Source organism: Adiantum capillus-veneris, chromosome 10 (genome assembly GCF_014529385.1).
Source record: "Adiantum capillus-veneris isolate H3 chromosome 10, ASM1452938v2, whole genome shotgun sequence".
NCBI lineage: Eukaryota > Viridiplantae > Streptophyta > Polypodiopsida > Polypodiales > Pteridaceae > Adiantum > Adiantum capillus-veneris.
The window spans coordinates 131,871,553-131,943,641 of NC_140940.1; the positions used below are offsets into that span (position 1 = coordinate 131,871,553).

At 42.3% G+C, this 72,089-nt stretch overlaps 1 protein-coding gene and 1 long non-coding RNA gene across 5 annotated transcripts; one reads left to right on the forward strand and one right to left on the reverse strand.

The window, feature by feature from the left end:
- The first annotated feature begins 14,513 nt into the window (after positions 1-14,513).
- On the forward strand, positions 14,514-18,439 carry LOC147449667 (amino acid permease 3-like). Its single transcript, XM_086522052.1, has 7 exons — positions 14,514-14,780; positions 15,345-15,602; positions 15,851-15,944; positions 16,044-16,261; positions 16,656-16,798; positions 16,902-17,129; positions 17,430-18,439. Exons 1-7 carry the CDS (start codon positions 14,600-14,602, stop codon positions 17,856-17,858), a joined length of 1,551 nt encoding a protein of 516 aa, XP_086378178.1. The 5' UTR covers positions 14,514-14,599; the 3' UTR covers positions 17,859-18,439.
- On the reverse strand, positions 16,526-33,218 carry LOC147449668 (uncharacterized). Of its 4 annotated transcripts, none has more exons than XR_015189450.1 (3): positions 32,496-33,215; positions 18,594-18,690; positions 18,179-18,401 (listed from the first exon to the last, which is right to left on the reverse strand). It is a non-coding gene; the product is annotated as an uncharacterized LOC147449668 (long non-coding RNA). The 4 variants fall into 4 exon arrangements; XR_015189451.1 differs by having other exon boundaries at positions 18,594-18,630; positions 32,496-33,205; XR_015189452.1 differs by lacking the exons at positions 18,179-18,401; positions 32,496-33,215 and adding an exon at positions 16,526-16,577 and having other exon boundaries at positions 18,594-21,321.
- Positions 33,219-72,089: the final 38,871 nt, after the last annotated feature.

Sequence of the window (72,089 nt, forward strand, 5' to 3'; positions counted from 1 at the left end):
GAGGCGAAGCGGCCTCAGCTTATGTCTAGCTCGCGTATGTTGGAGGTAGTTTGGCTGACTCCCAACAAATTCTCTCTAACTGTAGTAAGAGCAAATGTGGATGGGTGGACCGATCAATCCCACACAAGTTCTAGTGCTTCTACTTAGTCGTTTGTTTTTTTGAAGTTATGGTATACCTAGATTTTGTTATTGCATTAATTCATGGTTTTCCTACTTCATTTAGATGGGACATTTAAAGATTCTCTTTTGTGATTCTCCTATGTCTCTCTCTCTCTCTCTCTCTCTCTCTCTCTCTCTCTCTCTCTCTCTCTCTCTCTCTCTCTCTCTCTCTCGCTCTCGCTCGCGCGCGCGCGCAACAATACACTATACACGTATATTCACCCTCCACTTGGTATTTTTTAAGTAAGCTTTTAGTCATACACATTTAGGGGTAGCACTAGTTGATATATACCTCTAGAAGTAGTTCAACTCTCATGGCTTAAACTCCATGCTAGGTTGGACGCTGACAACTCCTCCTCTATGCAATCGCTTCCACTACTCTGATGTACATTGAAATTGTGTAAAAGTGTAAATTGTATAATTCTTGCATAGAACCTTGGGAGGGGTATCTCTCAAATCTAGAAGATTGAAGGATCACATTGAAATTCTTCAACTTTTGTAGTTTTCTTCACTCTTAGTTGAAACTTATAGATTATTGCCTACATATATATACTAACATGAGTTGATAGACCACAATAATCGCATACACATATACATCGTGGAAATTGTAACTACTAACTTATATTACCTACCCTTTCGAACATATCGGACTCCACACCCATCATGTGCACCATTGATTTCTTCTCACATCGTATTTGTTGTATCCGCAATAGCAGCTACTTTGACCACCTTTAATGAAGCTTCCTTAGCACCTCTTAAGATCAACATGGCAATTGTCTATACTGCATAGGGCCGGTGTCGCACCTATTGTAGCAACTCGTTGAATATTTTGTTGGTGTCACATTTGGTATCTCTACAATAGCAACTCATATCACACTTATTGTAGCTACAACGACAATTGCTCGGAGACGGTTCTACGTGTGTGTGTCTACGCGCGCATGCTAGCTATTCTACTCCTATCAAATCCAATGGCTCTGAGCTTTTTCTCCCCTCCTCTCAATAGGTGGCATCAAGTTGCACCCCTCATCTCTCTCTCTCTCTCTCTCTCTCTCTCTCTCTCTCTCTCTCTCTCTCTCTCTCTCTCTCTCTCTCTCTCCGTAATGGGGCAAGGTCGTTGTTCACCTCTTTCTTGTTCACTCCCACATAGGGTATCCTCTGGGAACCACCCCACCTTCTATTGGCCATGTGGCATCACTTGAAACTGCTTCCTCATAAAAGAGTAATAAGATGGTGCAAAGATCAAGCCTGCCTCATCTTTAAATCTCATGGGGTTCTAGGTATGCTAGAGGGGTCACACCCTTAGATTTGTGTAAAGATTACATTCTAGATAGTCCTCAATTAGTTCCTTTTTCAAAGAGGTGCCCCAATGCTTCTATTCTTGTTACTCTCTCTCTCTCTCTCTCTCTCTCTCTCTATGTGTGTGTGTGTGTGTGTGTGTGTGTGTGTGTGTGGGGAAAAAAAAAGGGGGAGAGGGGGGGGGGGGGTGTGCAATGAGCTAGAATGTTTATTGAAAACAAGCTATAAAAACCTAGAATGATGAAGAACATTGTCAATATCTCCATTATTCCATTCTTTTCTCTTTTCCTCTCTCCCCCTCTTTCTCTCACACACACATAAAGGATGGGGATGGTTGTAGATGCCGAAACTAGACATGGATGGCTTGATGGGAATAATACTTGTTAGAAAACCTTGGAAAGCATATCTTTCAACTGGATATGCCCTATCCATTTGGAAATGAGAGATAAGCATGGAAGCGTTTCACTCTGCTTTATTGTTTTTATTACTACAGATGTGCTTGCAACAAGTGGCAGCTTCACAAGTTTTACAACAACCCATATTCTTCATACATGGGCGATAACATCGACCATAGACCGTAGGGTCCACACCCTTCATTGGATCTACAACAAAGGGGCCCCCAAAAAGGTTTGGATGATCGCCAAGTCCCATTTCAATTGAAAAAGTAGCACCCAAAGACTCAAATCATCATTCTTCCGCACTAAGAACAAGATTTTCAACCATTAGTGTAAAGTGTGCAGGGGAGGGGGTTGTTCACTATGTATAAATTGTGTATATCGCACGCGTACAAGGAATATTTTTAAAACTCTTCATCTCTAAAATTTTGACAAACAAAATATATCCTTTTTTATTCAATTAATTTTTTTTCCCTTCTGTATGTGAAAATGTGAGAAAAAATAAAATCTAATAATCCTTTTTTCTACACCTACATGATAGTCCCATAATTATTAACTGGAACCCCCCCCCCTCCCGCCCCCCCCCCCAAACAAAAAGTGTAAATTGTTCATTGAAGTGGCAAGTGTGTTGCATCCCCACCATTTGGAACTGTGCTAAGAGTTGGTTTTTTTATCCAAAGACCCTTAAGCACAATTGTAAGAGTTGTATTGCACTCATGTTAGCAGTGCGAGGGGGCGGGTGGGCAAGAGGGAGGGCGGGGGGGGGGGGGGGGGGGGGGGGGGGGGGGGGGGGGGGGGTTGTCTACAAGTTGCACCTTGCTGTTACAAATGTAGCAAACATTCTTTTGGCCTCTTTGGATTGGAGGAATTAGACCTACAAGTGCGGAGAGAGAAATGAGTAGCTTTGCACCTGTGCATTGTTGAGTGCTAGCATGGCTAAATTTTTCATTGTAATATTTTGCCTTCTTTCTCTCACTTTTAGAAAATGGAAACTGAACTCCCCCTCTAGCCCTTGGTGTGACCGTGTTGTGAGTGAAATTTGTATACATGCAAAAGCTGTTGCTTATTCCTTTTATCCTTAGAGTAGGTCTGCCAATTTCGAAAGTGGGTTGATTAGATGGTATCTCCTTAGATGCTTTTTGGTTGAATAGAAGCAAAAGGCTTTGAGGGGAAAATAAGCATAGAGATAGAGTAACGTGGAAGAGAGAGAGAGAGAGAGAGAGAGAGAGAGAGAGTTTGTGCACTATTTACTTGTCCGGTTGCACGACATATGGCGGAAAGAGATAGACAGAGGTAGAGAGAGAGAGAGAGAGAGAGAGAGGGTTGTTGGGGGGGGGAGGGGGGCATGCCATCTGTGGGAGGTAGGTCATAGCAAGAGAGAGAGAGAGAGAGGGAGGTGTGGGGAATGTGAGGTCGAGCTGAAAGCGATGAATGGTGCAGCCTTGTGGAGTGTCTCTGTTGTGGGGATGGCCATTTTGCAGTGTTTGCACCTTGTTATCCTTGAGGACCATGTACGGCAAGGGAACCACCTGCGAAGGAGTTGGTGAGGAGTGCACACAAACGGTTTGCAAGGTGTAGAGCATCGCACGTGACAAGGACAGGTGGCAGCGATGGGAGGATCAACAAGCAGGGTGTAGGGTGCCCTCCGCAAGTAACGAAGGCATTTGGGGGTTGAAGGTCTTCTCTCTCCTTGTCTCTCTCTCTTCTTGGCCATGTGTGTCCTCGCTGCTTGCAGAGCCTATAGAGGCTACCCCAAGATGAGCTGCAGGGCTGGCAATTGTGGGGGAGGGGGAACGGGGGCGAGCGGGCGCAACGGATCGACAAGGGCATGCCCTCTAGTAGAGGTGAGACAAAGAGGGAGAGACGGCATGCAAGTGGCAATATGAGCATAGGTGGTAGAGGTGCACTCTTTGGCAGAGACAAGATGGAGATGAATAGTGAAGTGAAGGCAAATGTTGCGCAATGAAGGCGAATGCAGAGGAAGCGATGGCGATAAAATAGGGCAGGGGGGCGACGGGGATGTGCGGGAACTAAGACAGACATGTTCGTTTTGCTTTAACGTGAGTGTCTTGCGGGAATTTTCCCGTCTAATTAATGAAAAAATTTAGAATAGACCAAGAAAATTGACCTTCTAGAGATTATAGAAATGCATCGATTAGATCTCCCAATCTCGCAAAGGTAGAAATCCTTTCAAAACATCGTAAGTGTGTAAATGAAGGGTGAGTTTAGGAAATGGAAAGACCTAGGGTAAAGCGGCCGATTATGGGACGGGGTCCAATTGAAGAACAAATAAATAAATTGCAAACGAGCCGATTCTAGTACAAACAAGAGCTAGTGGTTGAATGGTTAGCGTAATGTGGTGGAGTCTGATTCGCGGGGATTGTGGTTCAAATCCACTTTTCGGTTGTCCGTGATTTGGTCTGAGTGTGAAAATTTTATTGGACCCCATTTTTTTTCCACAACGTTTTCTTATTCTCTCTCCGAAGCATCAAGTAGGCCATCCAACTCTTATGCTGCAGGTACGCCGTGTCTTGCCCTATCTCTTGAGCCAAACACATTGTGAAAATCTGCACCACGCAAAAATTGTGTTCCATAGCTCACTTAGTTGTCTTAAATACGACCCCTTTACCCTATGAAGGTTGAAAGTCAAAAGACTTTTTGTGTCTATGTAAAGAGGTGTTGAGTTCACATTGGTGCATTGTGTTTTGCTTCTCTTTTATTTTTCTTTTATAGTGTTTTTTTTTTTAAGCCGTTAGGTTTTCACGATTTGATTAATGCAAATGCTTTCGACCTTGTTCAAATCTAGTGCTCCCATATTCTAGGTTATAGTGTAAATTTATGGATTAAAAATGAAAATTTTCTTTTGTAATTTCATAGGACCTTGAATCTCGAGGTGAAAAATTTGACACTTTTGGTATAAATCCTGTCAAATAGTTTAGAGTTGGGGAACCTCTGTTTTCTATTGGCTTGCCTGTGAAAATAAGACACAAGGATCACTTTCACATTTTAAAACAAAAAGTCAAAATGGAAGAGGGGACCATCTTCAAATTAAACAAGTGAAAGAGTCACGATCGCTTTCAAAAACAGCAAGAAAGTGATAAAATTGTTAAGTTGAATTAAACTGGTATCAGTGTTTGGGAAAGGATCGCCTCAGCTTAGTTTTGAGCCAATTGAAAATCGAGACTAGCTAGCTGCAAATCATGGTAAACGGAAAAAAAATTGATGAAATATGTGAGAAAGTCATCCAAAAATTTTACAAATCACCAAATTTCTATTAATATTTCCGGTTTTTTCTTTGTGAAAAAGAAACTCGATCAACAATCGCTTAATAAAAGAGACTTTCTCGAACGTTAACATTGACTGTGATCAAGCTATAAAATGCAAAAAATGTAAAGCCATGTGAAGTTGTAAAATGAAAGGTGAAATAAAAAGAACTAATAAATATATGTGTGTGTATGTGTATAAAATTTATTAGAATTATGCAAGGTGAAGCTTCACTTAAAACAATAGAATGCAAAAAAAAACATATATATATATATATGTGTGTGTGTGTGTGTCTGTGTAAAATTTATTAAAATTATGCAAGGTGAAGCTTCACTTTAGCATTCTAAAACACTAGGTCCCCAAAACGAGTTTTTTAGAAACCATTAATTAGTTTAGGAGGGGGAGAAAGAAAGGAAAAGGGAAGGGTGGGAAAAAAAAAAGAGGGAAGGGAGGGGATGTGTGTGTATGTGTGTTGTTTTCTTTTTAGTGCTCAAGGGATCCCCTAAGGGCAGCCAAAGTGGATAGCTTAGTGGTTAAGCTTCTCTTTATAGTCTCTACATGCTGAGGTCAAATCCTTAGCATTAGGAATGCTTTTGAAGCTAATTGGAGATGCTCAAGCATCTTGAGAAGATTCTGTGTATTAAAAAGTGAAAGTAGAGTCTTAGTATTCTAAAACAATAGAATGCAAGAGAAGTAAAGACGTTTCAAGATGTGAAATGAAAGGTAAGTCTCCATCGTGCACTGAAAACAATGAAAGTCTCCCTGTCCCAAAAAAGTCATTTAAAATAAAAAGTTGAAAAGCCAGGCATGTGGTTCTTCAAAGAAAAGATGGAATGAAAAGAAATTGTTTTAACATGCCAACAAGGCGTTTTTTTTTTTGGATTACCGTGTAATCCATGCAGTGTTCGAGAAAATTCATTTTCACAAACATACAAAAAATCCCTCCAAGACAAATCTCAACCGAAAATTTTACAATACTAGCCAATATTTTTACAAAATTACACTATTTTCCATATATTTTAAACAAAATTTTCTCCTTCTTGCCCTTCCTCAACCGGCTACTTTGATTTTGCAACCGACTCAAGGCTAAGTTGAGGCACACTTTTTCCCGAACTCTGAATCCATGTAAAACCACCCTTACTTTGAAATTGAAATTGTGTTTTGTAAGGATCTCATTTTGCTATAAAGCCCTTTGAAGTGCAAAAAGGCTTTAAGTACTGTACTCTTTGGCTCAATCATTCTCACAATGCCCTTTATACACGTGACATGATATGCTTTTGGCTCTTCGAGAAAGCAAGGTTACCATCTTTGACTTGTCCTCATCAACCTCTAAACACACTTTTATGCACACTCTTTGCCAATCTCATGTCACTTTTATGGCAATCTCATGCTCAAAAGTGAGCATGGAGTAAATGGTGTATGCACAAAACCATATCTTATCTAGATTTAAATTGAGATCAATGATGGGGTAGGGAATGGGCCTTGGGAGGCCTATTCTACAGGTCAGGCGATCGGCGGCAATCGGGAGCTTGCAGAATGGGTCGAACAGGGCCTATTTTCGGTCGTCAAAGTCTCTGGGAGCCTGACCTGTCAACAGTCGGAATTACCAAACTTGCCTCAGCCTGACACCTCAACACAGGAAATATTGGGGCGCACATTCTGTCGGTGAAGGACCTGCTATAGCAGGTTGCAGAACAAGCGACCAGAGACTTTGACGGTAGAATATTAAAATCTTGCCCAAAAGATTTATGTAATCACGTGCTAAACACTACAAAGATGTTCTTTCCCACTGGAAAAGGTACCTTACTAAGGGAGTGCTCTATGAATGTGGGCATTCCATAAATTTGCATAAGCATGATATGCAAGCATTGTATACTAAACAGGGGATGTGTGAGCATTGCATGAATTTGCATAAGCATGATATGCAAGCTAAATAGGGTATGTGTGAGCATTGCGTAAACTTGCACGCAAGATATGCGAGCATTGTACATCGTTTCTTTCGTTAATATACTTATATTTATTGATCTTATGAGTTATTACTTTATATGTAGATGCATGCAAAGTAACACATCAAGCTTAAAATAATCAAGAGAAAGTCCAACGAAGTAATCCTACTAGCATGGCTTGATGTTATTGTTGTGGGTAGATGCCATGGCTCAATTGGAACATGGTTATCATTGTGAATTTTTTGGTTTCATATATATATATATATACTCATTAGGTCTCTCCAATCTCAGAAAAATAAAAATTCTTTCAAAACATATTAAGTGCATAAGTGAAGGGTGAGTTTAGGAAATGAAAAGACAGCTAAAGGTAGAAAGTCAAAAGACAAATGAAGACGGAAAGTCAAAAGAACTTTTGTGTCCATATAAATAGGTGTTTCTTTGCTCTTTCATTTTTTCTTTAGCGTTTTCTTTTAAGTTCTCTATAGAGTTTCTCTCTCTCTCTCTCTCTCTCTCTCTCTCTCTCTCTCTCTCACACACACACACACACACATACACACACACACACACACAATGTTATATTCATCTTTTTTAGGTAGTATTGTTGCAAATCTATGTGTTCTGTCAGTTTCTGTCCTTATATTGTTACGTGCTATAGATTAAGGCATTGTTTTTCTTGTTTTTGAGTGGAATCTTTGAACTAGGAGCACCTTTTAATTTTTTTTGAATCCATTAGGAATACCTTTCAAGAATAGACTCACTATATTGTGAGTCTAGGAAAAATAAATAAAAAATCGAGAGAAAGAGAATAAACAAGAACATAATGATAAACTTGGAACAAAAAGAGAACACCCCATTGTTGTAAGATTTGCTTCTTGCATATATGCCAATAACCTCTCGTGACGAATACCCAACTACTCATTAAAGCATTCTTTTTCTTCTCATGAGCCCCAATAAGCAACACTAGTACCATCTCATGAATATAACCTCATCATGAGATTACGTTTTGTTTAATCCACCAATATGAATTTTGTGCTTTTGCATGAGCCCCATAAATATTTTTAGTTAGTAAAAAGACAAGGTGAAAATTCAATATGGCCTGCATAAGGCTATTGAGAAGAATTTCATAATAAGAGACTTCGTTGTCAAGAGAGAAAAATATAGTGTCGCTAGTATTTTAAAACATATGGTATCACAATAAAATATTATGTTTTTGAAAAAAAGTATAACAATGAAATTTTTAAATTTTAATATATTCCAAAAGCATAAACAACAATGTTTGACTGAATACTCAATGTCGCTCTTTAAGAAGAGGTACACAACTGTCAACACCCTCTCACAAGGGCCTAAAAGAAATAATTAATAAAGAGTTTATTATCATTAGCTTACAATGTGACACTAATCTGCAAGCTTTATCCAATGGACCAAAGATACACCCAAAATCCAACCCTTTACTAACGACTACTTATGTAGTCCAAAAAGGCAACTCTAAGGCCTTTGCCCCTTGGGTAGACCACTCTACAGCCTACAAGGCCACGGAGTAGGGGGGGCTCTTGAGCGGTGCTATGGGAAGGTGGCGTGCAAGCAATAGTGTTGGACATTGCAATGGTGGGTTTCTGTCTGGGATGAGAGGTTGAAGGGTCCTTCTCCTCGTCTTGCTGCTTCCTTTATCCGGTCCCTATTCTTTTTGGCATGTGGGAGAGGTTGTTGGTCACACCTGCCTTTGGAGGATAACCAGCATAGCTGATGCTTTCGATCTCAACCCTCGCGGGCCCTATCATCCAATGGTGGCAAGCAACGGACACCCATGTGGTAGCAAGGGGGGTTTCCATTTATTGGGGCATGGTTCCCCTTCAATCGCCTGATATGAAGGATGGAGTTCCCTGATACAAAGATCTACTATTTTGATGGTGATGGTTTTTGATCGGCTTGCTGATTCTCTCTACTCTTCATTTTTTTGTGATCTATTGGCTCCCTCAGTTGGAGGTTTGTCTCTTGGTGACAGCATGATTCAATTCATGCCATCCTTTGAGGTAGTAGCGACGACAGGGCATACTCGTGATGGAGGTAATGACTCCCCCCTGCTACGGACCTTAACCTTCATGGTCGAGTGGCTTTAATAATAGCCTGTATATTCTTGGGTTTTTTGTACTTGCTTTGGTTGATGTTTCCCTGTTAGTTGCATCAATGGGGTGGCTCTCTTGTTCTCCATTGAACCTTTGAAAATTCTTTTTGATCACTCTGTGCCTCGATGGCTCCTCTTTTGAGCATGGAATTATGTATATTTGGTGGTTCTATTAATACATCTAACTCTCTCTTTTGGAGAGAGTGCTGCAATTTATCTATTTTTTTAACATGCTTTAATTTTCAAGGTCAAAATTTAGGCATCAAAGTCATGACTCTTGATTAATGGCTTATGTCCTTACATAAATCTCGATTGTTTACGTAGTTTGGCCTTGAAAATTGAAGTTTTCTACATACAATGGAACCTAATTAGATTAGGTATTAAATTACTTATAATGACTATAATTATAAAATTATGCAAAATTAACCAATTAACCACATAAGAATTGCTCAAATGAGCACAAGATAAAGTGTAGAGGACCTAATGTTTTGAGGTCGTGTCTCCTCTCAAAGGGTTCTTCATTAGTGTTAAATCCAGTAGGTAGCCAAAACGACTTTTTTACAAACCATTAATTAATTAGTTTGCGGGGGGGGGGGAGGCGAAGAAAGGAAAAGGGAAGGGTGGGGGAAAAAAAGGAAAAGGAGAAAGGGGGGGGGGTATCTGTTTTTTTTAGTACTTAAGGGAGAGTTAAGGGCATCCAAGGCGAATAGCCTAGTGGTTAAGCTTGTCTTTTTAGTGTCTACGTGCTGAGGTCAAATCCTAGGGATTAGGGGTGCTTTTGAAGCTAACTCGAGATGCTGAAGCATCTTGGGAAGATACTATGTATTGAAAAGTGAAAGTTGGAGCCATTAGGTCTCCCAAATCTCAAAAAAATAAAAACTCTTTTAAACATATTAAGCGCATAAGTGAAGGGTAAGTTTAGGAAATGAAAAGACAAATGAAGGTGGAAATTCAAAAGACATATGAAGGTGGAAAGTCAAACTTCGACATTTTATGTCCATATAAAGAGGTGTTTCTCTTCTCTTTTATTTTTTCTTTAGAGTTTTCTTCTCTTTAAAGTGTCCTCTCTCTCTCTCTCTCTCTCTCTCTCTCTCTCTCTCTGGTAATGTTGTATCCATCCTTCTTAACTAATACTATTGTAAATCTACGTACTTTAGTCATTGCCCATTGTTACATGCTATAGACTAGCACATTGTTTTTGTTGTTGCTGAGGAAATGTTTGAATTAGAAATACCTTTTAATTTTTGTGAAGCCATCAGGAATACCTTTTAATTAATATTAAATCCAAATAATAAATATACCAAAAAAAGTACTTTGAGTAATTCATCTCAAAGCCATATGATTAAGACACTCATGTAGCCATACAAAGAGCAAGAGATTTTATACAAGTAGATAAATATGAGTAGGTAGGCAAAACGTTTTTGAGGTGCTTGTTTTAAAGTAATTTAAACCCTCTTCTTCATCGTGCCACTACATGATCCTCATGACTAAATGGCACGGGGTCTTTAATGAAGACCTTGTTATGGGATCGACAACAGAGAGTTGAGCGCGTGGATCTCAAGGAGATCCGACGACAAACAAAAAATTGGCGTTGAGTCCCCCCCCCCCCCCCTGGCAGTTTCGAACTCGGATGGGTAATGTGGTAGCTCAATGCCCTTACCAGACGTGCTGTGCATTTCGTTGAAAAGTGGGTGTGTTTACATTTACTTATGCTTGTCTGAGTTTACTCTCTGGATGTCCGAGTTTACAAATCTTGTTCGAATTCACTTTTCCCAAATTAGACGGCACCGCGCGTCTCTGTTTTTGTGCCTAGACTTCTCCTCCGTGAATCCAATGACGGGGAGGGGGGGGAGGGTTCCATTTAAGACCCCATGTTCTTTAGTCATGAGGCTACAACACAATGGCAAATACATAGTAATAAGAACAACGAAGAGGGAAAATCCCACACCCCACCTGAGTGGGACACACATTATTTTTATCTTTCTTTAGTTATGAGAGATTTGCATTCTTCTCAAAATAAGAACAAAAAAGAGAGGAGCATAAGTACAAGGGTTCTCAAAAGATTGAGTATGCCTTATATCATGAACATCATTGTGGAATAATTGCACCATACGAGTAGCCCACACATATTCATCCTTTAGAATTGTAGAGTGCTACATTTTGCCCAAAATACAAGTAGCAAAAGGGGCCAACGAAGCAACTATATCATACATCCACAAAAGCATAAACTGGTCACCAACTGGAGCAACTTTTAAAATTTAAATGACCAAAATGTGTGTGCCAAAGTTTTAGATCTGCAAAATTATCATAAAATCACATATTGTGCATGCTCAATTTCCCACACATTTTTTGTATATATTGATTTTATACGTCCTATAGAATAAAGTGAAAATTCTTACAATAGTAACTCTTGAACTAAGACCATGAGAATCACATTTGTAATCTACAAATACTATTATAAGACCAAGTCTTGCAAGTACACAGACAAGCTATGAATTTGCATCGATTCCTTCTAGCAATAAGTGTAAAAGTGCTACCATTTGCAACCATAAGCACAAATTTACCAACTCCTTCAACTTGATAGGCATTATTGCCATGGCGAACGATTGTCTTTCCATTCGAAATCATCTCAAGGAAAGTGAACTTATCATGATGAGACGTAATGTGCTTTGTATCACCATCGCTATGTAAATCTACATCTATTGTTGCTATCATACGTGCATTATGAACACAAGAGTCATATTGAAAATGCGAACTAACATCCATTCTACGCCTTGCACAATAGTAGCAAATTTGCATTAGAGCCTCTTTTTCCTTATGTGATTGGTTGCCTTACAATAATTATCTTTCAACTTGATTTTTTTCTCTGTCACCAATTTTCTCAATCTTATTGTTGTTAAGCGTGGCAACGTAGCCTATAATCAAGCAAAGAAATTAGTATTAATATCCACACTTTGTGCAATGTGATGGAATTGTACTATTTCATAGTAAAATGAGCTAAATATTCTGGTATATCCAAATCAATATAGGTAGCACACTTGTCTTTGAAGGCAATATTAGGTTGACCATTTAAAGATTTTTTTGTTTCAAAGGAATTACAGACAGTCAAAAATATGAAAACTAACCATCATTGACTTGCAATTTACTGAAAATGGTGGTTGGCTAGGCTTGGGGATTAACATAACCTAAAGTCTTTTGTCCCACAATTGTGAGTGTGAGAAGTAAAGGGGGACTCGAGCCATTCTATGTTCTCCTCTCCCACTCCACATATATGGTTCTACGTGTGCATCATTTTTTTGCAAGCTGGCTAATCGAACATACCATTCTCTTATAGTTAGTACGGGGCTAAGTAAAATTAAGCATCATGGCAATAATTTGTATAGCTACTACACTAAATAGTTAATGTGGTGTAGACTTGACCAAGGGGATTATCTACGCATCGAACAAGGTGAAAGCTCACATGGGCACTTTAAAACAAAACTCTAAAAGAAAGTCACATGAGGTTCTTCAATGAAGAGATCCAATTACAAACTAAAGAATAGGCATTTCAAAATTTGCACGCCTTCCTCCATAAATTCTTCATGCCTATGTTGAGATGTCAAGCTCAACATGTGTGATCTCTTAACAACCGATATTGTAACTCTTTTCTAAAGATCAATTGTTCAAAGATTCCAAGAAATATGCCACCCTACCCTCGTAACACCCCACTCCCTTATCCATGTACCCTAACCCCTCTAGTCACCTCTCTCTCTCTCTCTCTCTCTCTATATATATATATATATATATATATATAAAAAGCTTAGGCAAGCCCCTACCTCTTCTATTCCAACACACACCCCACCCCCTCATCCTAGGACGACATGAGGGATACGAAGCTCATGCAGAGACCACCTGAAGATAGCATGAAGAATATGAAGCTCATCCAAAGACTATCCGAGAGAGAGAGAGAGAGAGAGAGAGAGAGCATCTCAAAAGATTCTCACGTAATTTTTATTATTATGGAGACCTACTACTACCTTCTATATGGCATGTTTTAACATGCCAAAATTTGTTAAAATCTCAAGACAGCATGACAACAAGAAAAATGGCACAACTCAAAAACAAAAAAGCTCAAGTCCATCCATGGGTGTGAGAAAGTGAGACTCAGTGTATTATCACTTCTACACAACGTAAGAAAAAAAGCTTAGGAACATGCCTTTGAGCTATCATTCAGAAAGAACATATACCCTCACAAAGTTGCAATGATATACGTAGCATACAATTGGAACACGCTAAGGCAAACTCAATCATAAGCATTGCACACATCAATTTCTTTTGACCTACCAAGCCACCTCAATTGCTTGGACCATTTGATCAATAAACAAGACAGATACCACTCAATCACTCGCGATTTAGCGTGTGAGTTCGCAATTCTTTCTTCCAAAATGGTTGATATATGTTTTATGCTGCCCTAGCTTTAGCCATGCATCGGTATTCAATTGTAACATCTAAACGGCAGAGATAGGAGGTCAACTAGGTTTAACTTGAACATTGCAATATTGGAAGGGTGACCTTGACTTAACTAACTGAAGATATGGCTCTTCTTTAATGCAATTTCAGTTTTGCTCCAACCAAAAAAATAATACACCCAAGAGAACGCAACTTGTGAGCCTTGAACCCTCAACCTTGGGGATACATCTCAAAGGTCTCACCAACTGAGCTACGCTTCTTGGGTCCCCTGCCCTATTGGGGGTGTGGTTCCCACGGTTGCCCCTCGAGGGTGTAATGTGCAACAATGTTCAACAATGTACAGTTGTAAATACATGGTGTGTATAATTTCTCCCTACTTCCTTCCCCGCGCTGATGGTTTTTTTTTTTGTTTTCGAATGGGTGTGTGAGCTATCCAAAAAAGGACCAGTATGTGCATGATTAGAGCTTGTGTGATGTGTAGTAGTATGATTGTACACACGAAAAGGGTAGGGACTTCAATAAGCAGAAGAAGGATCTCTTTACGCGAGGTCCGGCCGCTGCGATTCCTAAAGAGAGCAGGGACGACCATGACAAGCGCACTTAGCAACAGTGCGTCGGTGTAAGTTCCTTTCTTACACGTTGAGAACGAGAGCGCCCATATCAGTGAGCCCCTCACAAAAGCTCTCTCTCTCTCTCTCTCTCTCTCTCTCTGGGCGATCGCCTACCTTCACATGGATTAATGATTGATCATCAGGCAATCTCTTTCTGATCACGCGCGTGCATATTCTCTCTCTCTCTCTCTCACACACACACACACGCAAGACCACTGGTATAAGAGCCCCCCTGCCGCCTGTCAGTTCCATCCAACTCCTACTACCACCACCACCCAATCATTCAAAGGCAATAATATAACACTCCATTATCTGAATTAGTTCCAAACATCATTGCCTATTCCTCCTTCACTTTCGATGGCGCCCTCTTTAAAAGCAGATGAGGAGAGCGGAGCTTCTCCTCTGCATGTCATGAACATTATGGGCATGCATAATGAGGCGGCGGCCGCCCTTGCGGAGGCTGGCGGGCTCATGCAAGCTAATTCATCCTACTTCCTTGACTCTGAGGTGGATGATGATGGCCGGCCCAAGCGCACAGGTAACCTTCATTCCAACTGGCAACACTGCATGAAGTAGCAAACCTCATTTCTTTGTAGGCAAAACTCAAGCAATTAGCACCTAAAGAGCATAGCGCAGTTGGTTGAGCATTTGAAATGTAGCTGCAATGTAGCTGCTAACGGTGAAAATTTAAAAATAAAACTCTAAGCATTCATCTACAGCTGCAGAGCCATTACATTGTGCATGTATATCGAGTAAGCAACAAACTTTTCAGGCTCTTACTGAGCATTCACTGGCAAAAGCCTAAGCATCCAAAACTTTGAAGAACATTAAGCGCGTGGCACCACTAGAGATGGGTTTATGTCCCTCAAAGGCATGCACACATAGATATGCAACAGGTGTTGCCTCCACTCGCAAGACCAGACGGTGACTCTTTATTTGCAAATGCATTTGCATGTGCAGACTCAAGTGTGCCTGAGTTTGCATCATTAGCTCCATACACTATCATACAACAAGGAAGGCTTCAATCAACCAAAAAGGTGAATGCCTGCTGAGATCGAATGCTACCTATGGTTTTATGATAGCAAATTTTCTCTTTTCATAGGTACATTCTGGACAGCATCAGCCCACATCATCACAGCGGTCATCGGATCCGGTGTTCTATCACTGGCATGGAGTATGGCCAAGCTCGGGTGGATCGCAGGACCCATCTGCCTACTCTTATTTGCTGCGATTACCTATTACACTTCATTGCTGCTTGCAGACTGCTACCGATCGCCATCTTCCTCGATATCATCATCGACTGGCAGCATGATAGAAAAGCGCAACTACACTTACATGGATGCAGTTCAGTCCAATTTGGGTAAGCCTGCACTCATCACTTGCTCCTAAAACAATTAAACGTGACCAAATTGAATTGAGGAAGTTCAAACAAATGTGCAAAAACACAACGATATATATATATACCGCCTTATAAATGCTACTGGAAACCGTAGAATAGGAACACATGAAAGCATAAAAACAATCACATTAAGGCATGCAATGAGCGGGCACAACCGCCTTCAAACTTGCTTAAGCTGTGACTAATTCAGGACATCGAATCATGTGCAGGACCAATCCAAACAAAATTGTGTGCAATCGTACAATACACAAATTTTGCCGGTACTGCAATCGGATACACCATTACAGCATCCATTAGTATGGTGTAAGTTCTCTTTGTCCATGGTGCCATCACATTCCTTGCAAAATCAAAGGCTAGCTCTAAATGGTAGTGTTTGAATCAACTCTTTCCTTGATTTCACAGCGCCATTGCAAGGTCCAATTGCTTCCACAAAGAAGGTCACCACTCACCATGCTTCACTTCGACATACCCTTACATGCTTCTATTTGGAGGAATCCAAGTGTTTCTCTCACAAATCCCTACATTTAGCAAGCTCTGGTGGCTTTCCATTGTTGCTGCTGTTATGTCATTCTCTTACTCTTCCATTGGCGTGGGCCTTGGCGTAGGCAAAGTTGCCACAGGTTCTGCTCCTCTCTCTCTCTCTCTCTCTCTCTCTCTCTCTCTCTCTCTCTCACACACACACACACACACACACATACACACAACAGGTCGTTGGACAATGAATATACCTTTGAGGTCTCTTGGGATTGGAAACTTCTCTTCTCATGGGTGGGTGTGTGTGTCTCTGAATACGAAGAGGAAATTGGAAATTGGAATAACCTTTCTATCACCCGAGTGTGGTAGATTGGTTATCCCAATCCCCATCCCCTCTTGAATAAGAGATCTTGAGTTCAACACTGGTCGGATAGATCTTTGAGGTCTCTTGGGGGATTGTTCCTACAACGTTAAAAACCTCTCTCTCTCTCTCTCTCTCTCTCTCTCTCTCTCTTTTACTGTTGTTTCTGTCATAATCAGAGGGGAGGCATATACAAGGCACACTTTGGGGATTGTTTCATACGGGTGAGAAATTTCAAACTGGAGACATATGGCCGATCTTTCAAGCACTTGGGAACATTGCTTTTGCATACTCCTACTCCATGATCCTTATTGAAATCCAGGTAATTACTGTAGCTAGAACACTAAGAATCACCTTATTACAATTTAGAATTATGATGCCCGATAAGAACGGCGCTAATTATAAGTCCTTCATGTTGAATACAGGATACTGTGAAATCTCCTCCTCCAGAAAATGAGACCATGAAGAAGGCCAATCTAATGGGAGTCTCCACGACTACAATCTTCTACCTGCTGTGCAGTTGCATCGGCTATGCCACTTTTGGAGACCAGGCCCCTGGAAATCTTCTCACAGGCTTTGGTTTCTACGAGCCATATTGGCTTGTTGACTTTGCCAATGTTTGCGTAGTAGTGCACCTTGTGGGAGCATTCCAGGTACTGTGCTCTCTCTTGAATAAACGCTATGTTGGGCATATTGGCATCTCTATATAATGCAACGTTTCCCCTTTTATAGCTAGTTTAGTCTCACATTCACCCTAACAGAAAGATCCCCACTAACATAAGTCAGAGCCCAACAGCAAGTGTAGAATTAGGTATCAATATATATTCACACACGGGCACACGCGCGCATCCATATACACACACAAGCATACAAAGATACAAAGGTCTGCACAGACAGTTTCTTTCAAATAATCTCTATCATGGTAGAACTTGACTTTGAATTCAATCTTACAGGTGTTTAGTCAGCCACTTTTCGCATTTGTGGAAGACTGGGTGTCTCTTTCCTATCCTAAAAGCCAGGCAATTCACAAGCACTGCAAGATAAACCTCCCATTCTATGGACCTGCATGTAAGTTGAACCTCTTCAGATTGGTCTGGAGAACTACATTTGTAATCTTTACCACTTTGGCCTCCATGCTTCTGCCCTTTTTCAACGACATACTCGGCGTATTGGGTGCCCTAGCATTCTGGCCTCTCACAGTTTATTTCCCAATCGAGATGCATATTGCTCGTCACAACACACCAAGATGGAGTCGAAAGTGGATATGCCTGCAATCTCTGAGTATTGTTTGCTTGTTGGTATCCATAGCAGCTCTTGTTGGATCATTCGAAGGTATGGCAGAGGATCTCAAAGTATATAAGCCTTTCCAAGGACATGCTTGATAAGATTTGGGAGCCACCAGTTGCTTTCCACTAATTTTTGTTTGTCGGCCTACTGTTGACATGGACAATGGCCCTTTCTCATGCTGTTGCCACGGCAGCATGACTATCTCGGACTCCAATTGTCCTCATCTAGAGACTAAAGTATCAACCAAACTAAAGCACAATCCTGTTGAAGTACCAAAACTAACAATCACACAACCTTCTCAAGCATCCTCAACCAGATGAGATAAAAGCCATACCTTGTGAGCAACCACAGGAGTAGACTTTAGAGAAGGCATAAAGAGCTGTTTGACTAACAAGTATTCTTATGCAACTTGTGATCACAAAAGATTTGGTCATGAATTCAAAGTTCGCAAGTAAAAACCAAATAACTGATCAAGGAGCTTACACCGTCTTCGACAGTACATCCTACAATGATCATACACTATCAGCCATGGTACATCCTACAATTCGCTAGACTCAGTAGCACAAGGAACCATTGTAGCTTCATTTAACTCCTCGTACTGAGAAACTCCTTCTTTTGCAGTTCTTCGATTGCCAACCCTATATATACTTAATGAAATCAGAGAATTCTGAACCAAGTCTGTGTCCATCCATTTAAAAACGAAGTTTAAACACACATGGAATGCCATTCAATATCCAGCCACAATTCATGTTAACTTATATGAGCATGGAAATAAACAACAGAAAGTAAAAGCACTGCTATGAATAAAGAATCAACAGAACGAAGCAAACCTTTATTTGTTGAAATTGCTCTCAGCTTCCCTTTCAACTGAAAATGCCAAAGATCAAACACATCAACTACGTCCTTGAAGAACATATACTGCCACACCTACCAAATTGTTCCATAAACAAGACAAGTTCACAGCAGTGTTTGGAAAAGTATTGACAAATCAATTGAGAGGAAAGAAGAGGGAGAAAATCCACTTGGAAATTCACAAAAAATAGTATAAAATTGCAAAAAATCCTGTATATTTTGCAAAAGTTCCTAGCCCGAATTTCTTTGAAGGAATTTATGTATGTTTTGAGAAAATGTTTTTTTCCCAAACAGTAGTTCATAGGTGTGATAATCCTGCGTTGAAATTTTGCTACCCATTAAGAATGCCATCCCATCGCACAAACCTCCTCACTGTTGAACAATCTTCTGCTACAGAGTTTCACATGCCACGCGCACATGGCTTTATGTGCCATGTGGACATGCTTAGAGCCAAGGTTTGTCTATTGAGTCCAAGGGATTTTGTTCCAGGAAATTTGTGAGCCTGTTCACAAGACCTGTATGTCAAGACAAGTCTACTAAGTTAGGTTTTTCCATTTCGGAAAGTTCTTGTTTAAATGGTGTACGTGTGTTTGACCGTTGCTAATATACTTAGGTGGGCATCTGGCAACACTAACATGTAGCTTAGGGTAAATGCAGCATATGGGTCTAGTTCCAAGGTCAAATGCATCACTAGGTTGGGAGATGCGGGCCTCAAAGTACCCTAAAACTCTGTGTGCGCACATTTGTGCAGTTTTGAAGGGCAAGTCAGTTGACATGCCCTTTGAGATTCGGGGCCACAAAGTTTGAGGAATTGCTTCCGCAAACTTTGAGGCTAGTGCACCAAACTCCAATGCTATTTTTCCTCACACTTAGCTTTGTGTGTGAGAATTCTGGTTCTCACACACAAAGCTGGTGGTGACTTGCGGTCTTCTAGGTTTAAAAGCCACAATGAAAGCAGGCCCTGTCTCTCTCATTCTCTCGTTCTGGGGGGTGAGAAATCTGAAGTGCTCTTGCATTTTCAGAAGCAGCAACATCTGTGTTATGGCGGCCATCTTCAGCTCCAGATTCAGCCCCGCTTCCGGGCCAATGGGAATGGCAGGTCCAGGTGTCTAAAGTGTGGGAATGGTGTCTCGGGATGTAGTGTTTGAGGTGCTCTATGAGCCAGTCCAGACGGCTCCTCAAACGGAGCTATGGTGTGAAAGATAGAGCTATCTAAAGTTGGAAGGCTTTGCAGATCCTCGACGGATAGGGCAAGAAGGGGACAGGTGGGCAAAGCTAGAGTGAGCGGATAGGGTTGAAGTGTTGAGTTGTGGAGCATGCCGGTCTTTCCGGATCGTCAATCGGAGCTCGTACCGGTGAGATATTGCCAATTGAAGATTCACCAGGGGCTAGTTGTGGGGCACTTTGACCGCATTGGTAGGCGAACCATCTGGTCTATTTTTGGGGCTCGACCAGGTTCTAGAGGGTAGTATGCACTATGTGGAGTTTGTTGGAATCAACAGTTTGACGATTAAAGTCACAATTGGCAAGATACTGATGGTTGAAGTTTGGGATAGTTGGCAGTGAGAAGGTGACAGATGGTTTTTGCCCATTTTTGTCATTTGGGTTTGCGATCTCAATGATGTTGCAGTGCGGAGCCGATGGTGGGGATCAAAGCCGGTAATGTGGGCTCTCGATAGGATTTTGCAAAATGCTTATTGGATCAATGAGCAATGAACAGGAGCCACTCAATGGAGGGATAGGAGAAAGTGTTTTGCATTGAGGCTTTTTTGAGGTTTTTGAGAGTCGGTGCATCGGAGCCTGCCACGTGGTCACTGCAGATATCCCATATGCGGGGGCAAGGCCGGAGAAAGGGTATAAGGGCTAGACTGTGAGCTCATTGAGGGTAACACTTGGGAGAGAGAGAGAGAGAGCTCTTGAGTATTGGCTATGTGGTGCTGGGCGGCTGCTGCTGCGCAAGAGTTTGGGCGGCGCGGTGTCAAAGAGTTGGCGGTCTTGCCAGGAAGGCGTCGGGCCTCTAGCTGCGAGGGTTTGTGGGGAGACTATGAAGGCTTTCACTTAAGTAAGCTTAGTGTTTGTAGCACATACATTGTGTGTAGCCATTGGAATCTTACACGCACACACACATACGCACACGTAAAACCCTCTAAACAAAACAAAGATGAAAACATCAAGGCTTTGATCATATCTAATCAAAGGTAAGATGAAAGGGTTCACTGATGCATTTATAGTAGCAAGTCGTTGTACTCCAAATAGACTACGAATGGTTCTTTGAAACTGTAACTTAGTGCTTACAAAGATGTAGATGTTTTGCCTAGTGATAGGAGTGAGCCGTGTGTACAAGTCTTCTTGGTTCATAGTAATATTAAGAAAGCAAGACTCAACCCCTAAAAGAGAATAAATATGTGCACATCGAAAGAATTAGAGTAGTCTAGTAGTGGCAAAATAAGAGGACATGGAGAAAGAAGAATTTCTTGCAGTCTTTCCGGCCCAAAGAGTAACACAATTCTCTGCTGGAAGTGGATTTTACAGCTAATACAAACGTTAATCCTAATATTTTGCACAAAGTGAAAGGGTTGAAAGGTTACACCATTGGGATTATTCATCTAAGAAATTAGTTTAAAAAGCAGTCAAACAATGGAGGAAAGAGATAAGAGAGACAACCAACACACAAAGACCCACACAAGCTCAAGCCAAAGAAGTGAAGCACACCTCAAGACTTTGTGGTCTTGTAGCCAACTTGATGAAGTAGAAGATGAGTAGAAGTACACAACACCGTTTATAAGCCACCAACAATGCATCTTTATTGATGAAAGAAGGTTACATAGAGTATATGAGTATTACAAGTGAGGAGATAAAAGGCTTGAGACGTTAAGTAGCAAGCTCAAGATGTGTTGGGCTGAAATTGAGAGAGTTTCACTCAAGGAGATGGCTAGGAGGTTGGGTGATGGCTTGATTATGGGGATTGCTTAAGCGCTTGATTGCTTGATGGTTTTCTTGATGCCCAAGTGACGGGCAAGAGGCTCTATTTATAGGTGAAGTTGCCCCTTGAAGAAGATATTTGCTTAGAAATATCCAAGGGATTTGTGTGACAAGTGTCTATCTTTTCAAAATATCTTCAAAGTTTTTAGATCTTTCTCTTCAAGAAAATATCTAGAGGTTCTTCTAAACCTTTCTCCAAATATCTTCTCCTTGCTGCCACATGTCAAGGGTTAAGCCTCCAAGAGTTGTTGAGATATGGTTGAAACATGTGCATAAAGTAGCTTTAAAAATTGAGAGAGAGCTTGGCATACATCATGGATGACATCAAACAAACTCGTAACCATTTTTCTAAGGGATTTTTCTAGGTCCATAATTACTCCGAAGTGCACCTGTAGGATGACACCTCATGAGGTATACTATGACTAAGGCCACTTTTGACCATGCTACACATGTCATATGCCACCTAGGATGCCTAGTAGATAGGAGGTATGTTTTATAGGCTCATTTCATCATGGCTCCAAGAAGAGGTTCACAAAGAAGCCCGGGATCATGACGAAGCCCATTCCCAACAAGAGTGACACATCAGACTTCGACTAGCTTTTTGCATGCTAAATAGAAAATGCATATACTTATGCACACTTAAGGCATACACATAAAATCCATAATATTGTAGGGCTTAGCTTCCGTTCCCACTATGCACGTGCCACGGCACGACATCGGCCCCGGCGGATGGATGGTGGTGGTGTTCGACGTTGCTGGTGGCGCCAGTGTTGCTAATTGGACTATTTTCTTATTTTTAATGATTAATTTCTTTTTCTAGGATATTTTTTTGTGTACACTAAGAACTGTTAAAAGATTGTAGCTACAAGAAATGCCATCAAGAACGGACAACTCTGATGTGTCATTTGATGGGTGACGGTACAACATCGCGAAGGAGTTTCCGTAAGTTCGGTGGAAAGGGCCGGGTTACGAGTGCCCCTGATGCGTCACATGATGGGTGACGGGTGCATCAGAAAGGGGGGCATTCCATAGGCTGAGGAGGAAATCCGAACTAAGTAAGAAAATACGTGTAAGAACGCAAGCACAAGAATAAAGATGGGTTCAAAGAAGCTTTTTACAAAAAGCAAGAACCTTCGCGGGAGGGCGGATGCTTTCCCGCGAGGAAGCTATGTCTGCATTGCATCTGTGCCGTGTTCTGCACCCGGGGACGCCTGGAATGTGCTTGTGTAGCATTAGTTTTTAACTCAAGGAGTCGTTTTTAAAAGTTTGAACAGGTTCACACTTTATTTTAAAAGTGGCCGGCCACTTTTAAGTGATCGGTCCCTTTTATTAATAAAATAAAGCAACCCCAAATCCTTACGTTAAAAAAAAAAACCTACGCAAGCTGTACGGATGGGCTGAAAACAGCGATCTCTCTCTCTCCTCTCTCTAGAAGCGCCAGAGCTTCTGCTTTTGAGCCCTATTTCCGCCGGGTGCAAGAGCCTATAAAAAGGCAACAAGCGTTACAGTTTGGAGAGATCGCAAGGAGTAGCAAGAAGTGCCAGCGCTGAGGTCTGGGAGCAAAGTTTGGCGACGGGAATCTGCGAGTGTTCGGGTGACGACGGAGTACGGAGGTCGCTTTTCCAAGCAAGGAGCGACAGGTATAATTTGTCGATACGCATTGCGAGTTGTTGCTTTGTGTGGCTTGTTTTGCAAGAATCTCCCTTTTACGGGAAGTCCCTCACGAGAAGTACGGCTTCGCGCCTAAGTCCCTTACGGGAAGGTACGGCCTCGTGCCTAAGTCCTTTGCGGGAAAGAACGACCCTCGGGTCTAAGATTACAGAACGGAGGGGTTTCCTCGGGTTCTTGTGCTTGTATACGACTCTCCCTGAATAAAGAATGCTCTTGACGGGGGGGGGGGGGAGGGGGGACCAGCCCATCTTCTGGTCCCCAATACTGTGTCGATTTTCTCCTTTCTCTCACATTTGCAAAGTTATTTAATTTTCAGATTTTCAAGTGCTCGTGTATGCTCCCGTTTTGTGACAGCCAATGTGGCCGCCGGCCATTGGTCTACGCAATGATGATGTGGCAGCCCTGTAGAGGGCGCGGGTTCACACGGGCCACTGGGACCTTGATCTTTTATTGAAAATGAGGTGAGCACTAGCCCCCCTCGGGATCTTGAAGCAGAGGGAGAGAGGAGTCAACCACACCTACCAAGAGGCGGTTCTCAAGCAAACTTTCCAATTGAAAGTGGACAAGTATCACGCACTCATCGACTTGCTAAAAAAGGACCGAAGGCTCTATAAAACCAACTTTTTTGCCAATTTCAAGGGTCTTTTGGCCGAGGACCAAGGGGGTCTTTTCCAAGACCAAAGGGGCTTTTTTTTGCCTATCGTTGGCAAGAGAGCCAAGGGAACACATAGTGACCCCTGCGGGCAGAAGTGCCACGTGGTAGCAATTCGGAATCTCGCAAAATGTGCTGACAGGCTGACGTGGAAGATTGTACGGATTTTCATGTTTCACGCTCCTTGCTGACGTGGCAGAACTAAACGGAATTCCGCAAAACGTGGCAGTACTGCCCGGATACACACAGCAGTGGCATATAACGTGCCAGTCTATACGGTGGACTGATGACATGGCAAACTATTTGGACTGTCCGAGAATTGCGTTGATTGGTTGATGACGCGGCAGTTGTACGGACGTCCGCAATTCGCGTTGCTTTACCTGCTCAAAAGTGCTTGAACTGTGTGAACAAAAATTTGGAGAATACACCATGCATCCACAAAAGTGCATTATATACCAGTTTGAAACTTAGGGTGCATGTATATGAGACGCTTCATGTGAAAGTCCAAAAGCTCTTTGTACTTTGACATTGATTTAATACATAAAGAAATACCGAAAGGGGCGCCAGACTTTGGGACCAATATCTCTAGGCACGGAACTCCGTTGGGCCAGTGCAAATCTATTGTGATCTGTCAATTGTTTTGAAGTAGTTATTTGGTGCTATCGCGATTGATTCTTGACTTCGAGTGTCCAAGTCTGTTACAATGGTATCAGAGCACGGCCAATTTCTCTTCTACGGGAAATCCGAGCCCCAATTTTTTTCCCGCGGCACCTATGGCTTCACGCAAGGATCGGTCGACTCCCTTTGCATCTGGAGATGCGGGCAAGGATCACAACGAAGATTCCGGCAGAGAGTATGGTCCGCCTCGGCCTACTCGGGCGGAGCGACGAGAGATGGAGCGTCGTCAATTGATCGGCGAATCGCGATGCAACGAAGATGATGCTCAATTTTGCGAAGGACCCAAAAATTGCAAAGTATATGAGCGAGACTTCTTTTCAGGAAGTGCACGAGCAGTCGCAGAAAACCACTACACCACCCCCGAAACCCGCTCTCAAGAAACCTTCTGCTCACAAGAAATATTCAGAGAAGGAATTAGAAGAGGTGGTTGATGCACGGATTGCACAGCTTTTTGACGCACAAAGCCAAAAAGCACGGCAAAAAGCAAAAGAAAGGCACTGACTTCCCGGGTTATTTGGGTCGTCAGTCGACATTTGACAAAGCAAAGAAACAGAAGAAGCATATTCACTTTGAAGGAGTACTCAATTCTTCTTCTTCTTCTTCTGATAGTTCTTCTAGCTCTTCAGATTCGAGCGAAGAAGACAGAAAAGGTCAAAAGCGAAGCAAGAAACAACGCTTCGGAAAGGGCAAGAAAAAGGCAAAGAAGGCTAAATCTCGCCAAGAGACTGACAGTTCTACTGAGGACTCGTCTACAGACAGCTCAAATTCCGATGGGCGGAAACTTTTATGCGAACAAGAAGAATTTTTATAAAGCAAACCAGTATGACTTTCTAGAAGATAAAAGCAAGAAAGTCCGAGAGTTTAAGGAAGGTGGACACTCGATTAAATTTGATAATTTTTCAGGATACTCAGATGCTTCGAAGGCTTTGTCTTTTATACAGCAGTTTCACATCGCTTTCAGCTTCTTCTAAAAAAGACTGCGCCAGTTCAATGGCTGAAATTTAAGAAGCTTTTTATTTCTTCTTGGTTGACGCAAGAGTATGAACGAGATATACGAGCTGCTTGGAACCATCTTCGGATGACCAAGAAAGATACAATCAATGCTTACTATGAAAGATTCTGGAGCTCTTTTCTACCCGCCTCTTCAGTCAAGAAGATCTCGTTCAGAGAACAGATTGAGCGGTTTACCTTGGGTCTACCTACAGAGATCCGAGATCACTGCTTGGAGCAGAAGTCAGCTTCTATTCAGGAGTTGATGAGTCATGCGAAGCGGGGCTTTGCCATTCACTCTGGCAGTCTGACCTACCCCACAGATGAGGCCATGACACAACGAGCCGAACAGACTTCTGGGAATGGAAGTAGAAAGAAAAAGAGCAACCTAAAGAAAAAGGATGCACGACTCAAGCTTACTCCTCAGGAGCGAGCTCCATCCATCAAGGAGGGGAAGTGCTTTGGATGCGGGGAACATGGACATATCTCCGCTAAGTGCTCTAAAAAGGCACAGAAAGAACATAATGATAAGGACGACGACATGCCTAAGAGTTCGAGAGCAACTGAGGAACGTGGACGAAAAGGCAAGATGAAAACAAGACTGGTTCCAGATTGTGTGGGTACCGATCGCGACACCACGAACAAGAGTACAGAACTTTGTCGAGCTTGGGGCAAAGTGAAAGATCAAGAGGCCCTGATCTTCTTTGATGGAGGAGCCAAGGCCAACTTCATTTCACCGGAATTGGCGGCGCGGCTCGAGTTCACTCCCGATCGGATGGGACCACTTGCGGAGGCAGTTCTAGCGGCACCCGGCAGGGACGTAGCCATTACACCTGTCATCATTGGCAAACTTTGGTTGCATTGTCAAGGGTATTTGGGGCATGAGGACTTCTTCATAATGCCTTTGGAGGGTTGTGATGTTCTCTTAGGGATTCCCTGGTACCACAAGAACAACGCCGTGGTCGATTATCGGGCGAGAAAAGCGACTTTGACTACAGAGAAGGGCAGAACCATTGTACTTGATATTAAACTGAAGGGCGAGTCTGTCCCTATTGTATCAACTTCGGCCATTTCAAAATTAATGAAATCCAGTCTGTTTGTTTACTCGATCTTTATGAAAGAATTGAGCGATAAGGATAGGACAAATATGTCTAAACTTGATAAAGAACGTCAAGATTTTCTCCACTCTCACGCCGATTGCTTCTCAGAGGGCCTACTAGGCGAGTTACCACCTGAGTTACCACCTGCTCATCCTGAAGATCATACCATTGATCTGAAACCTGGAAGCACACCATCGAACCGGCCACCTTACCGTGTGAGCCGAGCACAGAATGAAGAGATTATGAACCAAGTGAAAGACCTCTTAAATAAGGGTCTTGTCCAACCTAGTACTTCACCGTATTGCTCTCCAGTGTTGTTGGTTTTGAAGAAAGACGGATCTTGGAGAATATGCATCGATTATAGAGCTCTCAACAAAATCACCATGAAGAACAAATTTCCGATTCCTAGGATCGATGATATACTTGACAGATTACAGGGATCCTCGTGCTTTAGCAGGATTGACCTGAAGAGTGGATATCATCATATCCAAATCGCGCCGTGAGACGCCTACAAGACAGCCTTTCGGACTACTTTTGGGTTATTTGAGTTTTTGGTGATGCCTTTTGGCTTAACCAATGCTCCTGCGACATTTAACCGGATAATTTTTCGAGAGTACAGGCTATTTGTTGGCACTTTCTTTGACGACATCATTGTTTTCTCCGAGAATGAGGCAAAACACAGAGATCATCTACTTCAGGTCTTTCAGGCATTACGAGATCACAAGTTAGTGATTAGTGCAAAGAAAAGTGAATTTTTCCTACCAGAGATACACTTTTTGGGACACATTGTCTCAGCGGCGGCAGGATTGCAAAATGGATCCGGCCAAGATAGAGACTATACGTGATTGGCCCGATTTAAAGAATGTCCATGAAGTTAGAAGCTTCTTGGGACTGTGTTCGTACTACAGGCGGTTCATACGAAAGTTTGCAGAGGTTGCTTCCCCTTTGCATATCTTGACACAGAAAGGAGTCCCTTTCTCGTGGGGATCCACAAAGGTGACTACCTTTCATACATTGAAAGAGAAATTGACTACGGGACCAGTTTTGACTTTGTCGGACTTGCAGAAGTCATTTGAAGTATATTGTGATGCTTGTGGTCGTAGTCTGGATGCGGTCTTAATGCAAGAAGGCCATGTCATTGCTTACGAGAGCCGATTGTTCTCTAGGCCGAAGATGACAGCACAGATTTATGAGAAAAAGCTTTTGGCGGTTATCCATGCTCTAACTCAGTGGCGGCATTACCTACTCGGAGCGGATTTTACTGTCTTTACAGACCATCAAAGTTTGCGTTACTTCTTGTCACAGAAGCAGCTTTCGGAAAAGCAGATGCGGTGGGCAAACATCTTGTCACAGTTTCACTTCCAGATTGTCCATGTGCAGGACAGAAGAATGTGGTGGCAGATACTTTGTCTCGAGTTGGTTCTGGCTATTTCCGCGATACATCATAGGAGCTTTGAGGATATGATCGACCAGTATGCCACAGATACAGATTTTGCGGATATTTTCACACGGATACGGGATGGGGAGACAGTAGCAGGATACTCCATTCAGGAAGGCTACTTAATGAGAAAAACAATGTTGTGCGTTACACAGCCGTTGAGGGAAAAGGTTATGACTGAATGCCACTCTCCACCTTTTACGGGTCACCGCGGCATTGCTACCACCATGAAGGGGGTAGAGAGATACTTCTTTTGGCCGAGACTCAAAAAGAAAGTGAAAGAGTTTGTGCGCAGTTGCTTAGTATGCCAGAAGGTCAAGTTCGACAGACATAAGGCACAGGGATTGTTACAGCCTTTACCCATACCCACCCGCCCCTGGGAAAGTATTGCAATGGATTTCATTTTTGATCTCCCGAGAACACAGAGTGGTCACGATGGTATCTGGACTGTTATTGACAGATTTAGCAAACAGGCTCATTTCATTCTAGTGAAGAAAACAATCAAGCCGGATCACTTAACGAGACTGTTTGTGGCCTAGATCTTCAGATTACATGGCACGCCTGAGACGATTGTCTCCGACAGAGACCCCAGATTTACGAGTTTGTTTTGGAAGGCAATTTGGGAGAACATTGGCACGCAGTTGCAATTCTCGTCATCGTTCTACCCGCAGACTGATAGGCAATCTGAGATTGCAAATTCACTGGTTCTAGATTTATTGAAGTCTTATATCTCATATCAGAAGACTCAATGGGAAAAGTACTTACCTTTGGTGGAATTTGCCTACAATAACACGATACACTCTTCTATGGGGAAGGCGCCATTTGAGATTGTTGAAGGTGTTGCGAAGGTCCCACCCTTCCTAAGCACGAAAGATAAGATTTTTGAAGCGGATGAATATACGCGAGATTTGGATACGGCTTTTGCCAAGGTTCGCGAGACTTTGCAGAAGTCTCAAGAACGACAGAAAAAGGCAGCGGATCGCCATTGTCGTGAAATTGAAGGAGGATGATTGGGTGCTCTTACGTTTTGAGAAGGCACGCCAAGAAAAAGGGAAAGGAAAGGCTTTTTCCAAAGCTTAGTATGCGATACTACGGACCTTTCCAGATCACTGAAAAGATAAATGATGTCTCCTTCCGATTGAAACTGCCAAATACTTGGAGGATTCACAATGCATTCCATGTGAGCCTCTTGAAACCTTTTAAGGGTGATGTGCCTGATGATGGGGAGCCTGATGAGCAACCCGAAGTGGAAGAAAACGAGAAGATCCTTGTTCCTGAACAGATTTTGGCACATAAGGATACAAAGAATAAAGGTAAAGTCCGAAGGCGGTTCTTGGTTAAGTTCAAGAACTATCCTGCATTGGATGCAAAGTGGATGAAGGAGGAGGACCTAGCAGATACTCCTCAGATTGTCGATGCTTTTGGTTTAGCATAGTCTATTCCAAACGGAACCCAGAATTCAGCTTGGCCGGAGATCTGGTGTAGTGGGATGCACAAGAGGGAAGTCACTCCGCTTCTTTGTCAACAGATGCCTTGATTTAGATACTAGAGTCACTGATGTCTCTTTGAGCTTCAAGGATACTGAAAGCTGATAGTATTCTGCTGTATGACTTTAATGAAATGGAATTCCTGATTATGATACTGATTTGTTCTTGACTTCTTTCAAGTGCAAGAACTAATAGACGAAATGACTACAGCATTTTGGTCTGATTGATCTCGAATAGACATGATTGCAATAGGGGTTAGTCAATCGGACATCGATGAGGTCCCGATTGGACCTAGATGCGATTGCTAGCTACATTGCCGATAAATCATGGTCTAAGATCCAAATGAATGTTGAATGTCATGTGATGTCCTGTGATGTCTAGTGATGTCCTGTGATGTCGTGTGATGTGACTGTCGATTTGGTACATGTGCTAGATGTGTGTTCCTAGTACGAAGGTACTAATACTCACTGTTTGCTAAGACGGTTTATGGCTTCTGTCGGTTTTGCAGGCGTAAGTCGATTACAATGCTTTCAAGAGGGGGGTATGTCACAAAGTGATGACGTGGCTACCGACAGCAGAAACCCTAATTTCTGCCATAAACCCTAAAATTCTTGCAAACCCTAAATTCTGCCAGGAACCCTAATCTGCAAAAACCCTAATTTTTGATTGAAACCCTAAAGTGGCTGAAACCCTAAAATTTGCCACGTGGCCAGCGTACGGATTTCCAAATTTTGCGGAACTGAAAAGCAGCCCTATGGGCGATGCAATTTGGCCGAGAGAGAGAGAGAGAGAGAGAGAGAGAGAGAGAAGAATTAACTACTTTATTTTTACTCTCTTGAGAGAGAGAGAGAGAGAGAGGAAAATTTTGCTTTTATTTTTGAAAGCTTTTGGGGCTCTGCTTTTGGGCACCCCTTGTAACCTTTAAGTAAACGGTTTAGGGCTCATTCTGCAGAGCATCTGGACGCAGAGAGTGAAATCCTAACCGCTCTTTGTACTTTGACATTGATTTAATACATAAGGAAATACCGAAAGGAGCGCCAGTCTTTGGGGCCAATATCTCTAGGCACGGAACTCCGCCGGGCCAGTGCAAATTGTGATCTGCGACTTGTTTTGTTATTTGGTGCTTCGCGATTGATTCTTGACTTGCAGTGTCCAAGTCTGTTACAGAATCATCTTCGGAAATTCCTATTTCAAAGTTCTTCATTCACACACTTAATTCATATTGAACACTGTTTCAATCATCTGGTCATCTCATCCATCAAGAAGTCTTGATGCATCTAGATCCCTGAGTGGCCATCTCATCCCGCAGGAACTCTTGATGCGCTCACCACAGTATCCAATCATCTCATTCATATGGGAATCTTGATGCACTAGAATCATTCAACATGCATCATCATTCGTTCATTCAAATTTATCGCTCCTATCTCAAATCGAAAGGATATCCAATTCGTTCTTGAGCTTCCGTCGCTCTCGATGTCACCATCCCATCCTCGATTTCACATGCAAAACGGGCAAGGAGATGGCTCACCTCGTTGCAAAAGAGTGAATGTCCAGCTCCATGCTTCCCAATCCATACAGATACGAGTTCCTCATTCCTATTTTTGGTTATCTGTCACAAACAACCAGACTCTCAGTTTCATCAGTATCCATTTCAGTGTCCTTTCCAGTATCTCGTTCATCTTCTGGTCAATAGCTCTGTCCAGCTCGTTCTGCGAGTAAAGCTTTCGCTTTTCTACACTCATTTGTCCTTTCAGCTTTCCTCACGTCCTGAGAGGAGAATCAATGGCCTCACACCATCTCCAGAGAATCTCATCAATCGAGGGATCCTTCACGTGTTTCGTAAATCTCGGATCTCTGAAGTACTTGATCAATTTGGTTCCCGCGCCTGATTTCAACTGGGAGGTGTTATCTCTGTCAAATTCTCCATGAGAACCCATGTGTAATCTGGGATTCTTTATGGCTTTATGCCCTGTAAGACGGAGCGATGAAGACAGGAGCGCGCCCGATGCGCAATAAACTGATGGGAGTGGCTAATATGTAGGGGCTCGAGGAGAGTGGCTTCTTTTTATAGAATTTCCAAAATTATGCCCAAGTGCCCTGTCTACTATTTGATAGGACCAGTATGCTTTGAGAAAAGCACAAGCCTAATGCTCTGATACCACTGTCATAGGTTTGAACACCCCAAGTCTAGAAGTATCGTGACACGAGAGAGAAATACTTCACAACTTTAAATCATAGTTCAATTCGAGATGACACGGCCCGCCGTAGTTTCGTGCCGAGAGAGATTGGCCCCAAAGACTGGCGCCCCTTTTGGTATTTCTTTTATATTAATCTTTGAGCAAAGTACAACTCTCGCCGATGCTCGCTCTCAGACTCTGTGTCCAGATGCTCTGAGAAGTGAGGCCCTTAGGGCCTTCTATTCTTACAAAGGGTTGCCAAAAGCAAAGCCCTAAAAGCAGTTAAACTCAAAAGCAAACTGTCCCAAAGCAACTAGTCCTCAAAAACTGGCAAAAAGCAGCCAGCACAAATTACGAAATTCCGTACAGTTGCCACGGGTTGATGTTGACAGATATGTTCTCTTATGAGGGTTTCTCCTCTCCATATGGATGGATACATCAGATTGGAAGGAAAATTTGGCGCCCAATTTCCAAGTTCAATGACAATGACTCACTAGTAAGCTGTTGTAGAGTCTGCATGCATTTACCAAGACACCACACATAATTTTTGAAGTTTCATTTGGGAACAGCAATTGCCATCATTCCACATTCAAAGACTAAAAAGCCTTTCTCAAACATATCATTTTGTAACCATGGATCCTTTAAGGTGCAGCAGGTGAACCGAGCATTCACCGATACAGAAGCAAAGGAATCGATTGAACTAACCTTAGAATAGATCCAGCCTCCAAAAGCCTTGCAAGGAATGGAAAGTTTACCAAAGTGTGAATCTCCTTGGAAGGAAGGATGCACCCACCTTGTGACTCTGAGAGCAGCCATCAACTTACTATCTTGTAGATCCTCTTCATGGACAAACTTCGACGCAGAGGGAACAGCTTCATCTCTTATAGATGATAATTTGCCTAAGCAAAGGGGATGAAACCTTAACCCTTTCTCTGATGCTCATTCCAAAAGAGGCTGATGTCACTGATGAAGCCAGACTTAGCCTTTTTCTCCTTGATTTCTGTCACTGACCGTTTGAGCATGATTGCATGCCCATCTGAGACGGCTTGTGCGACCAGCCCACATTGTCTAAGCTTGCATCTGTGTAAAAAAGAGTAGGTGTCCAAGCAGTCTGTCTTTATAGAATTCACAACGAGATCAATCTTCATGTCCGCGTGCATGTTTCCATGCGCAATAGTTATCAGTCAGGAATTTTCCCGCTGCATGTTTCTTCCACCATCCATTGCTCCTGCATTCATCGCCAAGGGGGCAAGATACATCCAACAGAGGAAGATATCTGAATCACAACTCAGAGGCTACACCGCACTGTAGCGGCCGCCGCAGAGAAGGAGATGACATCACTAGAGCTGTTTATCAGCTCCATGGTCCTCCTTCCTTTGAGATTCACCCTGCAAATGCATCACGAATTTAGCTTTATGAGGCTGGTGTCACACTGGGGCGGGCAAAAGCGTCCCATGCTGAGATGGTGCCCGTATATTGGCTGGGGCGAAAAGTAACACATGGCCGCGAGACCCTGTCAAAGGGACGGCCTTGCATGCCCGCCCAAGTTTCTAAAGGTGCGGCCATCTGACAAAAAGCAAGGCGCTAATGGCAACGATTCGATTTGAACTTTGCTCGTCAGCGTGAGAGCCAGTAGCTCTACCAAGTGGCCAAAGCTGGTTTGTTGAAACTGATGGACACTTTTTTAACTAAAGCCAAGTGTGACATGAAAGGGACGGCCATGCTCGTGAAAGAAGGGGGGACGCCCGTCCCAGTGTGACACCAGCCTGAGGTGAAAGTCATGGTGGCTAGAGAGCCATGCCACTTGGCCAGCCACTTAAAAAAGCCTACTAGTGCTGCATTGCGATGATCTCTTGCAGCAAGCCACAGCATTGAAGACTATAGTGTAGCCAACTTTATAGTTGTAGCTAACTTCGTGCACTAATTTTTGGAAGCTACGAAGTCGAAGCAGCACAAAGATAGCCAACCAGTGTTCGAGAAAAATTATTTTCACAAACATACAAAACTCCCTTTAGGGTAGATTCAAAGAGGAAATTTTGCAAAATAGCCAGTAGGTGATTCAAACAGTAGGCAAAAATTAGCAGGAGAATCAAGGAAATTCGTTGCAGCAGCGACTCGAAGCAGCACAAAGATAGCCAACCAGTGTTCGAGAAAAATTATTTTCACAAACATACAAAACTCCCTTTAGGGTAGATTCAAAGAGGAAATTTTGCAAAATAGCCAGTAGGTGATTCAAACAACAGGCAAAAATTAGCAAGAGAATCAAGGAAATTCGTTGCAGCAGCGACACAGTGGTCTCGAAGGTATAATTTGTTTTTGCAAATCAAATCATTTAATGCCCTATATGATTTGATTGAACCTACTTGCTTGCTAAAATTTGTGAAGCGGGATGTGGTTCCATTGGTTTCTATTCATGAGGGTCCAATGTTGAAGTATCATGGTGAGGATGAAGAAAGCTGCACGTTCGGTTGGTGACGGTGAGGATGCATCTGTCTCTTTGGTCCGTAGGGGTAGACCTAGGAAGACCGAGGAGGAGCTCTTGGCGGCTGAGAGTAGGTGTTCGAAGAGGCTATTCGAGCTAAGTATCACTCTCCGTTTGGGGGGCGGACATAGACAGTGGCCTGCTCCCTGTGCTGAAAGAGTTCCTAGAGAAAGAGACTATTGTTGGAATGTGTTCCATCAAGCGTGGCGGAAAGGTATTCCACTTACACTTCCAAACGGTCGTGCGTATTATGTCCACATCTATTATAGCAGTCAACAAAAAGGTGAAAACATACTTGGGATGGGATAGAGAATCGCCTGTAGGTGCCATTGTTCTTTGCAGGGCACTGAAACACAAAATGTTGGCCATCTCCTGATGACATTAATAAAGGGATTGAGCTTTACACACTTCATGGGACAGATGACCTGAAGAATAAATTTTGCTTGACACACACGAATGTGTTTGATATTGCATTCATGTATTGGAAATATAGTTTGAATCACCCTATTGGTCATGACTTTCGTGGAAATTTGCACTGCATGATTAAGAGCGGTGTCGTGCAGCTCCGCTGCCATGTAGAGAAAAAGAGCAAAGAAATGCAAGCTAAGCTTCTTTGAAGCCTACACATTAAGTGAGCAGTGATCAGGGCTTGATAACAGGCCAAGCTTAATGATTGATGTATGCCAGATCCGGCTTTAAAGGGCCAATTGATGTCTTAATGATGCCAAAAAGGAGTATGCTTGAAGTGAGCACATATGTGAGTTTATGATCTAGAACTGTAGTGCTTGAAGTGCTCTACCGGACTGTCTTTACGGCTCGTCGATTGGAGCTACGGTGAAAAAGTTATGGCAGTTTGAAGTTTGAGTTAATGCAGATTCGTACCAGATTGGGCAACTGCAGCTGAGGTGACAAAAATGAAATGAATGCACGGGCCTAAAGTGCTCACTTTGTGGAGCGCGTCGGTCTTTTCATATCAGTGATCGGAGTCTCGGTCGCCAAGATATTGGCCGATGAAGATTCACCAAGGGTCGGTTGCGTACCAGTCTGGTCGGCTCATACGGAGTGCCATCTGGGAGATTTTGGCTCTCGCTCGGGATTTGGAGTGCAGCAAAGTAAGTGACTCGAGGAGAATCTTGTCCAAAATTGATAGCAACTACATGTACATCAAATGTGGTGTACGTCTCAATAAGTATAAAAAGTGCTTGAAGAGTTTCACGTTAGAATGTGACCTCTCGGAATGCAATGATTGCGGGATAACTCCAACAGAGGCAGGGCCAGGAAGCTGGACAAATACAATCACATACGCTTATATCTTGAAGGCAAGCATCACCATGCAAAATGATGCGGGCATCGAAAGTGATGAAGATATTGTTAGCCAAGGACTATTGGGGAAAATAAGTTGTGCTTGGTAATGCTTGGGTCGCTATGAATGCTTAATGTGGTGCCCAAAGGCCGCCCACTAAACTGTGGCACCTAAGGGCCATGGACAAAATGCGAGTCAAATATGATGCCCTTCAAAGATTGGCTAAGGGCCTCAACCTATGGCCGCCCAAAGGCAACCAAAGGGAGGCCGCCCGCCCACTTGGGAATTAAAGTGGCCTTAGGCCTAAGCTTAAGTGAAGGAGTACGAGCGGAAGTGCGACGCGAGAGAGAGTGCGAGAAGAAGAGCATGACGATATGGTGAACTCGCTCTACTGTAATGTGTAGAGCATAGTGAGTTCTTATTAGGTTTTTACAAAAGAATATGTGTACATACCTGGCGGCCCGCCCACTTACCTGGGTGACCACATTGGGCTTTATACCCCAACAACCTCCCACTTAAAGTCCAATGTGGTACTTTAAGTGTGAGAGAAGCTACTATACAAGCTAATATACAAGAGATGTAGAGAAGTGATGTACTACCCTACACCTAACTGCTTGCGAAAATGCGCAAAGCTCTCTGAGGGAAGTCCTTTTGTAAGTAGATCAGCAGGATTTTCTGTGGTGTGAACTTTGACAAGCTGAAGTTGCTTATCCTCAAGCATTTCCCTGATGAAATGATACTTCACATCCACATGCTTTGTACTTTGGCTGACTATCATGAGCGGTGATCTTATACCTGTAAACCCATTTACAAGGTAGAGCCTTTTTGCCCTGTGGTAATTTAACTAGCTTCCATGTCTGGTTTTTATGCAGAGCTGTCATCTCTGACTGCATGGCCAATTGCCAATTCCCGGAGTCCTTCATTTGCACTGCTTCCTTGTAACATGAAGGCTCATTGCAATCAGTCAACATGACATAGTTCATAGATGGAACAAACCTATCAGGAGGTCGCGTGATACGTCCAGATCTACGCACGATAGGTGGCTCGGGCTCAACCACAACCTGTGGTTCCACTCTATCCTGTCCTTGCTCCTCTTGAGCCCTGACATTTTCTCTTGCACGTGCAGGTCCATCTTCTTGGAAGACAACTCTTCTAATCTCCTCAACCCTCTCTGGTTTAGAATGATATTTGGATTCATTAAAGTGAACATCATTGCTGCGGACAACCTTTCTGGATTCGGGATCCCAAAGTCTGTAACCCATCTCACGTGAATTACCATAGCCTAGAAAGATGCATTTTCTACTCTTTGGCTCAAGTTTGTTCCGAAAATCCTTTGGAACGTGAGTATATGCCTCACAGCTAAAGACTCTGAGATGCTTGTATGAGGGCATTTTGCCTGACCATACCATCTCTGGCACTGAATCCTTCTGCAAAACCTTGCTAGGAGATCTATTTACAAGATGAACAGCTGTTGATACAGCTTCAGCCCAAAACCCATTTGGCAGTTGTGCATTAGACAACATACTTCTGACCTTCTCTTGTATGGTCCTATTCATCCTCTCAGCAACACCATATTGAGGAGGATTGTAAGGAGTAGTAAGTTCACGTTTTATACCTTTTGACTCACAAAAGTCCTGAAAGGCCTTTGAAACATACTCTCCACCATTGTGAGTGCGTAAGCATTTAAGCTTCTTGCCACTCTGATTCTCCACAAGTGTCACAAACGTTTTGAAAACACTAAACGCTTCATCCTTGTGCTTGAGAAAGTAAACCCATACTTTCCTCGAGTAATCATCTATAAATGTCATAAAGTAAGAAGCTCCCCCTAGAGATAGGTTAGGCATAGGTCCACACAAATCACTATGAACAAGTACCAACTGTGTATCTCTTCTACTGCTTCTATGCTTATGTGGCTGCTGTGTTTGCTTACCATACAGACAATGTTCACAGAATTCAAAATCATTAAATGAAAAGCCAGGCAAATAACCAGAACGAGACAAGATTTCCATTCCCTTCTTGGACATATGTCCTAACCGGCTATGCCACAAAGAAACCGGCTGCTCGGTTACATTGATTACATTTTTAGAGACATTTGATACATAAATCATGTAAAGTCCTCCAGACTTTACTCCATGTGCTACTGTCATAGAACCCTTGGATATCTTCCACATGTTTTGTCCAAAAGTGGTGACGTAGCCAGCATCATCAAGTAAACCTGTGATGATCAAGCTCTTTGTAATTGCGGGAACATGTCTCACATTCTTCAGCGTGAAAGAAGAGCCATTCTGAAACTTCAATTGAACATCTCCAACACCTAAGATCTCACATGTCTGCCCATTGCCTAGCCGAACATGATCTTTAGTGGTCACATAAGAGGTAAACCACTCCTTGTTTGGAGACACATGAAGTGATGCCCCTGAGTCTATAATCCAGTCACTAAGTGCATTTCCATCAGATGCTGTAAGAAGACCTGAGTCCATTGTATTCTTCAAGAAGTAGATGTCTCCTGACACTAGACTGTCATCCTCTGCAACAGTGTTTGTCACATTTATTTCTTGAATCTTCATTGAGGACTTGTTCTTCTCACCATGGTCTTCAGCTTTCTCTTTGCCTTTTTCTGCTTTCCATTCTCTGCAGTCTCTTTTCATGTGACCCTTCTTGCCACAATGGTAGCATTCTATGTCACTCTTGCCTTTAGCACTGCGGGACTTGCTACGAGACTGATTCCTCTTTCCACCTTTTGAAACCCCAAATTTGCAGAGTCGGATCTGCACCCGTCGAGACCACGTAGTCGAAAATGGCCTACGCAGAACTCTGTCGAAGCCGAACGGTGGCCGAGATGACCTCAGAATGAAATTCTGAGAACACCAAGCCCTTCGGGCTTACCCACAAGATTTGGGGCCGTGTCTTTGCCTGTCGAATTTCACTCCAATCTGAGCTGGTGACTCTAGCCTCCTGCAGTGCTGCCCCGAGCCTCGATCTGAGCTCTGATACCAGTTGAAGGAGTACGAGCGGAAGTGCGACGCGAGAGAGAGTGCGAGAAGAAGAGCACGACGATATGGTGAACTCGCTCTACTGTAATGTGTAGAGCATAGTGAGTTCTTATTAGGTTTTTACAAAAGAATATGTGTACATACCTGGCGACCCGCCCACTTACCTGGGCAAACACATTGGGCTTTATACCCCAACATTAAGGGTGTGTGAAAGCAAGGGAAGAAAAAAGCATGACGGGCATATGGCGAGAGGAGGCGCAGACAAGGAGGGTGAGACTCGCGTAGGCCAACACACTGCTCGAATGAGCTCGGTGCAGAGACGAATTCTCTTCAGCAGGCCTAGACGCTCCCTTTCAGAGCCTGTGCCGGGGAACTTTGAGCTGCTCGACCCCGTCTGCTGCCACGTCATCACCATAAGTCACGCGCCACATCAGTCACACGACGCCGTGACTGATGGGCTTAAGGGAAAAGCAAGTACAATTGGACGGAGGGCAAAGAAAAGAAGGGTTCGAAGAGGAGAGGAGGAGAGGAAAGCGGCAAGTAGGGCTCTCTCTCTCTCTCTCTCTCTCTCTCTCTCTCTCTCTCTCTCTCTCTCTCTCTCTCTCTCTCTCTCTCTCTCTCTCTCTCTCTCTCTCTTTCTCTCTCTCGATCTCCGGACCAAGCAAAGCGAGCCAAGAAGGCAATTCGAACCCAACGAGAGGGGAAAGCCAGCGTGAGGCAAGAGAGGAGAAGTGATTCGAGGCAAGCCAAAGGAGACAGGAGAGAAGAGCTTGGTCGAAGGAGACAAGAGGAAGAAGCTTGAACAAAGGAAGAGCTTAAGGCAAGAGAGGAAGCAAGAGCTCTCGCCCTTGATCTCCATCGAAGCTAAGCAAAATCTCTCTCCCTTGACTCTCAATCAAAACCAAGCCAAGAAGGCAAGCTCTCTCTCTCTCAATCGAAACCAAGCCAAGAAGGCGAGTTTTTTTTCTCTCTCTCGATCTCCAATCCAATCAAGCAAGAAAAGAGATGCTTGTCGAGGTTAAATCGTGCAAGCAAAGCGTGCAATGATTAAAGCAAATCAAGGACAAAGAAGAAAGGTGGGACAAGCAAACCAAGGGAAGTCAAAACTCGCTCTCGAGTAAGCAAGGAGAGAGGATAAACTCTCTCTACTGTATTTGGCAGACACAAGGGTATCAAGCAGGGGATTTTGTCGGATACTTACCTCCTAATCAGCTTATAAAGACTCTAATGGTGAGCATAAGTGGAAATTTTACAGTCTTGATCTAATTCGAGAGCATTAAACTCTCTCAACTCCATCAGTACCGTTAACGGCAACCATTTGTAATCGAATTCCACTTCGGCTAATCATTAGCAGTTTAAACCATTTCGATTGTCGAGTTTTAAGTATTTAAAGTGTTGACAGGATATGTTGCCTTGTGTTGTGCGTCTTGTCTCTCTTATTTCCCAGAGCAAGCAGCCCGACGCTGACCCGGCTCACCTCGCGAACCCATATCCCCCGACATTTGGTGAACCCGACGCGAAACGAGCCAGGGTGGGAGGTAAAGATGGAGATGCCAGAACAGTTAAAGCAGTTTATTGAAGATTTCAATGCCAATGGATTTGATAAAAATCTACCAGTTGCAAATTTGCCAAAAATGATGGAATTAGTTCAGGGATGTCTGCAGGAAGCAAAAGCCATGCAGATAAAAAAGCAGATTGATGATGCTGTAGAGCTAGCACTTGATGCTGTTCGGGAGCAGTATTATAATTTTCAGGGATATGATCTAGAAGAATTTATTGCATGTTACGAAGTTGAGATGAAGAGCCGAAATGTTCCAGAAGATCAGATGATTGCAGCTTTTGAGGAGGTTGTAAATTCGGATTTTAAGAAGCAGGTTCAAGAACTGGCAGAAGAATATCCCACACGGTGCGAGTATTTTGCAGAGGAATTTATTTACGAAAGCTCAAGGATTCTAGATCGGGAAATAAAGGAGATGACTGAACGAAATAAGGTTGTCTTCAGTAAAGGTGAAGGGGATCAGATGCAGATCCTCAACTATGATGAATTCTGGGAGCATATTTCTGCAAGAAGTAAAGCCAAAGAGAATGCTAAGCTGGAAGTAGCAGATTTAGTTTCAGAGGAGCTTAATTTGAGCAACGAAGAAAAGGTAAACAATGAATTTAATGCTGGAACATATTTATATGAATTTTTTTCAAAGATTGCTTGCATGGACGCTACCTCTAATAATGGTTCCAGTGAAGACATGGATTGTACAGCAAGTGGTTCGCAAGTTGTTGACCTTGACATGGGTTATTCTGAAAGAGATTATCAAACAGATGAACCTCTATAGGATATTTCTAAAACTATCAGCACTATAGGCGAGCAGGATAGCATGTTTGCTGCAGATGATTGCATAAATAAAGCTATTATATACACAGTAGCTGATGAAGTGACCAAGATTGTGGACCCAACACAGGATGAGCATGAGGATGTCAATGAACCTATGATTTCTACTAACAATATGCTTGCAGATGATGCTATAATCGATGAATTTTTGTCTAGATCTGAAGGAGATGTTTATGGTAGTATAGAAGAGCTTTCTTATGCGTATACCTCTTAAGAGGGGATGCCAGATGAGCCTTTACAGTGCTATAATGGATTGCTAAGTAATATGGATGCAGATGAGGAATCAGAGGATGACATGGATGACTATGAAGACTGCCTAGATCATGTTGATTGTGAACAGATTATAAACAAGGATTTTACATCTATGCTTGTAGCTGGACTTCATGAGGAGATAACCCATACAATTTTGATGAATGTTGAGACTTCTAAGAGTGATTTTCCCGAGGATGCTATGGATGAATATCTACAGGATAAAGTTGTTTTTCATGATCAAGCTGCAGTCCCAGCATGTGAACATTCATCTGATGATACAGGCACAGAGACTCCCAAGTTTTTTCGTGATGGCTATGAAGCTAGAGGGGGTGATGAATCATCCTTGATACATCATAAAATGCTTAAGGTTTTTCATTTGCTTGGGCAATGTTCCAGATGTGGCTGGATTTGGCTCCTATGCCTATTGATGCTTATGTCAGTGATGTCTTGGCTGCCAGTAAAAGGGAGTCAAATTTCTTTAATGCTTTCTGGTAACGAGCTTAAGTTGCCAATAGTTTATGGGATGTGGGTGTTGCACTATGCTTCAAGTGAAGCTCTAGTATATTGCGGAGCCCATCAATGTTATGTGATCTCGATGGTGTTTGATCCAGGAGATTCTAAGGATGTTCGTAAGTAGATTCAATATGGATGGATACTGTTATGTATGCATAGTAATTGCGTGCTATTTGAAGCAGGGATAGCATATTTGCACCAAAAATGCTGGATGTTGATTGATACAGGAAATGTATGCTCATGTGGATATTATGATGCGTCAGTGTGTGGACAATTCCTTATTATCCCATTTGATCCTGGGGGTTACTAAAGTGCAAGTTGCAGATGCAGAGGGTACCAGATGCGTGATGTAGCAGGCTGCATGATGCAAGGTTTTGTTTTCTAGATTATGCTAAGTTAGAAGAGTTTTTGGCTATGCATTCAATAAGATTACATGGCTGGCTTCCAACTGACTTCTTTGGACAATTGATGAAGTATCTTCACATTTTTTTGAGTTGGTTCTGCTAACAGAACTTGAGGTAAAGGACTTGACGGCCATTCCGTGTGCAGACAGAGTAAGGCATACTTGAGCTTGACAGGGTTCCTTAAGAGAGAGCTTAATGGTCAAGCCGTGTGCATCATTAACTGGAGCACTTGAGTCTAACGGGGTTCACTAAATATGTTATCCATAATTGAATGCTTTGAAGATACGTCAGATACAGTTCAGAGATTTTTGATGGGCAGCTACCTAATGCTTAAGCTAGAACAATGATGATAGGGTATAAGCCTTATTTCATTTTTCATACGTTTACCAGTTAAGTGAGTCTGATGATGGTAAGGAGCTTAAGGTACCTGTAGCAGATGTAGATTGAAGGGCAGTTGGCACAGACAGGAGGCTGTGCAGGTTCAGAGGGGGTGGATGTCGTGCAGCTCCGTTGCCATGTAGAGAAAAAGAGCAAAGAAATGCAAGCTAAGCTTCTTTGAAGCCTACACATTAAGTGAGCAGTGATCAGGGCTTGATAACACGCCAAGCTTAATGATTAATGTATGCTAGATGCGGCTTTAAAGGGCCAATTGATGTCTTAATGATGCCAAAAAGGAGAATTCTTGAAGTGAGCACATATGTGAGTTTATGATCTAGAACTATAGTGCTTGAAGTGCTCTACCGGCCTGTCTTTACGGCTCGTCGATTAGAGCTACGGTGAAAAAGTTATGGCAGTTTGAAGTTAGAGTTAATGCAGATCCGTACCGGATTGGGCAACTGCAGCTGAGGTGACAGAAATGAAATGAATGCACGGGCCTGAAGTGCTCACTTTGTGGAGCGCGTCGGCTTTTCAGATCAGTGATCGGAGTCTCGGTCGCCAAGATATTGGCCGATGAAGATTCACCAGGGGTCGGCTGCGTACCAGTTTGGTCGGCTCATACGGAGTGCCATCTGTGAGATTTTGGCTCTCGCTCGGGATTTGGAGTGTAGCAAAGTAAGTGACTCGAGGAGAATCTTGTCCAAAATTGATAGCAACTACATGTACATCAAATGTGGTGTACGTCTCAATAAGTATAAAAAGTGCTTGAAGAGTTTCATGTTCGAATGTGACCTCTTGGAATGCAATGATTGCGGGATAACTCCAACAGAGGCAGGGCCAGGAAGCTGGACAAATGCAATCACGTACGCTTATATCTTGAAGGCAAGCATCACCATGCAAAATGATGCGGGCATCAAAATTGATGAAGATATTGTTAGCCAAGGACTATTGGGGAAAATAAGTTGTGCTTGGTAATGCTTGGGTCGCTATGAATGCTTAATGTGGTGCCCAAAGGCCGCCCACTAAACTGTGGCACCTAAGGGCCATGGACAAAATGCGAGTCAAATATGATGCCCTTCAAAGATTGGCTAGGGCCTCAACCTATGGCCGCCCAAAGGCAACCAAAGGGAGGCCGCCCGCCCACTTGGGAATTAAAGTGGCCTTAGGCCTAAGCTTAAGTGAAGAAGTACGAGCGGAAGTGCGACGCGAGAGAGAGTGCGAGCAAAGCGTGCAATGATTAAAGAAAATCAAGGACAAAGAAGAAAGGCGGGACAAGCAAACCAAGGGAAGTCAAAACTCGCTCTCGAGTAAGCAAGGAGAGAGGATAAACTCTCTCTATTGTATTTGGCAGATACAAGGGTATCAAGATGGGGATTTTGTCGGATACTTACCTCCTAATCAGCTTATAAAGACTCTAATGGCGAGCATAAGTGGAAATTTTACAGTCTTGATCTAATTCGAGAGCATTAAACTCTCTCAACTCCATCAGTGCCGTTAACGGCAACCATTTGTAATCGAATTCCACTTCGGCTAATCATTAGTAGTTTAAACCATTTTGATTGTCGAGTTTTAAGTATTTAAAGTGTTGATAGGATCTGTTGCCTTGTGCTGTGCGTCTTGTCTCTCTTATTTCCCAGAGCAAGCAGCCCGGCACTGACCCGGCTCACCTCGCGAACCCATATCCCCCGACATCGGTAAGTAGGCGTGGAATGGAGCAATGGAAAATTATTGCTGTATAGAAGTGCATGGCATTTCTGAGCACAGTTATGTACAATGATATACTCGACGTTTTTGTACACCAAGGTGCCACTCACCCCCGTCTGGATTGGTTCTTGAACAGGTGGCAAAACAATGAAAGGTATTCCATTAACTCCTCCCCTGTATTGTGACGGTCTAATTGTTGGTGTTATTATTTGTCCGTATGAATAGGAGGGAGCAGGAGGGGGAATACGGCAATGAAGGAAGTGGTGAATATATCCGATAGCGACGACGACGATCTTGAAGCTGGCATTGGAAGTGACTTTATACCCCTGCAAAAGAGAACTAAAGCTGCTAGGTATGTTGCTAGAATTTCCTCCTGATGCATTTTCTTCGTTTGTCGATGACTTTTTGTTGGCTGTGATAACTCTCGTAGGCATGCGCAATGGAGTCAACGGAGCCTGCTGTGGAAGCTGAGTGAACGAAAATGGATTAGAGTCAACAGGATAATATAGACGATGCAATATTGCAAAGATTAGAGGATATATTGATGCAAATTTGGTGACAGCTCCGTGGTGGCAATGCAGATGACAATGACACTCTCCATGCTTGCATAGTCAATTGCACGCATAGTGTGACAGACATGCTGCAAGATGTTCAACTTAACGCTGTTGACGTCCAGGTTGCAGAGTTGCAACAACAAATAAATTCTTTGTCAAGGAAGATGTTACCATATACATGTGGTAGTGATGTGTGTGAACACACTAGGACCGCCGGGGCATTTTTTCCCTCTTTAGGAGGTTTTTTCCCCCGTGCATTGTATATATGCCTATCACTCTAGGGCTATCTATCTTTCCATTGCACACTAAGTAACACACTCTCTATTGTGTGCCTTGAGCTTCCTTCGTCTTCTCCAAGCTGTGTGTGCTTCTCTGCAACCCTAATTCCAACAATTGGTATCAGAGCAGGTCATGTCCTCCCGGGCTTAGTCGCCAGCTGCTCCAGCACACGCCTGCTCATTTCAGCCTCCGTTTCCACTATAGGCAGTACTGCACAGGCTATTTTGTCATTTTGTGCAAAATTTCTGTCAGTGCCGTTTTCTGCATAACAGGTGCCTTATAGTCTTCTACGGTTTGTGCTATATAGCACAAGTTGTTCCCGCTCTGTTTCTCCTATTTTTGGGCAGTTTTCACATCAGGTGCAGCATTTACCATGGCTGACAACAACAACACAGATGTGTTCAAGATGTTTGCTGATGAGGACAGGTTGGATGGGGACAACTACCCTATGTGGGCTTATATGATGCAACATGTTCTTGTGTCAAAGGGTGTCTGGAACATTGTGCAGGGCATTGATGTACGTCCTGGTTTTGAGGATGTAGGCGATGTTGAGGATGTTGCAGGTCTTGCTGCAAGGATTGCAGCTGTTAGAGTTGTTTTGCCTACGGCATAACAAGCTCGTTGGGATGTTAAGGATGCGCAGGCTCATGCATTGATTGCGTTGTCTGTGAAGCGCACCATTGTTCCTCACATCCGTTCAACAAAATCTGCAAAACAGGCTTGGGATATTTTAGCAGGTCTTTATGCAAGCCGCAATGAGGCTAAAATTGCTTTGCTGTGTAAAGAGCTGGAGTCGAAGATTATGCATGAGGAAGATGATATGGACACTTTCCTTGCTAGTGTCAAGGATATCAATGAGCAGCTTATTTCTGCAGGTGAAGTCATTTCAGACAGTTCCCTTGTGCAGACTGTTCTTGATGCCTTACCAGATTCCTACCAGAATTTTGCTAGTACTTGGAGACTGATGACCCAAGGAAATCCAGAAGTTGTCAAGTTTGATGCATTATGCACATTGCTGTTGCAAGAGTCACTGTCCAGAAAAAATAGGACTAGAGCAGTTGAACAGGCTTTTATTGCTTCTCAAAGAAAGGGTGGTAACAGCAATGCAGCCACTTCTTATGGTTCTGTTGCGAGTGGCAAAAATTATGTTCCTAATGCTTCTTCTGGCAGTACTTCATCTGGCAATTCTGGTGATAAGGGCAAAAAGAAGATGCGTTGCCATTATTGTAAAGCCAATGATCACTTGATCAAGTCGTGTCCTAAGTTGAAGGCCAAAGAGGCTAAGAAGAAAGAGGGTGGTTCCACTGCAAATGCTGGTTCCACTACAAATGCAGCCATTGTTGAGTCTTCTGTGAAAGGAGACTGTGTTGCTGATGTTGATGCAGAATGGGCTTTTAGCGCAGAGTGTACTTACAATCCTGCTGTCCATGATGCATGCTTGTCAGTTGCTACAGATTCACATGTGTGGTATTTCGACAGTGGTGCTACAAAGCACATTACCTCACATCGTGAATTGTTTACCTCTCTCGAGTCTGTCCCTCATGGGAATTCTGTCACTTGTGCCAACAACGCCTCTTATCCAATTCAGGGAGTTGGAAAGATTGTGCTTACTGCTGCTAATGGCAGTTCTTTCACACTTGTTGATGCACTTTATATACCTGGGATCAAGAAGAATCTCTTGTCTGTATCCGCACTTGCTAGACTTGGACTTGTAGTCAAATTTGTGGATGACAGATGTACAGTTCATGATCTCAATTTTGGTGATGAAATTGTTGCATCTGGGCTTTTGTGCCGTGGGCTGTATAAGCTCACTTTGTATGACAAGTGTGGACAAAATTTTGCAAATGATGTTGCAGATTCAAGGGCTATTTCAGATGCAAAACTTTGGCATGCACGTTTTGGTCATCTGAATTTTGCCAGTTTGCTGTGTTTGCAGAAATCTGACATGGTTGCTTCTTTGCCACCTCTTGAAGCACCTGTCAAACATGTTTGTGAAGGCTGTATTTTGGGTAAGATGCAGCGTTCTAAGTTTCCAAAGGATGGTTCAGTTCGGGCCACAAGCAGGTTGCAGCTTGTGCATAATGATGTTTGTGGGCCCATGCAAACTCCGTCCTTGGGCAATTACCTGTACTTCGTGACTTTCATTGATGATTACTCCAGGCATGCATGGGTATTTCCGCTTAAAGTGAAGTCCGAAGTTTTTATGTGCTTCAAACAATTTCTGACTATGGCTGAAAATGTCTCGAAATGTACTATGGGCACCCTCCGTTCCGATCGAGGGGGGGAGTATATGTCTCATGAATTTAATGCATTTCTGGCTAGTCGTGGGATAAAACACCAATGTACAGTGCCTTATACGCCTCAGCAAAATGGTGTTGCTGAGAGGAAAAACAGGCCACTGAAGGAAATGGCACGATGTATGGTCAAAAGTCAAGCTTTACCGCATTCTTTTTGGCTTGAGGCCATCATCTGTGCCACTTATGTACTTAACAGGTGTCCTACGAAAGCTTTGCAGTCTATTACTCCATATGAAGCGTGGCATGATAGAAAGCCTTCTATTGAGCACATGCGTGTTTTTGGCCGTTTGGCATATGCTTTGGTGCCACAAGTGCAGCGCAGAAAATTGGATGATAAGGCTGTCAAATGTATTTTTGTTGGTTATAGTGTTGAAAGAAAAGGTTACAGGTTGTATCATCCGCAAACAAAACGTATTCTGGTTTCTCGGGATGTAGTGTTTGTGGAAGATTCTGTTCAGCCCTTGCTGTCATGTACTAGAGACAGTAATGTAAGCTCACAGGACATTTATGACACTTTGTTGCCTCTTTTCAGTGGTGGAAATACGAATGTAAGTTCCAATGAGGAAAATGTACAGCCTATGGGGGTTTCTGAAAATGTTTTAGATCAGCCTATTACCGATGCAGATGTACATGATGTACTTGATGAGGAAAGGGCTGAAAATGAGCAGGCTAGAGGTATGCCAAAATGGCTGGTGCACACTTTGCGTGACAGTAAATTGGATGCACCTTTGTCTAGCCGTACTCGTTCAGGCTCTCGCCATGCATCTTATGCATCAGATTGTTATGCTTTGGCTGTGTCTTGCTTACATGATGTTGAGGAGCCTCTGACTTTTGATGAAGCATAGAATTCAGAAAATTGGATGGTTGCCATGCAATCATAATATGATGCACTTATAGAGAATGACACGTGGACTTTATGTGATTTGCCTCCTGGCAAAAAGGCCATTGGTACGAAGTGGGTTTACAAGTTGAAATGCAAGCCGGATGGTGAGATTGATCGCCATAAGGCTCGACTTGTTGCAAAGGGTTATGCACAGCAAAAAGGCATAGATTATGAAGAAACTTTTGCTCCCACTTGTCGTATGACTACTGTGCGTTTTCTATGTGCATTGGCAGCTCATTTTGGTTGGGATGTACATCAATCAGACATTGTTACTGCTTTCTTGAATGGTGACATATGTGAAGAAGTTTATGTAACGCAGCCTCGCGGTTTTGTCATAAAAGGACAAGAGGACAAAGTGTGCAAATGTAACAAGGCTTTGTATGGGTGGAAGCAATCTCCTCGTGCTTGGTATGAGAAAGCTGACACTCATTTGGTCAAACAAGGCTTTCGTAACAGTCCAACAGAAAGCACGTTGTATGTAAAGCGTGAGGGTGATGTATTTCTCATCGTGGTTCTTTATGTTGATGATTTGCTGATCACTGGACCAAATGAGAGACATATTGCTGAATTCAAGGCTGATTTGAATGCTACTTTCAAGATGAAAGATTTGGGGCTGTTGCATCATTACTTGGGTATACAGTTTAAGCAGTGTGATGGTGGTATTGCCTTGTGTCAGAAAAGTTACATAGAGACATTGCTATGTAAGTTTGGACTTGAGGATTGCAAACCTATTGCCACTCCCATGGAAACAGGTTTGAAGTTGAGTCTACATGATGCTGGAAATCCTGCTGATGTCACTCTTTACCAAACTGTTGTTGGCTGCCTCATTTATGTATGCAACACGAGGCCAGATATTCAGTGTGTAGTCTCACAGGTCAGCAGATTTATGCATAGCCCAGGGTCTAAGCATTGGCAGGCAGTCAAGAAGATTTTTCGCTACCTTAGTGGCACTTTACATCTTGGCTTGTTTTATCCCAAGGGGGGATCATTGCCGCCAGACTTACATGCTTTTTCGGACTCAGATTGGGCTGGTTGTTTTGACACGCGAATGTCCACATCAGGTTTTTGTTTCATGCTTGGAAGTTCATGTATATCATGGTTGAGCAAGAAGCAACCTACTGTGGCCACTTCGAGTTGTGAGGCTGAGTACAGGGCAATCTTCACAGCTACGATTGAGTGTGTATGGCTCAGACGCCTTATGGCTGATTTGGGTGTTGGACAGGACACTGCCAACACTATCTACAGTGACAGTCAGAGCGCATTGGCAGTTGCGTGGAACCCAGTTTTTCATGCTCGCACAAAGCACATTGAGGTGCATTACCACTATGTCAGGGAGAGGCTCTCAGCAGGAGAGATCAGCTTGGCTTATGTGCCAACACATGACAACCTTGCAGATCTTTTCACAAAGGCATTGTCTCGTGAGAAGCTTGAAGCTTTCCGCAAAGCTTTGGGCTTACTCCCCTTTGTGGACTGATCCTATCCTCAGGGCATGGCACTTCCCTTTACTCATGTGCCATTTGTTATCATGAGGGCTTGTGCCAAAAGTAATGAATGTTTGGCCTCTTGTACACACAAGAAATTACCTCTCAAAATTGACGCCGCTCCAGTGTGTGGACACTATTGTGCCAAGTTATGCTTACAAAATCGTACTGATTAGAGAGCATGTCCGAGTCCTCAATGACTCATATCGCACCTCATGTCGCACCATACCAAGCTGAAATTTCTCAAGCAAGAGAGGACGATTGACAAAGAGGAGAGGTTATTGTTCAAGTTATGGCATCTCAAGTGAACTGTCCAATGTGATCCCATTTTTTAGTTTGGCTTTTAGGTATTTATTTTAATTTTGTGTCAAAGTCTAGGTAGGGCAATTTACTTAGGTGGGTATATATGCAACCCGTTTCCCCCATTGTACAATCATCAATTCATTTCCAAGGTTGGTTGGTTCAGCAATCTCTCTCTCTCTCTCTCTCTCTCTCTCTCTCTCTCTCTCTCTCTCTCTCTCTCTCTCGCGTATTTTCTCCATTGATCTACACTTCTGCATCATCGACTTTGACATGGTATCAGAGCTTTGTGCTCGCTGATAGCAAGGGAGGGGAATCGGCGCGAAGAGGAGGTGTGGAGCCCTGCCATCAAAATTCCAAAATGCTAGCGTCAAGATTGGACTCTATCAGAGAGCATTTCAAAACGCTATCAAGCGTAGCAGTCAAGCATTAACCCCGCTACAGCGTTTTGAAAAGCAAGGCCAGTGGCGTTTTGAAATGTTGTGGGCACCCTAGTACAACAACACAAACTTGTAGCACCCATGGGCAATTTTCACAACGTTTTGAGAAGCATAGCTCGATGCCCAAAGGTTTGGCTAGCTACTTGGTGGCTGCGTTTGTAAACGCTGCAGTGCAAGAGACCTTCTACTAGCATTTTCGATGGGCTAGAGGACGAGCGTTTTGAAATGCTGCATGCAGTTGACTACTTGGCCTTTGAGAATTTTGATATGATATTTGAAATTCAAGGCCACAAGAGCCAGCACTCGCAGCATTTTGAAATGCAAGATTTTTGGCAACGTGTTGCAAGGCAAGTGTTTCACCTACGCTCTTGGCAATGGCATCTTGAGATGCCCCATTTCAGCAAGGTCCTCTTCACATCCTTTGCTACTGGCATTTTGGAACGATGTTGGGCTTTTGATTGTGAGATTGGAAGCATATTAAGGGGCCTCAATCGTGGCCTTGAGCACTCAAGGTGCCCTAGGTCTTTGGAAAATCTTTGAGCAACTTAGATTGTTTGAGGCTTTTTGGAGTACGAGAAGGGAAAACTCAAGTCTCTAGATCTCATACCTGCAACATGGCCCCCCTTGCTCAAACGCTAGCGACAACATTGATGACCAACACCAACCTATCGTCTATGGATAGCAGATCAGCCAGTTTCTCGTTAGCGGCCTATGCACATGCAAAGCTCTCAAGGAAACTATCGATTTGTTTGGCTCGAGATTGTGAATCCAAAAGAAAATTCAAGAGTTCTCTAGAGGACAAAGGAAAACGCAAGCTTGACAAGGACGACAGTAAGCTGCCTCGGTACCCACGAGGTATGACAACCATTGTTATAAATGTGACATGACGCTTGGTTTGGCGCTGGAGTTTGAAGCCAAAGGCAAAAGCAGGAACTCACAAAAGGAAAAAGGCAAAGGCAAGCTCTAAACAGAGATAACGGTGATAAAGATTTGAAAGAGGAGATTGGCATGGCAGACGTGGTGATGACCACACTGGTCACGATGCCAGATTTCTAGTCATGAGGTAGTTACCACCACTAGCTTCAACCAGAGAGAGTCTTGTGAGTGGCAAAGAGGGGCAAGCATTGCTTCCTATAAATAATTTGGACCCTTGTCGTGGAGTTCAAGTTCTCGATGTTTGAACCCGTGGGTCAGAGTTCAAGGCAAATGCATGTGGCAGAGAACCAATTAGACGTATCTAAAACACTATGGATGAGTGCACCAATCCATTGTTGTTGGTTGGACTATGGAGAGGATGTGTTTCAAAGGTCATTGTCTCAAAATGTTTGGGTGTGATGTGCCCACAGTTCATGAATGGGGATTCTTGGACGTAGTGTGGTCTATAGTTTAATTTTCTAAAAGGCGGCTGATGCTCAAGATGGCATTCTTCTAAGGTACAAAGTTGAGGGTAGAAAATTTGAGGTGTATCCAGCAAGGGGTTGTTGCTAGGGTATCCATGGTAGCTTCTTCATTGACTTGGTCTCACTATCTATGTCCCCTATGAGCCGCAGAGAGGTGTTAAAATTATGGCATCTCAAGTGAATTGACCAATGTGATCCATGATTTATTTGGCTCTTTGGTATTTATTTTACTTATTTGTCAAAGTTTGGGTAGGGCAATTTACTAGGTGGGTATATATGCAACCCATTGCCCCAATTGTACAATCATCAATTCATTGCCAAGGTTGGTTCGTTCAGCATTATCTCTCTTTGTATTTTCCTTTTTTGTAATGCACATATGGTCCCTCATCTAGGTATGTATGAAGTCGTGTTTTTTGTTCCCAATTCATGGAAGTAGAATCTCTTTCCCAATCAATTTGTATGCATCTTGGTCCATTTGAAATTGACAAGCATCAGTCATGTGAGTTTCTACAAGTAGCAATAGGTATCCACAAATTAAGTTCTTTACTAGTTGATTTCCCATCTCACAGCCCAGGGAGGGATGCACTCAAAACTTGGTATTTTAATGCAATAAGAAACAAGATTTGGTTTTTGTCAATCTCTTGCACATTAGTAACTTGATGGTCTATTTGAATAGTATGCAATGTATGGACCAATATGATGTAGTTCCACTGGTGTTTCCCATCTCATAAGAAGTCCTCAATTCTCCACCTTCACTGAATCAAACACAACATTAGGCATCGAGCTGTGAAAGACTTTGTAAAATGCCTACAAAAGGCTTGTATTGTAGGTTGAACAATCAGCTTGCATAGTGTTTTCCAGAAAGAATCTTATAAACCCTATGTTCTCAATGCCCTTGACTCCTTCAATTTTTGCATGCTTCTTACTCTAGCTATGGTTTGCATGTTATTAGACATCTGCAATGGGCAAAGTTGATGTATAAGGAGATGATGATGTTGTGCCTCCCACAATACAATGCATAGATGCTTCTTTAATTGAACTTGTTTTAGCTCCCACTCCTTTCGTGCTACTCGATTTGCCTTGCTTTGTTCTTGTTGATGATACTTTTCCTCAACTGCAACTTGTAGCTCCTTTTACTTTTGATCCTTTTGTAGCTTTTTCTCCTCATTGTTGCTTTGATAGCAAGATTTTCTACTTATTTTGCCATCATGGTTTCAATGTATGTTGTGATGTCATGATAAGAGAGTTCGTCCCCAAGAGCTACGTACACGCTTACTTCTTCTCAAGGAACTCTGAAGAGATCCACATTTTGTTGTTGTTGAAGGGCTTCCGTTGATGTGTCCACAAGATTAGATAGGGTGTGTATAGCTTCTCCTCAAGATCTTCGGCAAGTGGAGTTTGTGAGACTTGACTGCATTCTATTTCATCATTTGAAAGAGTAGTATCCCTTACCACCACATCCATATGTGCACATGGTAGCAAGATAAAGTTGATAGCCTTTCTATTTAGGGGTCAAATCCTAGTAGCTCCAAATCCATTTTGGATGTTGGGCCATCCTGAATGATTGAGATGCTATGCCTGCTAAATCTGACAGTTTATAGCACTATTTGAATTGCAAAGACGCCATAGAGCACTCTCCTTCTTGAAGTGTGTTTAAAATGGCTTGAAATTGAGACATCTAATGGTTTAATACAATGTGAGGTGTGAGATGGAAGTGTCACTATGTCTATGCCCCAAGATTATGCCTTGTCTACATGCTCAATAGATGTGTGACTACCAATGGCCATCCAAGGCAAGCAAGATGCTCTAGTGACACTCCATTTGGCACCACTTACTTAAAGTTGTTGAAAATATTTGCATGGTCATCCAAGCTTTGCCTAGCATTGACATTGTTCCACCTTCTTCGCATTGGTTCAAGTAGTTTTGCATTGCTTTCTACCCTCAAAGATGTAGTATCCCGACAAAGATTTACCTTTAGCATTCACACAACCTAAGATACTCATGTGTACTCTTGAATCATGTGTGAGACCTTATAAATTATGCCAAGAGAGTGAGTGGCTACTGAACCTTTGCAAAGATCAATGAGAGCCTCCCTGCATTGTTGATAAGCTCAATGAGATCCCCTTTGTGTCTCTGCTTGTGAGTAGCATCATTGCAACCACCGTAGAGAAGGAGCTGACTTCACTAGAGCTGTTTATCAGCTCCCATGGTCTCCCTTCCTTTGATATTAAACTTGCACATGCATCAAAAAACTTAGAAAAATTGGAGACAACTCCCTAACAAGGTGAAAGTCATGATGGCCAAAGAGCCATGACATTTGGCACATAGGTATTAACCATTGAAAACTAAATGCATAACTTTATCACATAAATATCAAGCACTTAGTGCCACTTAAAAAGGCTTCCTAATGTTCATAGTGCATGGCGATGATCTCTTGCAGCAAGCCATATCATTGAAGATTCTACTAATATGCAACTCTTCATGGAGTGCTACTGAGGAAGAGAATTCTAGAGAAGAGACATTTTAACGTCATAATAAAAATCCCAAGAGAGGTGATGTCCTTGAAGTGCTCTCTAGTGCATCTACCACCTAGTGTGTCAATAGTAGGTGTTGCCTATGGGCAAGGCTTTTTGGAACCACTAACAATTTTTCGGAGGTGAGGGCATATTGTAGCTTGCAAATGCTACTTGGACAGAGTAAGAAGAGGAGATAGCTACATGTATTCTTCACGAGACCTTGCACATGCCTTGTGGGTGGAGGAACAAGAGAAGATAACCTTTGTAAATTTCTCCACTGCATTGCTTGCATTTTTTCCATGTTCGGTTGTGTTGACATAGGTAATAATTGGGCCAAGTGTGCCACCTAGTTGATTGCTTATGTAGCCATGATGATAGTCAGGTAGATTGTTGAGAGAGTATGGGTGGAAAGGCCAGGACAAGGAAGGGGAGCTACATACAGTGGAGCAACATAGTGCTATAGGTAGAAATGGGCTCATTCCTACACACTACCTTGCCATCTCTGCCCGGTTGTTGAGGTGACAAAGTGGGCAAAGTTGCTCATTGTCCATTCAAGGAAAATGCAGGGTACATAGCAAAAGGAAAGATTTTCCGCACATAAAAACCTTGAAGAGTGACCACAAAATGTACGTAGCCAGGGGGTTGCTGAGAAACTAATAGATATCCTCTTTGGGCTGTTGAAGGGCATAGTAAGCAGTGCAAAGATTTGGGTCTTATAGTCACCTCCACTACACAATGCTGAGACATTTTTGGGCACTTTTTGGACATTTTCACTAGTCATGGTTCCTATCGAGTTTTTGTATTCAAAGCAACAGAGAGTGATTATATAGATGTTACACTTATTACTATTATGCACTTACATAAAACTGAGCCAAAATGTGATAACCTTTTCTCTTTAGTACGAAAGGAAGAAATTGATACATCATGTGAGATCTTGTATGAGAGAATGAAGGGGTCCGGTCCCAATGTTCTAGAGCTGATTATACTCCAACTTTATAGTGACCTTCCTAGCGAAATGCATACAAGAATTTGATGGTACATATGGTTCCAAAAGAATGGGAGACTTGGAACTCGTAAGTTGTGGTAAGGTTTTCTGTTTTAACTTTCACCTTTAGAGTTATGCATCAGTAGGAAGTCGTCCAATTTATGTTAAATACCAACTAAAGCTTTTGGAGCTCCAAATTTAAGGCCAACTGCTACAAAATTATTTATCTACTATTGCGATGCCATCATGGCCAGTCAATGTTTGCCAATGTTATAAATCATGTATGAGTATGCTCGTGCTTGTACTGTTGACTCAAAAATTAACACTTGGACAATGCTAATGATGCTCGACAGGGAAAGGAGAGCATGGGTCATGATGTTCTCATTTGTTTCAAGAAAGTGAAGATAGAGATCCTTTTACAAAATTTAATGAGTCTTTAGTGCATTTAGTCATTTAGGTCTTATTGAGGATGGCTTTATGTAATTTTCTAATTTGAAGACAAATTATGATATGAGGCTAAGTCTAGAACATTAGTCTTGCATTGTTCATCTTGCAATTTTGAAGGGGGAAGAGGAAATTTGTCACCTTCTCTATGGAGAAAACCATTCTTGCTTTCTTGACCTTGTATTTCACTTGAGATTTTGAAAGAAGTAGGCCAACTAAGCCTAAGAAACTAATTTCTCTAATTCTCCTAATTTTAGGTATTCATGTGTTCTCAATAAAGCTGAATTCAAGCAAAAGAAGAACATGGGTCATAAGCCAATTGTCATTGACACAAAAAAGATCATTGAGGACGACAAGGTTGTGGAACGTGGTTGACAATGGAGAGGACTTGGACAAAGACAAGGAGATGGAGGATGAAGAAAAGAAAATTCCTTTCCCTCAATGATCAGCAAATGGAAATGAAGCATGTCGTCCACATCATTAGAAATTTCACAAATCTGCATGAAATTAAAGGTAATGGATTCTTCTTTGTGCAACTGGAGCATTTTTATGAGAAAGTTCCAATAACATTGGAAGCAAAGCATAAGTCCCCCTCCAACACAAGCGGGGATAAAAGTGGCATGGAAAAGGCACATTCTCTACTGTATTATTAAAAATGTGGAGGACGACGCTAACTCCACACCATACGATGTATGGCCTTTCTTTCTTTTTGATGGATACAAGCATCTTGCACGAAATGCATCTGATTTTTTGAGATTATCATCCACAAGTTCTTCTCCTTCACGCATCATCTAGCTCCAAATTCAAATTTTATAGCGAGGTCATAAAGCTTCCAAGAAAAGCTTCGAGGAAAAAACATGATATGCCGCCTCAAGAATACCCTATGATATGAGGTGAAAGGTATAAGACTACTTTGCTCTTTCAATTCATAGCCTTTTCATTGTGAATCAATCAAGGCAAACTAATTATAATAATAAGAGTTACACTAGCCTTGCCCAAACCAAGGCTCCTCCAAGCCTTACATACACATTTTGTGAAGTGGAATAAAATTGTCTCTCTTTCTTCATTGACTTGTAACTTTTTTGGAAAATTGAATTAAAATACCCCTCCTGCAAGTGTAAATATGTCCTCCATATGAACTATAACATACCCTCCTATCCAACACACGTGATAGACCTACATACCTACAAGGTGCACCAATGGGACTCTAACGATCAAAATTAGTGAAGAATCCATTAATTAGACCACTAAAACAATAGATATTGAAAGTTCCTCCCATTCAGAATGAATGACAAAACTCATTGAACATGGTCAAACAAATGTGAGTGTACATCTTGTGTTGCGTACGTTCATACATCAAGAGCTAGATAAATATGATATGCTCAAGAAAAGCACTAGAAAACATGAATCAGAAGCTCTTGATTTTTCATCTAATTTTATTTTTGGTTTACTTAAATAAATTCTTTTTCTAGAATTATCTATTCCAATGAGAGAAAATAAAAATAATAAAAGGGCCAATTATGTACAATAGGCATAGGAATGTGTTTGTCAACTAAAGAGTTCCAAAATTTGAATACAACTTTTAGAACTTCCATCCGAATTCAACAAGGATTCAACCAAGATTTTATGGGTTGAATGCGGGATAGTTTTGCGAGTCCAAAAAAGTCCAAAACGGATCCCAAAAAACGTCCAAAAGTGGGAATTATGGCTACCAAAAGGTGGGAATGGGATCTAAGGTGTTATTATCCACACATAGCTATGTGCAGATAAATGATGTGGTCCACACACATCCCATGCAACAAAGAAGGTAAAAGGACTAGTTCTAAAAATAGGAAACTATCTTTAAAGACCTAGTGTGAGTATTTTTTAAACAACTAAAAAAAAAGGTGTTTTTCAAAAAATGGGTGTTGACCGCTGGGTCAACAACACAACATAACTCAAGTTTCGTACCAAAGTCTTATCTTTTGCGAGTTATGAAATGCTGCGGATTATGGCTATAAACATCATTTGTAATGAGTAGTTATTCTAGTTTCGGAAGCCGGGGTGGGTGCTCTTCCAGATTGTAAATACAAAGCCATTTGACCCTTTCAACCCCATCTTTGGTTAAACCTAAGGTAGCCTTAGTATATAAGGTACCTAGGTCATTTTGTAAAAAAGACTTTAATCATAATAAAACTTTAGCGTTGCCGTCCACTGTGTGCGAGAGAGAAAGAGAGTGAGCGTGAGCTTCATCCTCTCGCTACGCCCGGCTCGCTCAACACATTGGAGATCCGACTGCACCATTGCTGTAGGCTCGAGGAGAGCTACGCAACAACGCCAAGCATTCCACGCGAGACGAAGCGCACACGCCGACGCATCTATGAGCTATTTGTGGCCGTAGGTGTATCAAACGATGTCTGTTTTTTGCGTGCTAGTAGTCTATAGAATTGTGGCGACATAAGCTACGCATAGGTACTCATAAATTTCAGTTTCCGGCACTTTCAAAATTCTGCTCTGTCATCCTATGCGTTTTTTGCAGATGGGTTTAGAGTGAGGGTTTTGAGTGTAGAAGCTTAGGGACAGGTGTATCCTAGTGAGGGGATGGTGTTCCTTAAGTTTCGTATGAATCTGGAATGATTAGGTGAGTTACCTTCTGTATGTGTGTATGTGGCTAGGTGGTGTAGTTGAGGGCAGTGAGGTTCTTGATTGTGGTTTAGTTGGCCTTCCAGAGTGTTGTATGTGTAGGATGGTCTCAACCTGACAACCTAAACAGATTTCCTGCGTGTGCCTATCGTGTCATCTGTGTCCTCGATTGACATTATGTTGATCTAGGTAGTGTTTGCATGCACTTCATGGGTGTGTGAGTCGCTCCCGTCCAACAATGGTTCGTCAAATTTACTGAAAATTGCGAGATGAAAAACTTTCATGTTCAAAGATTTTTTATTTGAGGACCACAAAAGGTTTTTTTTTGTTTTATCTATCAAACTGCGCTAGAGAGAGCAGAGGTACTTATGTCTTCCTAGCTCTTGAAGCTCCATGCAATCCTCAGTCTAAAGGAACATCTCCATGCTCTTCTCAAGGTTCACCATATTCTCTCTCTCTCTCTCTCTCTCTCTCTCTCTCTCTCTCTCTCTCTCTCTCTCTCTCTCTCTCTCTCTCTCGTGCGTGCGCGCATGACTCTCCATGGCTAAGCTTATTTCTTATGCTAATTAACATCAGAACAAGTTACTACTTCTTAATGCTTACATATCTTCTTTCCAACCCGATTCTTGATTAATCTATATAGATCCTATCACTCGTGAGGTGTTTGGGGCCTTGGGATTGAGTTCAATGAGGTGTTATAAGTGAAAAGCTTAGTTGCAGTCAAGAATTGTATTAATAAAAAGTCTTTTTGGAAGGAAATGTGGGGGGGGGGGGGGGGGGGGGGGGGCAAAAAATATGGCCCTCAACTGGTGTCGAATGCTCTCTCTCTCTCTCTCTCTCTTATAGTTTCAACACATCTATATGATGTGTGATTTGAATCTAAGTTACTGCTTGCTTTGCAACTGTCAGGCTCAAACATGCTCAGTATTACACAATTGATGGATTATTCTAGCTAATCTGTAATTTCCACTACACTTTAATTCCAATTCTTTGACATTGGTATCAATCATATCTAGGATATCTCTTTCTTTTCTAGGATTAAAGGTGGTTCTAAGATTGAGCATGAAGAGTTGATCCTTTTAATAAACAATTGTAAATGAGTATTGGGATCTGTTAACCAATGTATTATGTAGCCTAAACAGCTTGGGAGCTGTCATATTAATAGTGGACCATTCTGGGGGTTACCTTTGGCTTTACCACTATTGAGTGTACAAAAAGCTCATAAGAATTTTGTTAGCTTCAATACGGGCAATGTTATGAACCTACTCTAATTAAAAGAGTTTAACCAAGGTGTTAGTGGGTCGTTGTGATCGGACGTCTGTAACATAGCTGCCTGGCACTAACATAATGTCAATACGCAGCAGGGAAGCGACTAGGATGGGGCACGGGGACTCTATGAGGGTTTTCAACATCAAGATGTAAATCTAAAAAACAAAACTATCTCTAGCACTAGTAAATCTATCACTCTCTACTCAGGCAATCTACCTATGTCCTGTCTCACAGCTCTCGATCGTCATGCGATTTTGGCACTCAAATGAAGTCCAAATGCAATGGAACTTTAGGAGGAGGTCTAAGACACCTAGGGGCACTATCCTACCAAGTCTGGTCGCAATCCAAAAAGGTACTAAAATCATGATCTATCATGATCAAGGTACTAAAAACTGCAACAGAACAATCCAAAAATGGTCGCCCTATGGTCTAGGAACACTCTTCTATGGTCAACACATTAAAAAAAAACCACTAATGCACTTTAAAAAACACATTTATGTGGATGGGTTTCCTTACCTCACTCTTATCTTATTGTAGACATAGCGAGAATCACGAACATAATTGTCAATCCATGGGATGAAGCTGACTTAACTAGTGCATAGAGGCTACAAAGAGGGTGTCAATCTCTTGAAAAACAATAGACAACTCGCATCTAACACAAGCTACACTCAAATGACCAAAGTTATCAAAAGCTAGTCACTAATCGGCAAACGAAACATGACCATTACAGCATCAAATGACATCCGAATGTTACGAAACTTCTAAGACAAGTATATAAGACCTAAGCACATGCTTTGGTCCCAAATCTCACTTTTGATGAAGTACAAAAAACGCGATTATTAACAGCAGTGAGATTTTGGCCTAGTCGTTTTTTACCACGAATGCATCTAAATGCTTAGCAATGATGCCCCAATATCCCTCATATGCTTACTTTGGGATTTTCTAGCTTAAATTCTTACTTATGTTGAAATTAGGCCATGGGTTGGCGACGGCTACAATTTACCATGATATATTTATGTCAATGCGTAGAGCTCTTACCTGCGATTGCAAGGCAACAGACGGCACTGCAATGTGACAATCGACAAGGGAGTAGGAAGCATGAGAAGAAGAGAAGTGAGCACCGTTAGCTCACGCTGTGTATTTCTTATGCAGAACTTAATAATAACTTTATAAAATTGGCTTTTATACCTTAGCCAAGGTTTTTTGGTAAAAAACTAATCATCTGGGAGCTGTAACTAAGGATAAATTGATATAATCTGGAAGCTTATAGCTCTGGCTCATCGATTACAATATTCACTTGGCAAATAGGAGTTACAATATTTTCGATTTATGAAAAGAATAAGTGTTTTTTTACAAAAAGGCTCTCGAAAAATGTTACATGGGTTAGCTTGTTGCTAACATTCCCCCCCTCCTCGACTGTGTCATCCCTTGACACAGTTTCATGGACTGAAATAGTCTTCGGGTAGAGGGCTGGCGAGGTGGTCTTTAAGTGGTTGTAGAGATTTTTGATATCTGATGCGGCGTTCTTTCTCCGGAACTTGCAAAAACTGAATAGTGACTTTGTTTTTAAGTTTGATGGTAGAGTATCCGACGAACCTTGCTGTCATATTGATGATCACTGGCCCAAAATTCTTTGTACGCCATGTGAAGAATCCCGTTTAAAAAGCCTCTTTGAATGCCAATATATTGCTTGATGGTAAGAACATACATCTGGCGTAGAAGCCGTAGAGGACTTCTTTTAAAGGCTGTCCACTCAAATCATAGCACAAGCCTTTGTTACCTTCTAAGAATGACATCCATGGGGATCCTGCTTGCTCAGGCTCATGAAAAACTTGGATGCACGTGAGGAGCATTCTGCAAATTTTATATAACAATGCACATAAGAGGTCAGGGAGGCTCTTGAAGAAGTTCATGGTGCCCATTAGTGTTTTCACCATGTATTCCTCAGTTGCGGGTCCTGCTCTGAAGCTGTTGGGTAATTGAGCCAAGTTGGACTTTTCGTCTTTATTGCTTTGTGTGCCTGCCATGTCCTTACCCTTGGTACATGACAAAATGTAGGTATTTGTGTATTGTTGCAGGTGCTCTTGTAAACAAAATAAGGTACCTTGAGTTTTTGTTGAGCCAATTCTTTCTCCATTTGGGGTGGAGAGCATCTGACCCCTCTTGCATATCCTTGTAAAGTCTTTCTTTGACTTGCAGTAGCTCCACCTTTATCAAAGGGTAGCGCAACGAGTATTGATGCCATTGAGAATTGATTTGGTTGGCAGTGAGCCATGTTACATTGACTGAGTGAAGAACTCTTAACTCCCAATCCATCATCACTTTCCATTCAGCATCCACTTCATGGACAATCTATTCTTTAAGTGCATCTTCTTCAGCTTTAGAAAGCTGGACCATTGGCACTTGTTCCTCTTCAATGATTGGTACTTGGAATTCAGAATCCCCTGTTGTCTGACCTTTTATTGGCTGTGTTTCCATAACTACAAAGGAGACTGATGGTATGTCGATATTTGGCAGTAGACATCCTACACATAGGATTTCTACAGGGTGATCTGGTGGAAATTTTGAAAATCTGAGGTTACGAGTGTGTTTAGAAGGTAGGTTTTACCCTATTTTCACATGGAAAGTGGAAATTTGACCAAATTTTGATAGATCAAAGCCAAAAGACGAGAATTGTCGGACATCCTACCCAAATTGTGCCCAAGGCATAATTTTTGAGACCAAACCATAGGATGACTCCAAAGGCATGTTCTAAATGTTGTTTTGAGTGCATGTGAGAGTTTTCAGCTCATTTGGGTTAGAAAATGGGGTTTTAAGCAGACCTTAGCATTTTTGACTGAAAAAGGTAAGGATAGCTAGTTTTGGGGTCTTTTGACATCCAAACTCAAATCTAAGCATACCACTGGGTTAGTGACATCAAGGGGAAGCTGTGGGACAAGTCTGGGGTCAAACATGCCAAAAAGACATCCTACGCGTAGGATGTCATATGTGTGATTTTGGACTCTAAACAAAATTCTGAGCCTACCACAGTGATCAACACCTTAAGGAGAGTTTGTGGTTCAAATTTGGGGCAATTATGAGCAAAAAGACATCCTACGCGTAGGATGTCTACTGCATGATTCTGAGACCAAAATTCTCTTGTGACCATACCATGCTATTGTATAGCCTTAGGCAAGCCTCCTAGACAAATTTAGTCCAATTTGGAGTTGATTTGACTTAGGAATTCATCAGAACAGACATTAGGCTTCTGGAGAAGATTCTGGATCATTTGACCAACCTATAGGTGTCAGAATCAAAAAGTAAAACTAGCAGTGAGCTTAGCACATCAAGGGGAAGCTACATTGCAAGTTTGGACAAAATATGAGTAGTTAGACATCCTACGCGTAGGATGTCTCTAGCTTGATTTAGGACTCCAAACCAACCTATGAGCACACCACTGTGATCAGCACATCAAGGAGAAGCTGGGGTGAAAATTTCAAGTCATTCTGAGCAAAAAGACATCCTACGCGTAGGATGTCTCAAGGCCTTTTTTAGGTCCAAATGAAATTCTGAGCTTACCACTGTGTTGCTGGACTTAAGGGGAGTCTCTGGACCAAATTTTGTTAAATTCTGAGCATATAAACATCCTACGCGTAGTATGTCTCTAGGCCAGTTTTAGGGTCCAACTGTACTTTTGACCATACAGAAGTGTCCACAGTGTCACAGAGATCCCAAATCTTTTTTCAAAATTGAATTTGGACTCATTTTGACCATTCTAAACTGCATTTCATTGTTTTGGCCATAACTTTTACAAACGGTATCGGATTGGAAAAGTTTTTATATCAAAACGTAGCTTGAGAGTGACACTACAGACCTTAGAGCAAAACTTGAAGTCGGGGGTGTCTAAAAGCGACAATTTGCAAGAATTGTGACGAAACGGTTGTGGTTTTGGACATAGTTTCGACTTTTCCCTAACCAAAGAACTTGAACACAGTGGACTAAGTCTACTTGAACCAAGCAAAAGCTCTTAAGCCCAGAAATCACGTCTACCCTAGATTCAAATGCAGCTTACACAAGCTTGGAGATCCCGACGATAGAGGAATATCCTCCCACAATGGATCTTCCAAACTTGCAATTGATAAAGATCCATCTTGTTGAGAGAGTTTGGATGATTGGTCATGAGAGTGAAGGACTATATACATACATTGACAACAATGATGTCAATCTTTATAGGTGCTCAGATCCATACCTAGAAGAGATAACGGATTACAAGCTCTTATATGTCTACACATACGGAGTTGACTGTCAATGGAGATCTATAGTTGTCGACAAGTATGGACGAGAATACAGAGCTGTAGAAAGCACAAATCCACAGATTGTATTAGAAAGAGGTGGATATTTGGTCAATGAAGGACCACCAATGCCTCCACCAAACACGAGAATTCCTATAGGAATTCCAAGAAGAGAGCCACCAGGATTCCCTTCAAGAGCGATAACGAGAGAAGGATTGGGAGAGTCTCTGGTTAGACTTGTAGATAATCGATGAGTTAGACCAACCCAAGTCCAGAAATGGGTAAACGGAAAATACTCCGGGGATAAAGATCCGAGGGATCACGTAGCGGCTTTTGGAAGAGTGATTATGTTGAGCCAGTAGAGGATCACACCCACATTTTTGCTCACACTCATCATTTTGTAACCATTGATTGTAATAAATGTCTTTCCGACATTAATTTTGATTTGAGCCATTCATTAAGTAACGGGACTCAATTGAGTTTCCAGCTTGTAATCCCGAAGTAATTTCACTTGCTGATGTAATTAGTTAGAGATGTTCTCACCTCCAAGGCTGAGGTATATAAGCCAAAGTTTTTGTAACCTAATGGAGATCATTTTTTAATCAAAGTGAGTTTTTGGAGCGCCGTGACTGTGTCTGAGAGAGAGAGAGAGAGAGAGAGAGAGAGAGAGAGAGAGAGAGAGAGAGAGAGAGAGAGAGAGAGAGAGAGAGAGTGAGAGTCTTATCTACTTGCTACGCGAGCTACGGAGCCGCCATTGGAGAAGCGACACCGCCATTGTGTTAGCAACGGCGAGAGCTACGCACAAATACCAAGAGTGCGCGCTATCGGCTTCTATGTGTGGTAAGTTCCTACGAGCTTCGGTGTGAGTTTTCTTCCAACTCGTGTGTCGGAATGGAGCGTGCTGCATATCTATAGAACCACAACGAGTAGAGCTACACATTAGTACCATCGGGGTCAAGTTTCGATCATCTGTATTTTTTGGCCTGTCTTCATACGCGTTTACCGCACGGAGTGGTTATAGGTTGATTTTGCAGTTCAAGTCTTTAGGGTGTTGTTCTTACCTAGTGTATAGACTTCCCCTTGAATTTGAGATCGATTCAATGATTCTAGATCCTGTTTCGTATAGCATTCGTTCGTAGTACGGATTTCAGTCACTTGCGTATTTTAGAACTTAGATTTGATTTCCTTAGTAGTGATTGTCATTAGAAGGTCGAGTAGGTGATTTGACACCCACCTAGTTGTTTCCATGCGCCTGCGGGTCAAGCTCCGTCCTCGTCTGAAAAATTCTGTTGTTGGTTGAGTTCTCGCTATTTAGCTTCCGCTAGTGGCGTAACCGCCTTAACATTTGGCGCCGTTGCCGGGGACGAGAGCCCTAAGTAGGTGACCTTAGACTAATCCTACGAGGTGAGTCGTATAAACTACTTTGTATACTTTAGTTAGAAAAGATCTAGGAGTGGTGGACTCCGAAGATCTCGAGAGATACTAAGAAGTGGGGTATTCCTGGGTCTTCCGTGTTGACAGTATTTTTAGTTTAGCTTATATTTGTTTGTTGTTTTGTTGGTGTTGAGTAGTTGTTGATAGAAGAAGAATTTACTAATCCGTGAGTGACAGTGGATCTCTTTAAAATCACAATTACAAACCCATTTTATGATTGGATAGCTTAGGTAGGCTTCATTGATCCTGATCTGGAGCTAGTAATCATTGGAGTATTTGCTTGATATGTTGTTGATTGCATGTTAGATCACTAAACCGTCGTCGAGTTAGTAGTGAAACTTGCAATAAACAAAAGTCAGAGAAAAAATTTTCTGTGTATCTGGGAGTTGCTGAGCACTTGAGAAAGCTTTAGGAAGGATTCTGTGCAAAAAACTGGAAATCTGCAACTTTAGACATCATACGCGTATGATGTCTAAATGACCAAACAGAGACCAAAACAGAAATTTTGACTTTACCAGAGTGTTCAAAAGGGGGGTTATACCTAATTTCAACTTAAAACAAGAGCATTAACACTCAAAGAAACCCAAAAAGACAAGTCGGAGTCCAAGAAACGCAAAGAATAGGAAATTTTGGATTCAGATCTTGTTTTTACATTCAAACCTGACAAAAACACTTGAAACTCAATTATAAACATTGGAGAAGGCTTAAAACCAAGAATAGTCAAAATCTGGGACAAAAGACATCATACGCGTATAATGTCTTTTAGCACATCCACTGCTTATTTTTGATATCTGACCTGACAAGATTGTTACAAACACTGTAGAAAGCATAAATATCAAGTCTTGACCCAAATTGATGAAAAAGACATCATACGCGTATATGTCTTTGACCTAATTTTGGACATATTTTGATACTTTGCCAACACAGATCCATTGTAATAGCTGTCTAGAGGTTATATTTCAAGTTTCATCCCATTTGGATCACAATTGACCCAAAACAAGTCAAAAGCGGAAAATTGCCAAGAAAAGCCTAAATTAGCCATAACTTGCTCAAACAGAGTTCAAACTGAATTTTGTGAGTGGACAGAGCATAAGGGGGCTACTGAGAGTGAGCATAACCAAAATAGTCCAAATCTGTGAAAAAAGACATCATACGCGTATAATGTCTTTTTCAGCATAACTGCAACAAAATTCTCACTTGATGAAACAGAAGTTGTCCAACTGACAAGATTAAACAATTGACCAAGTATCAATCAGTTTGGATCAATTCTGACCACAAAAACTTGGGAAAACAAATTGCCGAGACGGAAAAGTTAAAGTCCTTTAGGGGAATTGATGAATTTGAGATCGGGCAGGAATCTCCAGAATAACCAACCAAAACAAGGGGAACAGCAAGTGTCATATCAACCGAGGGAAGTGTAAACCAAAGTTGGGTGCAACCATTAGAGCCGATCTTTGAAGGAAGTGTTTCTGATACTTCTTCGGAGAGATCTTACGAGATTTTCACCGAACACTTGGAACACTTGAACCTGAACAACAGAGAAAATATGGCAGCAGGATCATCAAACCCTTCCGCCACAATGAAGCTATTGTTCATAAAATATCAGTACGACAATGAGCAAGGTGCCAAGATCTACAAAGATGGAATGGACCGCTATTGTGTAAAGATAGAAGATAGACCTAGTGAGTTCAAGGACTTAGTGCCTGTGAGCTATAGCGGAGATAGATATCTAGATGACGAGGGTACCATGTACTTGGTAGTCCTAAACCCTAACATTGTGGACAAGTGGGGATTGATGGGCACCAAAGCCAAAGTAGATGAAGAACTCGAGGAGAAAGCACCAATAATGAACTTCCCTGATGCGAGGTTAAGAAGAGAGAATGAAACTACAAGGATCAACACTGATAACATCTATGTGGGGCTATACAAATATAATAATGGGGAGCAAGATCTCTATTATAGATGTGAAGAACCCTACACCGGAGAGTTGACAGACCAAAAAAGACTTTATGTCTTTACCTACACAGAGGGATCGGAAGTGAAAATTGCCGCTTACGACAAGTATGGGAGGCAATACTCAACAATGGGCAAGAAAGAATTAGAAGGATATACATACTTTGGGGGACCACTACATCAGTATTATGTTACTTCTAGCTCACAAAGACCAGCACCAACAAATGGAGTGCAAAACCCAATGACGACAGGAGGACAAAGAACTCAGGCTGCTGACTCTTTCAGTCAACCTCAGTACTCGAAGCCCGGACCAATGGGATCATTACATTCCAGAGAGTCAATGGATACGAATCGAGGTAGTGCAGTTCCAATCCCCACATATACCACTCCAGGTCCAAGGTTCGAAGCGGAACCATCACATTTACCTCCTAGTAGTAGATTCAGGGCAGGGGAACCGACAAGGGTAACCCATGAAGTCCATGATGCTAGAGAAAGCTTTAGCCGGGACACAGGAGCAATGAGATTGGTAGCAGACCATAGACGTATGAGACCATCTCAAGTAGCCAAGTGTATGCCAAAGAAGTATGGTGGTTCAGGAGATCCGTATGCACATGTGTCACTCTTTAAGCAAGTCTTAAGAGCTGAGCAGATAACAGATTTCCATACACAATACGAGGGATTTGGTCTTACTCTAGAAGGTACGGCATTGACATGGTTTCAACCACTGAACATAGGGGGATTCCATGACATTGACCATTTGCTAAGAGAGTTTGCTGAGGAATTCTCAAAACGAGGGATTAAGCACAATACGGTCTCACAAATATATGCTTTTAAACAGAGAGAACACGAAAAAGTGAAGGAAGCTTCACTTCGCTTCAAACAATACATTGAGAGATGTCCAGTACGTGAACGACCACAAGATGACAGACTATCTGTTCTCTTTATTGAAGGATTGAGAAACGACACTCTCAAGAAGGACTTGCACTTGAAAGCTTGTACAAGTTTCGAGCAAGTAACGAGAGAAGCATTGTACTTAGTGGATAACTGTACGGTTTATGGAGAGGTGTCAGCGGATACAGATTTTGCATCCAGTAGCTCTTCCTCCGTAGCGAGCGAGACTACCACTAAAAAGAATGTTCAAACAACAACCATGCCAAATGTAGAGCAAATGATAGAAGATGCTCTAAAAAGGATGGCACCATACCAAAAACCATTGCCAAAACCACTGAAATGGTGTGCTATTGAACAAAAATGGACAAACCATCCAACAGAGGAGTGCTATTACAACAAAGGGTATGTAAGGGAGCGTCAGTATGCACCTCCTGCTCAATTAGCACCACCTCAGGTACATCCAGTACCTCGATACCCAACGGGAAATGTACCAGGACCTATGGGGATAGAAAGACCGCAACCGGTATTGGGACAACAACCACCTTTACCAGGAGCAAGACCAGTGGGCATTAGATATGCACCAACCTTAGAGAATCAGGAAGAACAAGCCTTAGTGCCTGTTCAAGCCTATTATGAAGAATCTGGTGCACACATGTCTCCAACTGTGTATTACCCACCAGAAGAACCCAAACAACCAGAACCATGGGGCATGATTGGGAATGTTGGAATACCAACAGTTACAAGTGCTTCTGATGAAGAGAGATACAATTTGGACGCAAGAACATTGATGTTCATAGCTCATGGAGGGTTAACAGGACAAAGACCATCCTATCCACAAAGGACGAATCAAGTGGGACCAAGACCAGCACTAGGACCCTGTTACAAGTGTGGAGGTGACCATCTGATGAATGTTTGTCCACATACGGAAATCATTAGAATTAACGCTTATTGCACTGAGTGTGGGGTTACTCACTTCATTGAGGATTGTTCAAAGAATCCAAACAAAGTGCAAAAGACGACATTGAATATGCTAGAAACTATTCCTACCAGCAGTGGGTCTGAAAATGAAACTCTGATACCAACGCAAGTTGTTACTAGAGCTCAAGCTAAGAAAACCACTAGAGAACCTGAGAATGGAAAGTTAGCGACTGAAGTGGTTAGTCAAGGACCGCGGAGTCAGAGAAACACATGGAAAGCTAGAAAAGCACGCATGAAGTTGAGAAAAGAACGTGAAGACGCTATTCTAGCTGAGGAACTAAAGCGAACTAAAGATAGATTAGAAAAACTTGAGAGTCAAAACGGGAAACGAGAGATGAGCCCGGAAAGAACGAAACAAAAGAGTATCAAAGAAACAACGAGCTTAAGCTCAGGGGGATCAGTGCTAGTCGACAAAGTACACGAACCATTGGACGCACTGATGAGAGCTTACGAAGCTAGGTTAAAGAACAACCAAACACAAGAACAGAGGTGGATGACATACCCAAACGCGGAATTGGAAAAGCAGAGACTTGAAATGTGCCAGAGAATGATCGAGACTGCACAAGCCTTATTAGAACCACCAAGAGAAACAATGAATTGTGGAACGGAAAACCCAATTCAGCAAGAGACTATCATTTCACGGGTAGCTGAAAAGACTCCCAGTGCACAAAAGCCTGAAAATACACACAAGGATGACCGCATAGTATTGAACACAACCGATCAGGAGATAGAGAGTTTTCATCCAGTCATACAGAGGTTTACGGAAGAGATGAGGATTACAATGAATTTTGGAAACAAGTGAGAGAGGCAAACTTTGCAAACGAGCTAAGTTGCCAAGCTAATCAGACAAATTGGGAAAAGGACATCAGGAATCCTCCCATAGTGGAATTTGAGGCAGGATCTCAAGTGGACTTGGATCTGCAATCTTACTGGGGAGATGGGGGCTCTGTTAGAACAATGGAGAGCAAACCTCATTCACTGAATACCTTACCTTCATACTTAGGAGAGTATGAAGCAAAATCCGAGATTAGAGCACTTCCCTCACGAAGAATCTCATCAGAAAAAGTCATGGACTCGCAAGGATTGATAGAGATCTTGTCAACACCAGTGACATGCACTATCACTCTAGCTGAGCTTTTGAGGCTAAGACCACATATGTGGACCACTGTAGGAAAATGCTTGGAGAAATTTGGGATAAAAGACCCAACATCGAGACTGCAAGAGGGTATACAAGAGCTGAGCAAACCACAAAAGAACGCTAAGCCTGTACCCTTAAACAAGGTCGGAGAGTATTGCGAAGGTGAAGAGGGGAATACAACCTTACCAGTTGAATTCCAAGGAGTGAACACGATGGCAATACTAGACAGCGGAGCTGGGGTAGCCATTGCTACAAAAGAAATCTGGAAAAAATGGGGGAAACCAGCAATAAGGAAGACTAGGTTGAAACTCCAATTAGCAGATGGACACATGGAGAAACCTATGGGGTTATTAGAGAAAGTCGTAGTGACTTCTTGCGGCATTGAATACGAACATACTTTTGCTATTGTCGATTTTGGCAAGGAGAATAACTATGATATCATACTGGGAAGACCATTCATGAGACAGTTGAAAATGGTCCAGGATTGGGGCTACGATCACATATACCTGAGAAATATGGAAACCACTACACGTGTGAACCTGAAAGACCATAGCTACAAAGATGTGAACCGAACACCGGTAGAGGAGTTTGATTCAGCTACTTTGGCGGGATCCGAATTTCCAGCTTGGTTAGGTAAGCCCAAGGAGTTATGGATGTGTGGAGCCTCGAAATGTGGAAGTCTGAGGCGAGAAGAATATGTTTTAGAAAGGGCTATCGAAGACGAAACTTATATAGGAGAACCCTTTCCAGAGGACACGCTTGAACCATTAGAATGGACACACATTCTAGCAACCCTAGATGTTTGTGCAATTCCGGATGGTCCCACAACAAAATTTTGCGACAAGGACGGGTACGACGTGGTTCCGTACTTCATGTTGAGAACTGTACTCGAAAAAGAAACTGAAAAGAACGATACACTGGAAAAGGAAGATGAAGAAGAGGTGTTTCACGACATTCCCGATCATCCAGAGTGGGGAAATGAAGCAGACAACGAGTCAACGGACAATTCAAGCGGAAACGAAGAAACTATAACGGATGTCAGATTTTATGATTTTTCGAACCAAACTAAACAACGCCAGAAACGCTATAGAGCAAAGAGAAAAACAAAGGGGGTTAGAACCAATCCGATGCCTAGAATAAGAGGAGGAAAAAATCAATTCCTAATGCTAGTAAAGGCGGAAGATTGTGTTAAGGACAAGATTTCTGGAAGAATGAGAGGCAATGATCAAAAGAGCTTACGAAAAGACAAAAGAGCTCAAGAAATCAAGTTCAAAGGAATGAAACAAAAACTGAAACAGAAAAATCAGAAAAGAACAAGCGCAACAGAGAACACACGGAGTCCAAGTTAGAACGTAGAAACAAGTACAGAGAGCTCAAGAAAACTCTGAAAGAAGTTTGGACGACAGAAATTGAGAGTGGAGAGGACGAAAACGCCAAAATCAAGGAAAACATGGATGTTCCCTCTCACTACAGGAAATTCACAATAGAGGATAGGAAGGTGGTATTAACCCAACCTATTCGAGAGAGAAAGGAGAACGAATCTTATGACGGACCGGAGGATGCAAAAAAAGTTGATTTAGCAGCTCCAGGTGAGACACCTAGACCGGTGTACATAGCCACAGATTTGTCTCCAGGCGAGGAAGAGAGACTTTTGAGTCTTCTCAGAGAGTACAGGGATGTGTTTGCATGGTCTTATAAGGACTTAAAGGGAGTTGACCCATCGATATGCCAACACACAATCCCACTAAA

Coding starts and splice junctions, on each gene's coding strand:
- LOC147449667 (XM_086522052.1), top strand. CDS start 14,600: ATGGCGCCCTCTTTAAAAGCAGATGAGGAGAGCGGAGCTTCTCCTCTG. Junction 16,799..16,901: donor TGATCCTTATTGAAATCCAG/GTAATTACTGTA, acceptor TGTTGAATACAG/GATACTGTGAAATCTCCTCC. Junction 17,130..17,429: donor ACCTTGTGGGAGCATTCCAG/GTACTGTGCTCT, acceptor TCAATCTTACAG/GTGTTTAGTCAGCCACTTTT.